Genomic DNA, 70,068 nt, shown 5'->3' on the forward strand with positions numbered 1-70,068 from the left:
TAAGGACGTTTTGTTTGTAGAAAGCAAAAAAGCAGAAGGGGGAGGTGAAAGGAGAATTGTCCTGGCAATGGAAGGAGGGAGGGAGAGAGGCAGGAGGTGGGAGGCAGAGATAACCGGTGGGTGAGCTATCAGCTCTTGCTGGGCTGGCAGAGGATGGGCGACAGGGCTTAAAACAGATGTACAGCCATGATCTCCCAACTCCAGATAAACTCCAGGAGCCACACACTGCCCCACACGTGCCCCACGCCTTGTCCCAGTGCCTGGGGTGGAACCAGCCCAGTCCTGGCTGTGGGGGCTTTGCTCAGCCTGGCTGTGGAGGGGACCCCCATGTCCCTCATCTGGGGCTGTGCCTGGACAGGGCTCCCTACATCCCCAGGCTGGAGCCTGAGAAAGGGTCCTCTCTCCCATCTGGGGGGAAATTTCACTCAGAAACCTTAAAAGCAAGTGTTAGCTACCAGGCAGCTGGGGAGGAAGGGTTAGCAGCTAAGCTTTTGGGGGACAGGCTTTAAAAATGCAAGTTAAAAAACTCTAAAGGGTTTGTTTAAATAGGCAACTCCGTAATTCATGGAAATTAAAGACAAGAAAACATTTGTGGTACCATTCCTGCTCATCTGCTCCATGCTCAGTACAGTGTCAGCCACCATCAGCAGCATGGTGCTGTAGGTATGGATATTAAAAAAATATATGTATGTGAGAGAGAGATATATACATAAACACACACATGTTCAATGGACCACTTAGCCTGTAAACACTCCCTAATTAATGCTGTATATTTTTAAAAGCACTTGTGCACGTGGCTGTGGTAATTTCTCTCCAAAAAAAAAAAGAGGAATTACTCTCACTGCCCGTTAAATCATGGCCGAGCGCCTGCCATGGTGCGAAGGGAAGTAGCATGGCCCCCAGCAGCCCCTTCCTCGCACAGTCAGCCTCGCCAAAAGACGGGAAAAGGCCACTGGAAGCTTTGGGGGACCTGCAAATAACACGCTGGGGGTAAGGTGGGGGTGGCTGGTAACGCTCGCCTGCGGCGGGGCATTGCTTCATCGCCTGCCTTCCTTCCTGCCGGCCCCGCGCGCTCTTCCTCCCGCCTGCTCTCTCTGCAGAAGCCCAGCCCAGGCTGGACGGTGTGAGTCAAGCAAGAAAAAAAAAAAATAGCAGATCCTTTTGCAACGTTTTCTGCTGCCTGTTTATGCCTTTGGCTGTCTGGGAATGGGCCACCCTGGCATCGTCACCCCGCAACACTCAGGGATGAAACACCAAAGTAATGATGGATTCAAGTGGCGAGGTGGGACAGAGGCAGACAGCGAGTGGAGGCTGCTTTGTAAAACTTTATTTAGAAATATTCTTGATATATTCATTATATATATATATTTATATATACACACACATTACGACAAATGTGTTTTCTAAATAGCACATCCACAGTGGGTTGAGACTCAGGGTACCAGGTCTGGTTACTTCATTTCTGCAGAAAAAATGCAGAAATCCAAGGGGAGGGTGGCAGAGAAAGGGGCGGGGCTGAAAAAACCAAAATTCGTAAGGCAGGAATTCACTCACACGGTACGACACTGCCCCAGAGCGCTGTTTCCAACAGGAATGGGGGGTGATGGCCCACACAGCGAGAGGTGAAGCAGGCAGGAGGAGAGGTGGGCAGAGGAAATGTACCATTCAAATCACAATTAAAGTACAACTGTACATACCCCGGGAGACCTACGGCACTCCCTGCAGGAGTGCGAGTGCCTGGGGGCGTTTGGGGGTGCTGCCAAGGTTGTACCATTTTCCCGACTGCTCAGCTACCGAGAAGATATAAACAAGAAGTGATGGATTTGTGTGGAATGAGGGATTTCTGAGTATTGGTGAATTTTTTTTTCTTGCGACAGTTTAATAACAAGGGTGCAAAACCCCCACATAGCCCACCCAGGGTTCTTTGGGAACCAGGAACAGTTTTACCTGTGTGACAGTACCCCCCTCCCTTCCCCGAGGGCCCCCTGGCAGCCCGCTGCTGCTTGCCTGTCCTACCCCTGGCACCAGTACCAGTCCAAACCTCTTCCTCAGTGTCACTTCCTCACCCACCAGCACATTCCCTGGCCCAGCCCTGCAGGTAACCTCCTCTAGGAAAAACCCCCATGCACAATCCAGACCCAAGAGTTTTCCTCCTTTTCCCCAATTTAAGATGGGGGAGATTGGTGCTTTCCAAGAATTTGGGGACTATGCTGGAAATGCTTGCATGGGCCAGGATCCCTTCCCAGGCAACTAATTCCGCCTAACAAGCCAAGCCACACGCCAGACTTTTACCTATTATTTACAAAGAGGCATCAAAACCAAGCAGGGATGGAAATGACATGGCTCTGAATTAAGCCTGGACGGGCTTGCAGACACCTACTCAAATTCTCTGTGTTCCCTTGTACCTCAGCACCCTTGGGAAGGCACGAGTGCGGTGGAAGATGTCCCCACTCAAAAAGATTTATTCCCTTCCAAAGGATGTTTGTGTGTGGGTTTGGGTTTTTTTTCTACTGTGTCATGGTAGAGATTTCTGTGCCTTGACAGATCTGCAGAGGGAGAGGATGGGTTTGGGGCAAACGCTCCATCAGGAGATGGGTTGGTGAGAGATGGTCCTGATGCAGTGGTGATGGGACAGGGTGGTTCTCAGCTCCCAGCCACCACAGCAGCAGCCTCCTGCTCCCCTGTTTCCCAAATATCCTCCTGGGGGCCAGCACAATCAGAGGATCAGCTCAGTCACAGAGCTCAGTTTTGGACTAATTTGAGCACTCAGGAATGGGGGCTAATCCCACACTGCTTTTACTGCTTCCCCACAAGATTCAGAGAGGATCTGTGGTCTCCTACCAACCTTGACAGGTGAGGACCCTCCTAACGCCAAAATAAATCCAGCATTGTTGTCCACACTGTGGGCATTGGCACAGCTGAACCACCATTTTCACACAATAAAACCAAAAAATTCAAAGCATACCATTAAAAAACCTTTTTATAACCCTATGTACACGCACACTGTTGATACATCATTGACTCCTTTTGCCCTTTTTTTTTTTGCTTTTTTGAATTTAAAAATCCCCCAGTCCAAGGAGATACTTCACTAGCAAATATTTTCTTTCCTTCCCAACTCTGAAATTCATCTTTCTTGAGAGAAGTTCTGGCCCTATAGAAACCACTGGAAAAACTCTAGGAGACTACAGCAGGCTTGAAACTCACCTGCTGAGTGTTACCAGCAGAAGGATCAGGGACTGGGAGGGTGGCAGAAAACACCTATGTACCTTTTCATTCAGTGGATACTGCATGACAGAGTTAGACAGAAGTAATCCCACATCATAAATACAACAAGCCCAAACAATCCAAAATCAGATAGAAGGGAAAGGAAGTAAGGGAAGGGAAAAAGAAAAAAAAAGGAAAGAAAAGAAAAGAAAAAAGGAGAGAAAAAGAAATACTCTAAATCCTTTTAATAGTTCTTTTGCTGAGGGTATTTTTTCACCTCTTTAAAAAGATACAGTCAAAAATTCTCGGACAACAGGAACATGTGGCCAAGCTCCTGCTCAGACCAGCTGGATGTGCCACAGGCTGGAGAAGTGCTGCAGCGCTGGAGTGATGCAGCAGTTTCCAGCACCACGTGGAGCTGGAAAGCGCCGATGGCCTCTGTCAGCAGTGAAAGAGGAGTTCCATGTCTCCCCCAGATGATTGCTTGAAAAGAGACGGTCACCAAGCGGCCTGCAAACCCTCTAAACTCTGGAGAGGCACCAGCCACGTCTCCTTCCCCTCTGCGGAGTCCCATCCCGAGCAGTTCTGTACAACGAAGATGAATTCAATGCTTTTCTTCTTTGTACGGTCACGTACCTAAACCCCGAACGTCCATCTGGGTTGGTCTTGTCCTCAGCCAACGTGCCGGCCTCTCTGTCCCAGGCTGGGGAGAGTGGGCAGCCCGAGCTCCCAGGGAAAGGCAGAGTCACAAATCCCACAAGCACAAGTTCCAGCAACGGCACAGGCAGGCCTGGCCTCTCCCCCGCGCGCCTCGGGAGCAGTGTGAGGGTAATCACCGCTGCGCGTTGCCTTCTACGGGGAGGATGGCGTGGTGCAGGCTCCGCGTGTGCTTCGAATCCAGCGCCTCGTGCTCTTCCGTGAAGCTGTCCGGGCTCGCCGCTCCGTCCAAAGAACTGCCACAGCTAGAGTTGGGAGACAACATGTCCTGCAGGAGGTCTTCCTGGACTATCCCCGAGTCTTTGTTCACTTTGCCCCTTTGGTTTCCTTCTTCCTCCTGGTCGTTGAGCAGCTTGGCCAGGAAGTTGATGTATTTCATAGCCAGGCGCAAAATCTCGTTCTTGCTCAGTTTTTTGTCAGGCGGGTGGGTGGGGATGAGCTTGCGCAGCTCTGCGAAGGCCCCGTTGACGTTCTGCTGCCTCCATCTCTCCCGGCTGTTGGTGAAAATGCGACGAACCACTTTTGTGTGAGGACCTGCAATCCCAAGCACACAGAATTAGGAGCAGGGCTCAACAGGCCAGGTATTACTTTGCTGAAAAGGTCACTGTTTTGCAGATTAACTACCTGACTAATTTTAGTGAGGTTTAATCATCAGGGCAGTGAAATAAGAGTTTCCATCTAACTGGAGAAAGCCATAACTTCTGTTCAATCCACTGGAAGGGAAAAAATTGAGGTGCATCTCTTTGGATCCTCAGATAGCTAAATTTACCTCTCATTTGTCATGATAAGTGTGCAGAAGGCTGCTATAATTTTAGGGTATCTCAACTGATCAACAAGGGTAACCCAGCAACAATGGTCCTATTAAAATTTTGTATCGCTAGATGGCTTTATTTTCTATCCCAAAAATTGTCTAAAGGACACACCATTGGGATGGGAGGGAATTAGCTTGAGCAGAGGCTTTGACAACTCTGAGATCCAGAGGTCTTCCCTGCCGAGAGCGACCACAGGGCTGCCACCAGCCCTCTGAGTGAAACAGGGCAATGGGGTTTGCCCCATAGGAATGAGGACAGGTAGCAATGTGACCCACAGAGGGAAGGCAGTGTCCTGCCAGAAAGGTGATCACAGGTGAGGATGGAACAGTTTCACAGCTGACCTGAGGACTGCCTGCTCTCTCTACACATCTCTGCCACAGGGCAAAAACTCCCTCTGACACTAGTTGGAGATGGGATCCCAAATTGCTGGAGGTGTCCATTTGGCCTAATTACATGTAGCCTCCAATTAAATCCTTGAAATTTTACAGCCATGTTTCTGACAGGGGATGCTACACAGGATGAAGGCACAAAACACACTAATTCTCCTTTCAGCACATCAGGGTAACTCCTGGTGGCATGAGAAAAGCTTTGTCTCTGTGCTAGAAGTGACCCAAAGCACATCTACAGAAAAGTACAGCGCTGCAGGAGCAGCAGTGCTGTAAATCAGGATTGCAGGTTCTTGGGTCCATGGAAACCACCTCATGTAAGAGAACTCTATCATGAGATGTTTTTATTATTACATCCTTTCCATCATCTCCTCCAGGAGACATCAACGATGGAAGGTCACCTCAATCTCATGAAAATCTGGAAGGATGACCACAGCAGAAACTCCCATGGGATAGGAAGCATCACATACAATGAAATCATCACAGAGTGGGAAGCAAAGACTTGCAGGTAACACTTCAGTGAGTCTTACCCCAAAGGACTGTGGAATTCCCATTCCCACCATCTCTCCCCTGTTTTCCCACTCTGAGACACCTGCCTAACTTCTCCCTCCTGGTGGGAACAAGCCCCTGGCCTTGGTGAGCAGTTTAAGCCACAGCTCTGACATCACCCAGTGAAACCAGCACCCCGGGGCACATTTAAACACCTTTATTCTTTTCTAGCAAAACTCTTGGCTGCCTTGACTGTGGCACAGGAGCCAAACAAGTGTGACTTTTTATAAGTATCCTAGTCAGGCTGTACCTCCAGGTCCCACCTGGCACAACAGGAGAAGTGGTATCCCTTGTTGCAGATGATCAGATACCATCACACTTTCCTCCATTCAGGGGAAACTGAGTTCCTTCATCACATCCAGCACGTCACACAGAATACCCTGCACTGCAGGGTTTCCATGGGGACACGCTCCCAAGCAGCCAGGTTAAAGCTGCCAGCTTATGGAGTGTGTGAGCAGCCACACAACTCACTCCTCCTCACGGTGTGCTCAGAGCTGGGAGTCCCCCAAAATCACAGAGAGTCCCTGGGATAAACTGGGGTTGTAGAAAGGACAGACACACCTATGACCTCTAAGATTCCAGTGTGATGCTTTAATAAAGGCAGTCTTCACCCCCAAACAGCACCTAATGCCTTTGTATGAATCAATGTGCAAGAGCTCATGCAAAGGGAAGGTTTCTTGTCCCTGATGTGCACAGCCTGCTATGCCACAGGATTGTGGGGAAGGTGGCAGGGACCAAAGGGACCTCAGCAGCACTACTAATTAAGCAGTGAAGAATGTGCTACATCCTACCACAATAATATGACATTTTTAACACTTTACTGCTCTTTCCAGACAAGACAAAGTAAGCCGTCTTGAATCCAGAAAGAGATGCAGCTTAAAAACTATTTACTCCCATAAGAGTACGAGAAATAACCCCATCTTGGATACTGCTCATTAAAAAAAAGCTAAAGAGACTTTCATTCTTCACAGGCTTCAAACATGTGTCTCTGTTCACTGAAAGCTGATGACTAAAAGACATCTGTTCATAAATAGGTCAGAAATCAGAAAAAAAAAAAAAAAAAAAGACCTGTTCATTTTCATCCGGGGCACCCAAATCAAGCTTCAGTATATAAAACAAATTCTGACACCACTCAAATTCTTGATTCCTGTACCAACTGAATTAGATATATATTTTAGAAAGAGATCAGGTTTTGGCCAAAATGTGTCAAGCAATGGAGAAAATTAAAATGCCCCATAGCTGTGTTATAATAGAAAATCTATTTCTCATAAAGAAACTTGCCTCATAATTAATCCAAGCAATCAGATGAGAATTTTTGCCTGGATTTTGTTCTAATGGATTGACTGATGCTTTTTTAATTGTAATAAGAAGTCTGAGGAAAATTAATAAAAAGATGATCTTCCAGAGTTCCAGGATATACTTTTTTAGAGATACTTTTTTGCATTTTTATCTTCACTTCTGGCTATTTTTAAAGAACATATTAAGTGGAACAAAATTTCCATAAAATAGATAAAGAAACACTTGCAAAACCCCCACCACTCATTTTCTTATGGATAAACCCCACAAGCACAAAGTCTGGCAAGACTGCCCTGCCCTTCTGCAGATCCCAAGGGCTGAGGACCCTCAAGAGTGGTGCTCCTGTGTGCTGTGGATGTCACCCAGCAGGTGACAATCAGAGCAATAAGCAAAGCCTCTCACACCACCCAGATGCCTCAGCATGGGATGTACATCCCTCCGAATTGCTCCTGTTTAGACAACATAACCTGACACCTATTTTTTCCCCCAAAAAATGTTGAGTCCAGTCTTGGAAATTCACATGAACCAGGACCTGCAGGATTGGGCCAAATCTGTACACCTGCATTAAACCACACGTTCAAAAACTTGGTTACGACCAAGTACTTCTGTAATCCTTAATACCTAATTTAGTAGCAAGTCCAAAGCTTTAGTCAGACACCGAGATTTGATGGGCTTTTCCCCGTAACCGCTAAGCCTCGGAATCAAAACCCAGACAAAAAGCCCTTCTTGTGCTGGGGCTGTGACATCCCCTGTCCCACGGGGCTGCAGTCTGAAAGGACCAAGAGGGCGGAGAGTGGGGACAGAAGGACTGATGAATGCAGATAATACCCTGAGCCTGTCATTTTGGGTTGTATTATTTTAGACTGATGCAGGTTATGATTTGATCTTAGATTAGCTGGGTAGAAGAAAAGGATAGCTAGCTGGAAAGGAGGAAAATTAATTGTCCAGCAGTTTAAATACAGTGTTTACAATTGCTAAAGAGAAAACACATTTCAGCGAATCTCATGTGTACGGGCTAATAACTCCAGAGATAAACAGGGTGGCCTTCCACGTGTAAATTATTCTTGCAAATGTCCCTTTGCATGGGCAGCATCCCGTGGGCAAACGCGCCCTTGCACATAGCATCCCACACCTGCTGCCAGGAGCAGGCAGCAGATCCTGCCCTGCCCTCTCCCTGCCTTCCATTCTCCGAAATTATCCTGCAGCTCCAACAGGGATGCCTGCATCTGGGACCACCAGAATGAAACACCAGAATGTCACCTTCCACATCTCCTCCCAGACTCTGCCACGGGATATTTCTCCACGGCAGACGGGAACAGTTTGTGGATGTATACCGAATTAAGGCCACGATCCCACCGCGCCGCTGCAGACCTCAGCACGGTGTTAGCTCTTTGCTGCCGGGCGCTTTAAAGGCAGGTTGTCCTTTCTGCCCAAGGCTGTGGTCTGCAGTGCGAGCGTCTCCTGGCTGGAAGGGTTTACGGACGCAACATCTCACTGCAATGGCCCTGATCTGCACTTCAACAGACTTATATTTATTGCCTTCTTTAGGGTTTAATCTCTAAGCAATTTGCAGAATAGGGATATAATTAGCCACAAACTGAACTGCTCCGCTGGGTGCTGGGTGAAGGCAAACTCATCGGGCACGCTGCTGGGGACCGCTGTGGGCTCCTCTTACCGGAGAGCCACCCTGACTCCCTGGGCATCCTACTCGCGTCTTGGGGGCTTTGGGGGTTTAGTCCTTTTATTATTTCGGGATTTAGTGCCAGAGTGTGGCAAAGTGCAGGAACTTGTCCCCCTCAGCAGATGGGGACACCCCCACCCCCCCCAAGAGGTGGCGCAGGGGCGAAATTCTCTCACCGTCGGTGATCTCCATCTCGTATGGAGAGGGTCTCCGCTTCACCCGGTTGCTGCCGTACATGGAGAAAGAATCCGGTTCGCCGAAAAACCCGCTGCAAAGAAAGGCAGCGAGGCCGTGAGGACACACCGACATCCCCCCGGCCCGGCCCCGCGGTAGGGGGAGCGTCCGGGGCCGGCGGGAAGCAGAGCTGCTCCGTGACCTCGGAGCGAGCTCACGGCTCACGAAGCCGAGCCCGGGGTCGTGCGGTGACACCACACGCGGCCAACCAGGGACACGCAGCGAGGGACGGCAGCCCGGCGTGGGCAGGGGGATGTGAGCGGCTTGGGGCGTCCAGACTTGCGGCTTAGGGCAAAATCCACCCCATTCCCGCGGCTTTGAGCTCTCCCGCAGGCGGGCACGCACGTCCACCCGGGCCGGGTCCGCACCGCAGCGGGTCCGTCCCTGCACACCCCCGGGCTGGCTCAGCCCCTGTCAGAGCCTCTGCTGTGCCTTTCTCTAATTTGCGGGACTCGTCGGAGAACAGAGAGAGCCCTGGGAGCTCCGAAGAGCTAAAGCGGTTCTCATCCATTTACTGACGGACCCTTTCGCTCTGCCCGGGACTTCACCACCGTAAATATTTTACCTTCGAGGAACGAGTTTTTCGTTTCTTTTTTTTTTTTTACCTTTTTTCCCCCCTTTTCCCTTTCTCTCTTTGCAAAGTTGTGCGCAAACCCGCGCTGCCTAAGCGACGAGCGCCGCGTGGAGGAAGGGATGCTGCTGCTTCTGCCCCCGCATCTCCGCCCCGCGCCTCCCGCCGCCCCGAACCGAGCCGCTTTCCCCCCCCGGGGAAGCCGCTCCGGGATGGGATGGGATGGGATAGGGGAGACACGGACCTGTTGATGGTGGCCAGCGGCTGGCCCAGGTTGTAGAGCATGGCCCTGCCGTGGGGCTGCAGCGGGAGCGCGGGGGGGCTCAGCTGCACCATGCGGGCCTCGCAGGCGGCCTCGGTGGCGCGGCACGGCTCGGCTCCCGGCGCTCTCTGCATCGCCTCCCCCGCCGCCTCACGGCTTTTTATGTCCAGGGAGCCCCCCCGGCGCACCAGCTCGATGACGGGCACAGGGGCGGCGGGGGGCCCGGGGGAGGGCCGGCCCGCCTCCTTGGCCGCCCCGTTGAGCAGCAGCTGGGGGTCCGCCGGCGCCTCCATGCCCCCGCGGCTGCTCTCCGGCTCGCTCGTGGTCTCCGCTTCCGAGTCGTGCCGCCGGGCGGGGCGGGCATCGCGGGGGTCACTGGGGGGCGGCGGGGCGGGCGGCCTGTCCATCGTCCTGCGGAGAGAGGCAGCGGTCAGGGGAGGCCCCGGATGGGGACCAAGGGGAGCTTCACCCCTCCACGGGCACCGCCCCGACGTGGGGGGGCCGCTTCGGGGCTTAGACCTCGTCGGTGAGAAACGGGGGAGTTCCTGATCACCCCAAATCATTCAGAGTTTGCTGGCGGGCCGGGGGGGGGGGTCTGTGGGTCCACCCCGCCCCCCCCGACCCTGCTGTGACGTCACGGGGCCTCGCGGAGCGGCGCGTTGACGTCTCGCAGCTCCCCGGTCCCGCACGCCGGGGACGGGCCGGACTCCCCGCCACGCTCCCGGCGCCCCTCGGGGATTCACATCGGCACCATCAGGGCGGCTGGAGCAGCGAGGGGGGCTCGGGCGGCGCCCGGAGCGCCGCCAAGGGTGCGGGTTAAATTATGCGGCCAAATTACGGAGAAGGCTCAGGCGCCTCCGCTTTTTTGGGGGTATTTCTCCCCATTTTGGGGTCCCCGGCGGTGTCCGCTGCCCTGCGGAGACAGCCCAGTCGCGGCCCGGCCTGCCTGCAGCGGCCTTAGCCTCATGGGAGGCCCCTTCTCCTCCCATGATTATTTTTTATTATTTATAAACGATCGAAATATACCTAAACCCACTTTTTGGAGGAGAGCGGGTTAAACCAGCCCCTAACGGAGCCAGTGCCCCCGCGCATTCTCTACCGCAGGAAGGAGGAAGGGGCCCGGCCGCGGCCGCACGCAGCATTGTCCCCCTTCTCCCACAGAACAAATGCTGTCGCGACAGGGCACCTCGCGCCGAGGCCAAACAGCGATATCGCGATTATTTCTATGCTTTATCTCCCACATATCACCTCGTTCGTTTTTAGATTACTTTTGTTTGATTGATTGGTTATTCTTTTCCATATAAATAAGGAGCTTCACGGAGCAGAGAGCTGCCACCCATCCTTCTCACTCCTTTGCCTCGAGAAATTTTTTATTTCGTTTCTGATAGGCTGAGTCGCGAGAACCCCCCCTCCCTTTTTTTTTTTTTTTTTGCCATATCTCACCATCTCGCTGGAAAACAAAATAAAAAAAATACGACCACCTAAAGCACAAGTTCTCGGCCTTCCCTCCAGCCCCCTTCCCGCCAGCCCTCTAGAAAGAAAAATCTAATTGCCTATTCCGATATTGTATAGGAAGAGATTACTCACATGTGTCATATTTAAGTAGGGACACCGCAAGTCTCTCCTGTTTCAACAAAAGCGCTCTCAGTGTCAGGCTGAATTTACTCCTCCCACCTCAAGGTACTTACGACTTTACAGAGAGGAAGGACACCCGCATCGGGATAAAACTGCTAAATCCTGGGAGGAAGAGAAGGGGGGAGAAAAAAAAAAAAAGGAGAGGGTGGATCTCGTGGGTCCGGATTGCCAGAGATCAGTGGAGGGAAAAAGGTGCAGGGGAGAGGGAAGGAGGGGACAGCACCCCGGGGAGGCCCCTGTGATAGGGGACAGCGGCCACCCCCGGGTCCCCCCCCCGCCGCCGCCGGGAGGCGCCGCCTCGCACACGGGGCCACAACGAGCGACGGCCATGGCCTGGCGTGGAAAAAAAAATAAACAGAGATAAAAAGGCGTGAAAATAAGCGCCCTATATTTGGGGCGAATTGGGCGGTTTTTTGGACACATTGCAAGCCCGGTCTTCCCGGGAGGAAATCACAGACGGGGCCGGACACGGGGTTGTTTTTCTCCCGATGGGCTCGCACGAAGCAGCGACGGCGGCGGCGTTTCTCCCACGTCCGGCTGGAAAATTTAATTCCTAAAGGGGCAAATTAAATTCCTCGAGGGGCCGGTTACCGGCCCCGCTCCCGGGCCGAGGAACCGCGACAGCCGGCACCGGGCCGGCGGCAGAGTGAGCCTGCTCCCCGCCGCCCAGCGACAGGAAGGCGAGGCCGGTTCACCCCGCCAACGAAATTACAAAAAATTAGGTTTTCTCCTTCGTAAAAAAAGAAATAATCCCGATGGCGTCTGTTCCCTCATTCGTTAAAAAACGAAATATACAAAACCGCAAAGATAGCAGCAGTATTTTGCCTTAAATTAGGGTGGTTTCGTTTAGAAAAAAATGGAGGGGGGGCATTAAATCCCCGCCCGCTGGTTTCTGCTCTGCAAAATCCTTTTGTTTTCCAGCAGCCGATCAGCAGGAAATTTCCAACCCAAAAGCGCACCTCTCCCGCCGGCTCTTTGTAGGGATATCGCCCCAAAGAGAAGGGGCGGGAGGGAGCAGGATATCGGGGACCCTCTCTCGGGGACAAGCGCTCAGGTTCTGGCTGTCGGCCGGGCCGTGTCCTGGAGTTTGTCCCTGGGGAGAGGCTGGGGGATCCGGGCCCCGTGGGCGCTTCGCCCCCAGCGCCCCCCAGCCCGTCCCAGCCACCGCCTCGCAGCCGCAGCCCGAGGGTCCCGGCTTGGTGGGGGTGCCGCACCCCACAGTTTCAAAGGGGAAAGCGTATTCTCCTCCTCACCCACCCCGCATCAAAGAATAAAAAAGATTAAACCCAACCGCGGAAAAGATTTTGTGTTTTTTCCCCTGCTCGCCTGTCTCTCACGTGGGGCAGAAGCCCCCCAAAGCCCACTCGCTGCCCTCCGGAGCCCCCCAAAACCGCATCCCGCCGCCCCCAGCGCCCAGCCCTCTGCAGAGCCGATTCTTCTTTACTCACCATTTGCTTTTCATTGGGAAAAGTGAGTGGAGCCATTTTGTGGCCTACGCATCGCGGCTATATTTGTAGTAAGTGTTGGGTGGCTTCAGCTGGGTAGGCTCTAATTCCACATCACGTCCAGTTTCCTATTTAGTATGGAGAGCGGAACACTACTGCAATGTGGCCGAGAGAGATAAAACCCCAGCAGTGGCCCGCCTGCCCTGATAAGCTTCTAAACCCATTATTTATGAAATGATTCATTATTATTTGGCAATTTTATCGAAGGAAAGCGGAAAATTATTGCAGGGATATGCATAGGAATAACTCCGGAATGCATGCCTTCTAGCTTTTTATGTGTGTGTGCTTAGATGCTCTTAAAAAGACACTGCAAAAAAAAAAAAAAAAAAAAAAAAAGGAGTAATAAAAAATTGCTCTGTGGCTGCCCGCATCTGAATAGCGATTCTTTATTTTAGTCCTCTTGGAGGTTATTATGGCCCTGTTTTTTTTTTTTTTCCCTTTTTTTTTTTTAATTATTAAATATGGAAAACCTACTCCGTTCTTAATTAAATTTAATGAGCCAAAATAAATTGTTGGAGATGTTGAGAGAGGGGGAAGGGGTGTGGGCTGCTTTGGGACAAGAGGAGGTAAATAAAGCACATCGAGAGGAGATGTTTTGGTGAAAAGCAGCCCCGTCCCCAACCTTCCTCCCCCCACACTGGGTATTTTTGCTGAAGGGCCGAATTGTGGCGAGCTCCCTGTCTCGTCTCCCGTTCTGGGGTGGGAGGAGGCCGAGCATCCTTGCCGAGCTGGGGGATGCTGGGGACTGTGAGCGGAGCAGGTACCGAGCCGGCACCTCTCGCCCTCCAGAAATCTGGGATGTGAGCGACGGAGCCTGGAGGACAGGGGCTTGGGGAAGGGAGAAAAAGGACCTGGGTCGTGCCGTAGCAGTGCGGGACGGCCAGCGGGGCTGAGAACCCCGTGGGGGCCGGAGCACGGGGCCGGCTGCGCGCCCCGTCGGGGAAGGGGCTGAGCCAGGCCGAGGCGAGCTCCGGCCCGGGCGGACAGGGACCCCTGGGCCGGGCCAAAGCCGCCGTGCCCCCGGAGCGCCTCGTGGGGACGGGAGGCGGGCGATGCGGCGGGAGCGGTGCCCTGCAAAGCAGCGGTTCGGGTGGAAACGTCCCCAAAAAGCCAGAGGCTCCCGGCATGGAAAGGGGGAAGGCAGGAGCGGCTGGAGGCTCCCAGATCCGCTCCTCTGGGCACCCACGGGGAGCGCGGCCCTGAAGGCAGCGGCGGGCAGCGGTTTTGGACAGCTCGGGGGGCCGGCCTGCGCGGGAACCCGAAAATCAACGAAATCACCCCCGGCGCGGGACGGGGAGGAAGGGACCCGGGCTGAGCCCTTCCCGGGACACCCCCGGTCCCCTCTACGGGGCTTGGGCCAGGCGGTGACCCCGGCCCTACGCGGGGCTCGGAGGACAAGCGGCGGAGAGGCCCGGCCGCACCTGCCGCACGTGAGGGGGGCGGCGGCGGGGCCGGGGTGCGGGGGTCGCTATTGTCTCCCCGCCACCTGCGCGCCCTCCCGCAGGGGGAAATGCCGGAGCTGTTATTCTTCCTTTCACTCCTTCCCCTCAGCCTCCCGCTCTGGACGCGGCCGTGGGAGAGGTTTCCACAAGCCCCGGCCGCTCCCCCCGCGGCACGGCCGGGGCCGGGGCCGTGTCCCGGCCGGCAGGAGCCCGCACGATGCCGGCAGCGTGCGTGGGGCGGCGGGGCAGGGACGGTCACGACGCGCCGAAGAGCCCGCCGTGCCTCCCGCCAGGAAACACGACCATTTTCGAGCCGGCTCCTCTCACCAACAGGAAGCGTTAAAGATAGAACAGCCGGGGCTGGGCGGGGGAGATTAGGAAGCCGAGCATCTTCTGAGCACCGAGGGCCGCTGCGGGGCCATTCCCAGCCGTGCCTGCGCCCGCTGCGGTGGGAGCCGGGGCCGTGCTCAACCTAGCTCCGGCCCGCATTTTTACCTCTTCAAGTGAAGAGGGATCAAACCCTTCCGTTGGGAGGGGGAGCACTAAAATGATCCAGAGTAAAGCGGTCAGTGATGCACCTTTTCAACTAGCACTATAAATACCTTCCCTTAATTACAATAAGAAATGGCTAGAAACAATAGAAGAAAACAAAAACCAAATCAATAAAGCTTTAATGTTGCCCCATTAGCCATGTCATTGCCTGATGAGCTAGCTCTAGAGATTGGGCCCCAGTGCTCAGTTAACAAAGCCAGACCTGACTTTCCACGTGTTTTTTGCCTGAAATTGCAGTAGCTGTTTCAGGGAAAAAAAGAAATCCAGACATTTTGAAATTACTCAGCACCACAATATGAAAGGAAAATTCTGCTTAAAGGGCAGGGTGTTTTTTGTTGTTTTGGTCCAGTAAATTAATGTTTTGCTTGCTCAGAGGTTGCTGTCCAGGATTATATGATTTGTGTAACTTACTATAACACCACACCCTTGTCCTGAGCTGTGTGCAAGTAGTTTAGCTTTTGTTTTCAAATTGTTTCTAGCCCTTGAGCATTTGAAGAAAGTCTTTAAAATATTAACCAATACAACTGTCATCTTCCTGTGTTTCCAGACATTTTACAATAGGAAACAAAGAACAAAACCCTGCAACAATAGCTCAGAGGTATGAATTGCCTCATTCATCTCACTGGAATGTTCAAAAACATTAACTATTTTTTGACTGATTCAGCAGAAAATGTGCTGGCAGATAATAAGCTTATGCCTGATCCAGGGGAGATGCAGGGACTGAGAAAGGTTTTATTTTTCAGCACAGCAAAGTAGCACCTTTCCTGAAAGGAAGCAAACCCTTGTTGATGGAAGAGGCTGCGTGAGAAGAGAAATTCTGACATGGCTTAAAGGCAGCTGCTGCCTTCCTCTCTCTTTACTGGCTTCAAAATGGCACACGGCTTATCACAGACTAATTCTGTAAAAAATTAATTAGCAATTAGTGCCCACTCAAACATACCACAAACTAACACTGCAGTCCTTAGGATTTGACTGGGAAAGGCCCAGGATTTCAGGGGGGGGGTGTTTTAATCTCTAGTTTAACACTCAGAACAGGAAAGGCAAGGTCAGCACCACCGGCTGAACTGCTGTTGAGACAATGCCATCACTAAAACAGAGTTTGTTCCAATGCCTGTTAGAGAATGCTGATGTACTAAAAGGCCAGTGAGAAAACACAAGGCTCCACCATCATTCCACTGTCCTCCCACCAGGAGTGGGAATGAATCACCACTTCCAGCCTAATTCTTCACCTTGTGCAATATTATCATCACAAGGTTATGGGAAAAGAGCTGCTTCATTAATAGACTGTAGTGCTTGGTGACAGAATATTTCTGTATTAATTCAGAACATAATAATAGTAAATCTATTATTTCTGCATACCCCATCACCCAGTATCAGATCCTTGAGGAGTTCAGTAGCAGGTGAACCAGTGAAATTCAGGTTAACCATTCTAACAAGGACTGGGAAGCCACATGTGTCTTAAATAAAGGCAGCATTAGACAACTAAAGATTAATTTTTTTTTAATGGAACCTTTGACCTTTATGAGCAGTATGTAATTTTAAATAAATAGAAAACACAGAGGTGAAAAAAACAATCACAAAAGTTTTAAAAGTGCCAGCTTTCCCCCCTTTCCTTCAAAGATTTCATGATACAGAGAGTTACATGGGCCATTTTGGCTGAATTCAAAATAATTTTATGCAAAGTAAAGCCAAAGTTATACCTCCCTTCCCCACAGACACAATGCCCACACAGTAATCCAACCATTTCAACAAACTTCTAGAAATTAGTGCTTTAGCTCCTTTACCCCTGCTCTGCCACACACATTATCAGTGGCTCTCAGTTGGCACAAACACGGAAAAGTCTGTTTTTAAAAAGTTAACAGAAGAACACTTAAGTAATCACCCTGTTAAAATTATATTAAAAGTACATCTTGGGCTCAGGTTGATTCATCTTCAATATGCTTTAAAATCACACCTAACTGTAAACAAAAGTGCACACATATGTCAATGCTGATCAGCACTGCCTCAGCCAGGCACTTTGAGGTGGCTGTCCCTGAGCTGGGCTGAAAACTCAGTTCTGCAAGTTTTACATTGCTACAACAGAGTGACCTCTTCAAAGACAGCTCAGTCTGTGGTTTCCTGTAGTCTTTTACAGAGAGGTCCCTCTGATTTAAAGCAGTGGTTGCAATCATCTCAGGGGATGTTCAGAACAGCTTTGGTAATTGCCTGAGTTGTTTCACATCAAGAATGGTGCCAACAGAATTTATGCTGTTTGACTGGTTTAACATTTCAAGAGTTGGAGTATGTAGATTTCCACAGAAGGCCTGAGTATCTCCTCCATCTTTCCTGACAGGTTGTTCAGTGAATTCAACCCTCCCAGGTAACAATCTGGTTTTTGATTTTAAATCCTTTAGGAACTGAAATGAGTTTTCATCTGCTTGATCTGTTCTGGGAGGAAAAATTTCATTTGTAGGATTTCTTAAACCTGGGCTGTTTAATTCTGGTGGAGAAGTATTAGTAGTCAACTCTCTGCTGTGACTTTTTAGGTGAACGAGAGGTCTTCCATCCATTCTTTTGGATAATTCAGCCTGGTGGCTGAAGCTGTCCAACACAGGAGTACAGTTCTTGTCTGGCATGCTTTTACCAGTGCCAAAATTGCCATCTTGAGCCTGCAGCTCCTCTTCATCTTCACTGCTGTCATTGCCCTGTATCAGCCCATATCGCTTCATGTACTTCTTGGTTGCAAAGGACATATTGTTGGGTGAAATTAAACTCAGACCCACCATGCTCTTGTCCGTATTTGTTTGCAAGATGTCTTGGAAGGAGAAATCTGCAGGAGGGTTTTGGCCTGAGCGACTGAGAGACAGTCGGGATAACTGATTTTCACTGAGATATTTGAGTGCTATAGCATTTGCTTCCATGCTCAGATCAACAACATTGGGACACATGCTGACACTGGCAAGTGACATGGAATTTAATCCAGGCACCACTGCTTCTGGACTGATGCATGCCAAAATGCTGAAATAAAACATCAAAAAGTTAGCTTAGCATTACAGGAAACATTGAAGTTCACCATTTTGCTCAGTGTACTGATTTCTCCTTTCTTCTGAACACCACAGCTCCATCAGGACTGAGATCTTATTATCTGCACATACTGAAAAGCAGCTACCCACCCCCACAGTATCCAAACACTGTCAGAGGATGGATGATATTCCCTTCAATACACAGCACCCTCATATGAAGAGCCACCCATCTCTAGCAGATTAGAGAGCTGGTTTTGCTTTTAAAGCAGATTTGAGCTCTTGGTCTTTTCTCACCAGTGAATGTGACATTATGTGTCTGATCCTACAACTCTGAATTCTACCATCCAACCCAAACTTTACAGCTAGAAATACAAGCCCAGTGACTGAGACCAAGAACATCTTTCCCAATGCATGGTAATTCCAGGATTTTTACAGAAACTCTGACATAGTATCTGTTTCCAGAAGCCTACAAGGTTCTAGTTTTTGAAGTATCTTCAAATGGGAAATGTTCATTTGTTCTGTTGCCTGATACAGCAATTTCTTGTATATGTATATATCTCTATATATCTATATACCTATCTATATCTATCTATCTATATCTCAAATGTTTAAAGACTGAATGAACAAGCTCTGGTACACCAGTAACAGTTGTAAACCACTGCATTTAGTTCATACATCATATACTAGCTCACAAACCCAAGCTCCTCATATTAAGAGGCTTCCTATTTCACTGAGCACAAATTCTGAAGTTTGCCCAGGGAGAATAAACTGGCTCAGAACAACAACTACTTATACTATGGAGCTGCACTGTTGTTTCCTTCTCTACTAAGCTGTGGACCTTTTCTCAGAATTGTTTATCAGTCTTGAAAGTGGCAGAAGGAAGAACTCCACCCCACTCCCCAAGTTTGAAGAAAAAAACCCCAAGAGTTCCAGTTGTGCCTTATGGGCTCACATATTAGCATGTTATTGACATTAAAAGAACACTGACAGACTGTCCAGCCAGGAAAGTAGTCCAGAAACTCCAGAAAAACACCCAATAAAATACAAGTAAAAAGGAGAGAAAAGAGGTTAGAAACTGTATGACTGGAAACAGCTTTTGACACATGGCTGAAGAGAAGATTAATTAGGAGGTGGTTAGATTTTTTGTTTACATAATAGCTACATCCTAGGACCAAGAAGACAATAAGGATGAAAGTGAAGCTGTACCAGGCAGCCAGCCTATGCCTACACAGCTACACAAGTAAATTCCTGTGCCTAAAAACCCTCCTTCAGAAGTTACTGCTCTGTTCCTTCCTCTGTTTCAACAAGAGAGTTTCCCTCCCCAGCACTTTCTCTGTGCAAGGCACAGTCCCCACAGTAACAAGCAATTAGGAGAGAACCAGTTTTGATTAGACACCAAAGCCACAATACCAATTTCACATATTCTGGTAAAGTGCAAGACAAAGGTTAAGAAGCAATGACAAAACACACAGCTGCTTAACATTCAGTCTCCCAAGTCCAGAGTTTCTCTAGAATACTTTGACACAGACCAAAGAACTGCCAAAAGCTTCCTTGTTATTCTAGGGACCTGCATGCACAATGCTTTAAGAATCACCAGATGCTCTAACAGCTAGAGCTACTTGTATTATATTTAAATAATCTGAGTTTTGCTAGCAGAGCCCTTAAACCTATCTGAAATGCCCATAGCACGAGGCAGCGTTTCAATTTTGCAGAAAATGGAGATCAAGTTGCACCCAAATCCCAGCGGCAGTGAAAAGAGTCTTCTCTTGACTCATTGAGCCAAATCTTCATTTTCAGTTGTATCTACACATTACTGTTTGAAACCACCAGTATTTTACCTGGCATTCTCCACTTTGTGTGTATTTTCCTTCATATTGCCAGGTGAGTCCACTGTCACTCCAAGACTCCTCAGCTGTTTGAGTGTGGCACTAATGACACTCTCTTTGTCCACCCCTCCTGTGTCAGTTTCTGAAGCCAATTCTGCTGCACCATCAATATCCTGACACTTAGGACCATCACCATTAACAAATCCTGATTTTAAAGGCAAGTGATCTTGCTCTTCTGAGGACTTCAAGAGGTGGTTTACTTGGCCCTACAGAAAAAGGGAGCAGGGAAAAGAACACATGGCAAAAACATCATGACATACAGGAGCTGTCAAATACCAAAATCCTGACTTATTCTTACACAACTTCAAATACAACTTGATGGATTAATAGCATATTCTGCTAAAGAATGAAAATTCAGATTCAGTTCAGATGCAATCACTTAAACTCACAGCAGTGTAGTCAAACACTAGAACATCTTACACTTCAAGCTTTCTATAAGAGTCTCTTCTGAATTTAAACACATCACGTACTGATACTCTTCAAGATTAAAATATCTGCCCTTTAAGGGACTTGAATGTAAAATGCTGTGTTATTTTAAAGGCCACTAATTTGGAAAGTTATCAGCAGATATCTTTGAATTAAAGAATTATTATTTATTAGGTAACAGGCAGTACTCCAGGTATGCATGAAAGAGAACTACAAAATAACCACTTAAACATTAAAAAAAAATTGAAGAACCACAAACTTGGAGCCTTCTGTAGAGCACAATGTGAATCTGAAAACCACACGCAGTTTTCATTCATGCCAATACCACATCATAACGTCAGCAGGGTGCTGTTCTGACTGTTGCACTCAGTGCAGAATATAAAAATGTGCATGAATTACCAGTAAGTCCTGGTAAAGCTTCTGCTCCTCTGAGGGCTGCCGAGGCAGCAGCGAGGTGGGTGGCTCAGAGCTCTGCTCACTTGTTACCACCACCTGGCTCCTGGCTCCCTCCGATGGCTCTTTCTGTAAAGACACACTGACATTTTCTTCCAACGATGAACCACGAACAAGTGCTTGGGAAAAGTTTCCAGTTCTGGAAGAGAACACCAAGATAGCTACATACTTCCTTGAAACAGCAAAAGCATCATTACCACTATTTTATTTTTTCATGAACATCAGAGCAAGAGAACAATCAAGTACTGCAAACAGATCCTAACAGGTTTTAGTTTGCTTGCTGCTTGAGGCTTTGCTCCTTTCTGCAGTCACTTTCTTTCAAAAGTCATATGAGGACTGAGAAAATACACCTCCAAGTGTGCAACTACAACAGCCTGACCAGGTTTTCAAAAGATGATTTCAAAGTGGCAACAGCATCTCTGGAGTAGTCAAAACCCAGTGACACACTACAACTTAACCTTAAACCAGATGAAGGGAAAGTTACAAGCCTTTAGGAACGCATACCTTCCGTATGCTCTGACACATGACATTCAAAAAGCAGCTTTTACCAAGCTACATAACTTATCATGGGATTCCTGTGGCAGTTTAAAAACCTCTCAAAGACAGTTACAAGTTACAAGTACACTGAATATCACAAACTGAGAACAAACACCTAGTTGAAATACTTTTCAGTGAGAGATGTGAAAGAAGAGCTATAAAGGGTAAAAAGGGTAAATACTCTGAATGAGTTATAACACAATGCTCTGCACCCCCCTCAGTTGGTCTGTGCATGGCATAAGCCTCTGGAGACCAGACATATCAATACTACTATCATCCCAAGAAGATCCTTAAACGACCCTCCTCCCCCTTCCTGTTCCTCCTGAGGAGACAAGTGTAAGATAAGGGAATTTCAGAACTCAACCGATCAATTGCCTGTGTTGAAAGCGATAAGATTTAAACCACGTGACATACCAGATAGTCAGTGTAGGTTATCAGCTACTGTTACACTAGCAATTATTCATCATTCCCAAAAATGTTCCCCTCCTCCTCCTCAAAGAAATCTGTGTGATGTTCCACATTCTTACTATAAGATACTTTACAGCTATTTTACAGGTTTATGAATCCAAGTTGAAGAGAATCTTAAGATAGCATTGTCCTAATACAATGTTCATAAGATTGATCTGAATCCATAATATTTGTGGTAGCAGTATATGTTTGCAGATAGTACTTTAATCAAGGACTATGAATAGTTAAGTTATAGCTTAATTACCATCATCTTTCTCAATTTGAATATTTTAGAAACCTAATTTAACTGGAAGGGTATTCCCTCTCCTTTGGCTTTTTATACTTAGACAGTATTAGATCACTAAAGTGCTAAATTGTTGAGCTATTCCTATGTAGAAATAGCATCCATAGAGATAATTAAAAATATTTTTTAAATCACTTCCCAAATTAGTCTGAAATTAGTCACTGCACTACAAAGAATCCGAGCTCAAAAATAATTAAATTAACAGCAGTGAAGTCAGTACGTGCATGCACCACACACAAAGCACTTAGGCATAAAATAAACAGAAACTCAGGGAACAGCCACATAATCAAACTCCTCATCCCAACCCCTCAGAACTGGAAGGGTTCTGAATGCTGACAAGGAAAAGCCACTGTAGGAAAACAACTGACTATAGCAGCATCTCCTTTTCCAGTCAGGATTCAAGGTAAGAAAAGGAATGCTGCCAGCACAGTGCATGCTTTTGCAAGTCAAAGGCTTTTGCCATCAGCTGCTGCTGATAGGCAGGGGAGCTACATCTGCATCACTGATAAATGCAGACTCTAAGGGCAACTGTGTTTTGGTGAGCTGTACAATTCAAAGCATAAATAAAAAAAATCAAGAAGGGAGAGAACACAACAACTGAAGTCAGACTATTTATAACTCCTGAAGAAAAAAATATTACAGAAGTAGTAACTTATGTAAGACAGTTCAGCCCATTATGTGAGCACAGTGTGTTTCTGGTTACTTACTGGGGAGTGTTCTGATTAGTTCCTTCTTCCACAAGGTGAATACTCTCTACAAAGCTGGGCATGTCAACCACCCTTAAGGAAGAAGCAATACTTGTATTACTTGCATCTTGTTCAGCATTAATTGAAATGCTTATGTCCTCCTTGGAAATCTCTCCATCTTCTTTTTTCCCTTGTGGTATGGAGTTGCCTTGTTTTTCTGAGGCTGTATTCCAAAATAAACTAGCACCTAGGACAAAATTAGAGATTCAACTATTTAGGAAAAGTCATTACTTTCTTCTGAGACCCTTTGGCTTTGTATAGCTAGAGGAATAATTCTCTCCCGTTCATGTTTCTTTCACCATTTGGAAAGTGATTTACTGTTTAAATCAGCTAGAAGTTGCCAAAACATCATTCAGGTCCCAGTTTTTCCAAAGCATACTTGATGAAAAGAAATGGTTGTATTAAATCATTTTAATGCATTGACCTTGAGCCTGTTTCAAAGTTTCCTCCAGACTAACCACAACACTTCCATGGATTTAACAGGAACCAATATGTTAATATGCAGCTGTACAGATACAGCTGCATAACTTGCCTAACTTAAAGCAAATACAATCTCCTCTTCATGCATGATTTACGAACATCATCAATAATATATTTATTGGAACACTATTTGGCATAGAAGCTATTACTTTTCAGAGCAGTATATTAAATCAAAAAAGATGTGTAGTTATGCTTCAATAAGACACGATTTTAAATAGAACACCTTTCTAAAGCTATCAGAAAAATAATTCTTTCAGTGATGGCAATCAAAGACAAAAGTAACTTCAGCCTAAACTTGCAAATAACACCTCAACAACTTAGATGTCTTTTGGATCTAGGTGCATGTTTGCCCAGCCTCAGCATTTCTGCAAAACATTTCCTCCATGTCCAAACAAACCACAGAAACGTCCAGAAAAAGTGGTGCCAGCCAGTCTGTTTTAAAAGAATGAAGCGTTACCTGTGCTCACAGCAACGCTCACACTTTTCCTCTTGTGCGACTGTGGTGAGGTCTGTGTTTCCATGGAAACGAGGTCCCCTGGCTTCTCTGGCTGCACAGCCTGGCTGGTGGCTCCCAGCTCCGAGGAACCCGCCTGGCGAGCCTGTGCTTCCAGTAAGCGCTGGATCTGTAACAGTCATCACAAAGTTAGGATATGGACAATAAAATATAAGCTGTAACAGGCAAAAGTGAATTCATTTGCTTCTGCTAAGATCTGGATTCAAATCCAAGCTGCACTGCCACAGCAGTCTGAACACCTTCCAGTTCTCAGCAGTGCACACAGCATAAATCAAAACACCAATTTTGATATTGGCAGAGCTAGCACAGAAGATCTTTAAGCACATTGGCAGAGGCAGCACCAAGACAACTTGGGTAAAGCCTATTTGCAACTCACTTGCTGGAAGTGTTCCTCCCCTTTCATTCACATACAAAGCCTATTAACTGACTTACTTGCCAACTGTCCCTGCACCAACTTTGTATTAATTACAAAGCTAAGCAATTAAATGATAAAATTAAGGTTGCCAGGCAATCTTCTCTCTAGGATTTTCATCCACCCTGTTCACCAGTTAGTTTGCAGCTCCAGGGAGAAATACAGTAACAGTGAAAGCTGCATTAAGGAGGGGTTTCCCTCACGCACAAGCCATGCTTTGGGAGCTTGATTTTACACACAGGAACTATACCAAAAACATATTCCAGCTGTAATTTTCTAGTTTAAGTACTGCAAACTTCCCTGTTTGTCTTGTTCATCACCAGCAGCAAAATTTAGACTCGGGCTCTTCGGCCCCCAATCATACTCTGCAAAATACAGGGCCACCAGGTGAATCAAGGGTTGGTATTTTGAAGAAACTTAACCTGGTAAAACAACAGAACTCAGCAAGACTCCCAAAGTCCAGTTTTCTAGCACAGCAACAAAGACCTGATCAATCAGGAATTGATGCAGACAACTTAAATTTTCAAAGCAACAGCTCAGGGAGCTGCAGGCTTGAAGGTGGAAAAAGCAACATATGAGAACATTCTGTGCTACATCTGTATGTTTACAATAATTCCAAAGCCTATATCCTATGCAGTAATTTTTTTTTTTTTTTTTACACAGACAAGAATGTATATAGAAAAGCATTTATATAGAACATGTATTAGTTTGCACTACAAACAGTCAACTAAAAATAAAACTTCATGTTATGGAAATACCATAAAAATACATGCAAAATCTAATTAGATGTGAGTCAAGTAATTTTTATTTAAGGGACACCAGTTGGTAGAGCTAATTGAGTCCCCTCTCCATGCCCAGACTGCAGCTGGTACGACAGGCTCCCTTGTTCCAACATGGATAGACAACAGTTAATTTAATCACTTTGGCAGAGGAACTATCAAAACATAATCACTAAGAGGGGAGAGGAGAAAGCTGACATTTCCACAAACCTGAGCTTGAAGTAATTTGAGTTGTCTGTCTTGCTTGGTAAGAAGCCTGTATGCATCTGGAGATAATCCCATCATTCCATTATCTGATCCTGCTGCAGGAGCAGGCGTGTGCAGGCACGGGGAGTGGGCTGCACAGCACTGTGGACTCGAGGAGCTTGCACTTGACGGCATCCTTATTCCAGGTGATAAGCCATTGTCAAGAGAACAGCTCCCTGTTTTCCCAGGATATTTCATGTTTATAGGGCTGCTTGTGGCATATCCTGGGTTGCAGCAAACATTTGGGCAAATGATATTTTGATGGAAAACTGTACAAGGATTTTGCTGAGCCATCTCCGATTGGATTTCCACTCCATATTTGGGGCTCATTTTACCAATTCCTTGCCATGAGTTTATGGGATTATACTGGAGAGAAGCAGGACACTGACAGCTGCATGCTGGACAACAAGGTGGCACTTGAACTGGCACCTGCAGGTCTGGTGGTTGTCTGCAGCTCTGTGGTGACAAAGCAGAGTTGTGGAGGACTGGCTGTGTGACAGCAGGAAGCTGCTTGGAACCAGATATTGATGTTCTCCTAACTGGAGGCTCTCCCTGTGGTGTGATACTTTCAGGATTTAACACAAGTTTTTCCAATGGCTTTCTGGGGTGGTGCACAGATGTATCTGGGGAAGGCCCACTACAAGGGGTTGAAGAAGATGATCCCGAACTTTTTCTTGATTGAGGGCAAGCTTTCTTACACTGCACCTGCTGCTGTAGTGGAGCTTGATTTCCTCTACAAGGCATTGAAGCTGGAATTTTCTGGCTTACAGGATTTGGTAATCGTCTCAGAGAGGGATCTCCCATATTAGCAGGAAAGTTCTGCTTGTCTTCAGAGTGCTGGCTGGGGTGACATGTAGATCTCATGCACCACTTCTCTCTAACAGGTTGATTTGGCCCTGTGGGTAGACTTTTAGCATTTGAAGTCCCCACAGGCTTAGATGGTTGTCCTGATTCTATGAAACTCCCATCCAAAATAAGTGACAGCTCTGGCACTGAAGGAAAAACTCTGGTAACCTGAAGGAACAATTACACACATGTATGATAATTTAAAACATTGTCTGCTCTTTGAATGCAGGATTTCCTCAAAGAAAACATTTTCATTTAAAATCAATATATGATGATTATCAGCCCCAAACCAACTACATGTTAAACACATTCCTAAATGATTGGAGAATCCAGGTACAGAAAAAGCAGCAAGATCTCTAGGATCATTCTTAAAGGACAAAACTCCTTTCATATAGCGCAACAGCCACGTCTGCCAAATGAATGCTCCATGTAATTCAGGAGCACATTTCAGAATATGGATATTCCCTTTCTAGAAATAGACTATAAGTTCCCTCTCACTATTCTTAGACCCAGGAGATAGTGGCGACAGAACATATTTTATACACAACTATCACATCCTTCTACACCTATGCTGTACAAGCACTGGTATTTATTGTATTTGTACACACTTCAGCAGAAAAAGGACAGAGCAGCAGATCTTTTGGGTAAATGCAATAAAAAACTAGAAGAGCTTGCTGTCTCTGTCTCAAGACACCCTAGCTCTTCCATTCAGTAACAGTGAGATTCCTAAAGTAGAAACTACTCTCTCTGTTCCCAAACCATAGCATGGTAGAGGAATTAAATTATCTAGAATCCTGGAAAAATGGCAGGTTAACTAGAGCAGGAGTTGGGACTTTTGGTTCATTTCTTCACTGTTTTACCCTGCTAGCACTTTGAGAGAGAAGTTTTACACTGTCCAGTTCCCTTACAATGAGTTTTGCTGCTCTATCACATCTGAGATACCCAGAACAACTACTTGTTTAGTTACCTGTTGACTCACTGGGTGAGGACTTGGAATTGGTCTGGGGGATAAATCCTCATCTTCCACACCAGAGTCGTGATCACTTGCTGACAGCTTGCTGGGTGAAGAGCCTTGGGGAGGACTAAAACCAAAATAAATCAAAGTAAAAATGTTTGCTTGTCAGATTTGGCAGCAGTAACATGAAACTTCATGTTTTTCAATGTGCCATCTACAATGCATCATTTTTCAAGACGCAGTTGCTAACCATCTTCTCCCTGGTTAGCTGAGGAGATCACCCAGCAAACAGTTCTAAGATCAAATGATGAAAACACAAATACTGCTTTTGGGCAAGGAGATAAAAACCCTCTCTCCCCACAGCCTCACACAAACACACCTTTAAAGTGACATTCTAACAGCAAAGCACTGATTTATATTTAAAAGATAGGAGGTGCTACAGTGAAGATTGTAACATTGTTTGAAGGAAAATAAAGGCCATCTTCTAGATAAAAATTTGATGGATTTGACTGAGGTTCTTAAAAATCACTAGAGGTTCAACCTATCCAGGTCTTTAAGCTCCAAAAAGTGGGAAGAAAAAAGGAATTACCAACTCAAGAAGATTTCAATTAGAGATTTGCTTCAAAGGACAGATCTCACTTAAAGCTTAATACAGTGAACTAAGCCTCATCAGTGAGGAAGCCTTTTTAGAAACATCCATTGTATAAATTACAACCACCAGTACCAAGTAGTTTTTCTTGGAATACAGCCATCTTACTTGAAAACTATTAACTCTAGGGATAATAAAAAGCACATACACAGATTTTAATGCAAGAAAATGTATGTACAGCTAAACTGACACATAGCACAGAACAGATCAAAAACTTCATCCAATAAATACTTCATTTTTGCATATAAATGGCATCTGAAAGATTTACCTTTTGATTGGTAGTTTCTTGCAAATTCTGCTGAAGAACTCAGTTTCTGCATTTTGGTTTTCTGCACTCAACTCAAACTGGATAGGATTCTTGTCTGATGGTTCAACATTCTGGAATGAAGTGTTCCATATTTGTGAAGCAAGAAACCTTCAAACTTTCAATCACTGAGGCACTACTTCCAAAGAAACAGCTTTAAGGACATTTATGTGATTATTTGCTGCCTGTCCCCTACTTTCAAATTTTTCACCACTGCAAGGAGGCAGGCAACTTCCCTTTCTGTTCAACACTGTTTCCCTGCTACTCTGTAAAGTAGTTGGGCTAATTATAGCCATGAGCAGATGCTTCCTCACTGTAACTGCTCAGATACTCCTCCAGGGCTGTCACCACTACAGGAAACAGCAAACGTTCCTGTACTGTTTCACACACCACAGCTGGGCAACTCCTGGAGACAACAGAAGTGAGCTTCTGTGGAGAGATCTGTCATCTTCAGAAAGCTAAGCTGTCCCTAGGCTGAAGGTAGAAGGCAGCCCTGAAAACAAGGAAATTCAATTGGGAAGAGAACTGTGTAGGACATGTTACACTCACTGCTTCTCTGACAGAGCACAGCAGCATTTATTGAGCAAATTAACAACTCAGCTTCAGGTTCTGCACAAGCCTAGGAAGACACATTAGGAACTGAGATTTCCTCGAACTTCCTCAAACCTTACTAGCCATCTCCCAGACATGGTGTCAAATTCTTTCAAAGAGTTACTTTGCACAAAGATAAAATTTGATGAAATTAGCAACCACTGAATTCCTTTTCGCATTCAACTTCAGGCAAAGCACGACACTCAGCTTTGCTCTCCAGCAAGCATCACCCAGAGCAGCTGTCAGATGTGGCCAAGGGGCACAGAGCACACCAGACTAACAAATGCTATAGGAAGTCTGAGTCTCTGCTCAGAAGGCCAGAAGGTCACTAGCAGGAAGGAACACTAACCAAGTACAACACAGCACAGTACATTTGAAAGACAGATCCTTAATGCTATTAGAAAAGTGAGCAGTGCTGACTTTGGAAGCAACTTCTCAATTTGAGGGACAAACTGAATTTACAATAATCGCCAGGAAAAAGCAGCTTTATAGAGCTACATCATTTTCAAACACTGCAGATCCACTTGGGTCACATCATAATGACTAAGGCAAATTTTACCACAATGCAGCAGGAAAGCAAGACACTTACTTTGAAGAGGTGAACTGTTTCATGGCAAGTTAGGATCTGAAACCCCAGCTCAGTCTGCCCACTGCATGGAACACACTCATAAAACTCTGGTTCCTTGTGTGTCAATGAATAAAGCACAATAAGAAAACTTCCAGATTCTGAAAAAACCCTGAAACAGAAGAAAACCACATCTTTAAATAACTTAAACAGGAAGGAGGCCCTTAAATTCTCAATACAGTGAGCAAATTTTCACACAGTTTAGCAAACTGATGGATCACATTTTGAGTGGTGCTGAGCTATAGATAGTGCAGATGGATTTATGACCGTAGCCACATGCAAGAAAAGTAGAGAAATGGGAATAATTTATCTCCTTTGTATTTCAAACCTTTACAATCACTTAGCACTTTAAATGAATTCCTGGAAGACTTTAAGCACAACACAGAAGAAAACATCTGTAAGAATGATACTGTGTTTTATTCTCATTTTAGTTTTTAATTGAAGATGCATTATAAAGACACTTAGTGACTTGGTTATCCCTAAACATTCAAAAAACATTCACTAGCAAACAGATTTTCTTTTTAAGGAAAATTATATTGAAGCTCTTTTTCTACAAGTTGAGAATAGTGAGTAACAACAGTCAGCACTTAAAACAAGTCCAAGGATAATGACAATAACGTGTGTTTCCAGGAAAAAGTAGAACTACTTTCAGAACAGTTTTTCTTTTTATAGCCCTTGTAACATGCTTGTTTGTGGGATTTTTTTATTTGTTTGCTTTTTCATTAAGTAATATATGTGATAGAAAAAGCAGTAGAAACAGGATGCCTGAAAAACACAATCATACAACTTCAAAATTATACTTACAGCTTAAAGAGTTAAAAACGTATGATGCACAGATTAGGCAGTTAGCCTGCAGAGGTTAATGCTGTTTGCATGGTTCATCAAATCTCCCTAATCCATGATGGAATCAGTGAAAGTTAATGAGAGTCAAGCATCTAACTTGCCTATCTAATAATCTAATTGGTCTCTTATCTGTGTTTGGACATATTTCAGTTGTTAAGGAAAAGAAGTCTATTTTGTAATTGCAGACACATCTGTTCACCAAACGTGGCTGTATTTCATAATTTAAAAACAAGTGTGGTCAATCAGAAGTGCTTATGCATACAGCTTATTTCAAAGTCTCATTTACCTGAGGTGCAGTTTCAAACTAGGAATACCTGAACTCTCTCTCAGCTTCCATACAGATAAAACTTGGCAAATATTACAAGTGAAAAGATGTAGAAAATGAGGAATGATTATTCACTAACGTCACAATGAAAAAATACCCCAGAATGCAAACACGCTTACAAAAACTGAACATTTAACAGAAAGTCATAACAGGACAGCAGAGGCTGCAAATCAATATGCTTCAATATGTTGGTCAGCCACAACCAGGAAGAAAACTTATCTCAAAGAAAATACCCCTAAAAAAGTTCAAAACCAAAACCCCACCACTGTTTAAACTACTGTTTCCTGCTTGTGGCTTCTTATTTAAACTAAAATGCAGTGACCTTAATGATATTAATGTTTACCCTCTTCTGACTTTGAGATATCAGCTCAGCTTTACAACACTTTGGTCACAGAAAATTTTTGTGCAGAAGCCAAAACCAAAAAGAACATTTAAGCCAGACAGCCTTACCTCTATACAACCTATAAATCACAGAATTTCCTCAAATATCTTTGAGCAGAGCCCATGTTGTCATGCAATTCTGTGGAATACTTTTTTAGGCAGCCAATAGCTTCTATGTTTTACCCATAAAAGTGACTTGCCTTTCTTGAATTGAAGAACTGAACAAATACCGCAAGCAACAGGCCCAGACCTGAGGACTACAGATATGAGTAACTCCACTCAGCCACCTAGAAATAAGAAAAAAAATCTAATTAGAGACAGTTCTGTTGCCAAGTTTTTGCTATGTAATCCCTCAGATACATCTCAAATCAATGTGTGTATTAATCTGGACAAACACTTACACTCCAACTAATGGCAGAGCATAAGCCTTGGGATCAGACTCAAGAAGCAAAAGCAATTTCCGTGTTTGGTCCATAGTAAGGTAGCTGAAAGAAAGCAAAAGTTGGGTTTTTTTAGTATTTTGGAAGGCAGTTTTTCAGGGAAAAAAAATCCTGAAGAGATAAGTACAAGTTTAGAAAATACAGTAAGAAAAGAAGTTTGAGGAAAAAAAAAAAAAAAAAAAAAATCAAAACTACTCTTACTCCACACACTTACAGCAACTCCCCAGCTTTTCATCAATTCCCTGTGTATCAAAGGGTCATCAAGGACAAAATTTATTTAGTACTATTTGTAGTATTTTAGTGAATACTAGAAGTAGTATTCATAACAAATCCAGAAGTACAAGTCATGTTAAATTTGAAAAGTAACCTTTCGAGAGGCATTCGTAAAGTCCCTCTCCAAATAAAATGACATTCAGTTGCTTCAAATTATTTCCCGGATCTATCCTTAGTTCATCCTACTAAATTAGTTACCAGTCAGAATGATGACTCCCCAATATCATCTCAGAAGCACAATTAACGAAAAAAAGCTTTGGTTTGCATTCATCTGATTTTCATTGTAGGGCAAGCACTGACGTTGCTTAAAAAGCTGGAAGCTGTTCATATTTATTATGTTGATTAGAGGTGTGCTCCCCTGCCCCAGCAGGAAGATCCTTTCACTGAAGCCAAAAGCAAGAACTCCAACTGAACCAGTTAATGCTTTTGCTCCACCCCATTTCCTGTTTCTTGTTCATAACTTCTAATATAGTTCCAAGGCCAGAAAACATGTTATTTTTATGCCAGTTATTTTACTAAAAAGCAAAGTAAAGTTAAGATCTCTCCTACCTACCTCCTTTAGGAAAGGCAACAAACTGACAGGCAACTTTGACAGTTTTAGCACCACCCGTTACTCACCCACATTTGTAAGTTCCTTGAACTTGTGCAATATTCATAGGACTGTTCAAATTTCTTGCTAGAGCTGTTGGAATAATTGGAACAGACTTCACAGGCGTGTATTCCAAAATATTCGCCACAGTAAGAGAAGCCCAGCGAAAGTTAAAATGCAGGTTATCCAGGTTTTCTGTGAAAACAATGTGAGCTCTAAGAGTGAGCAATTTAGAAAGATCCAGAGATTCTTTACTGCACAGGCTCTGCTGCAGACCCTAGAAGTAAGACAAAAAAAAAAAAAAAAAAAAAAAAAAAAAAAAAAAAGAGTTAAACACACTAAATTATTTTCACATGATTACCATGATTCAAGATGTATTACATTAGGAACTCAAATTATTCATCACAGCTACTATTGCAATAGGTACTATACCAAAAGCCATTAACCCGGGTCTCCAAAGCTCACTGCTCTACTGAATATAATGAATGATGCAGAATACACTTGAAAATTAGCTATGCACAGCTTAGCACTGTTTTATGCTATATTAGAAAACCTGGGGTTACTCAAATTATATAAAAATTAATACAATAACAGACAACTAAAAGGCTCAAACTGATTTGTCAATGTTTTCTTTCTTGCATTCAAGAAATTTGTAATTTAACATCTGGATGTATCATCATGAGAAAGCTCATATGTGAAGCAAGCTTAATTTGTATTATAAAACACTACACACTACAGCAGCTACAGGGAAAAGTTTACATGAACAGAAAGTGTATTTACTAGATTACTTGTCTACAGCACAGAAGCAACAGGCACACATTTCAGCTATGGCTGCTAAGCTACACAGAGCTTTACACATTTTGGGTGAGTCACTTGCCTAGCAACACTTCAGCAACAACTGCCCAAATACTGCAACTCATGAATGACAGTTTTGAGGAAAAAAAGAAAAAAAGCTGTTTTCTCTTCTTAAAGTAACTCTGCTGCTATTACTTTTGTTTTGCTGCTTAGACCAGCTGAAAAACTTTGGCCAATCAGCAAGATTTTAATCCAAGATTAAAGACTGTGTGATCCTTAAACACCTGTGAGGTCTAACTGATTTCAACAGTTTCCAATACACTTTGCAATGACACTCAAGCAGCTCATTTCACACAATTACATAGTCTTGCTTCAGCCATACCCTTGCTGTGCTGGAAATCAAGCCCTGTGCATAGTCCAGCATCCTGCCTAGCAGACAGTTCCCTGTTTAAGAGACCCAAAAGTTCCTAAGAGCTGGTTACCTTGAAAGCCAAGCTGATATCTTCAGCACTGTGCACTGTAATATTATCTGAACAAGGTCCCCAGGCATTAACTGTACATGGAATCAAAAAGTCTCCAGGAAGGGATGCAGTTGGAATTTTGCCCGATCCACCAGCAACCTCTCGGCCAGGATCAAAGCGGTCTATTGTTAGCGTTATGCCTTCCCCATCTTCAAAATAAATAAACAAAGTTAGAGTCCAAGGGCAACAACTCAGGCTCCTTAATGACAGCTTAACCAACCAAACAATATTGCCTGTCTACCTCATGTTTAGAATTACCTTCATCTACTGCCAAGGTCCCAAGCAAAAAACAGGAAAATGATTTCTTTTCATTCTGCTTGGCATGGCGATAGGCAAGCCGCAAGGTTTTCTCCACCACAGATAGTTTGGGGTTTCTAAAAAGAGACAATAAGCAAGTTTAAGTCATAAAATCTTTTTAATGCTTGTTTTTAAAAAGTATCACTTATCCATATGGGAAGAAAATGGAAAGAAATTTTACGTTACTTTAGACTGATGCATTGTCAAGCCACTGGACTGTGTTACACAAAGCAAAGGAAACTCAAATCTTTCCAATGAAAATCCCTATATACTTATAGCAAACACACTGCTTCCTCTTTGAGCCTTGTCATGCAGCAGAATCAAAGGATAAAATGAGGCTTTGCATCACATAGTCCATAATTTATTTGAACCTTTAGCTTCCCCGAAAAGGTTACTGATACCTGTAATAGGTGATGTGTGCGCCAATGACATCACCCATGGGGACTGGGTCCCAAAGTGCACACTTGGACAGAGGGAAACTGAAAGGGACCATCCTTTTGGGAAAAATCTGGGAAGATCACAGAGATAAAAAAAAAAAATGGATTAGGGTACATAGTTATCTTACAATGTTTAAAAGAAGGAACAAAAGCACGACACAGTAAAAAAACCAAGCTCAGGATACATAAACTGTTGGTACTTTTTTTGTTTCAAGTCCAGGCCAACAAAGCAGAAACTTTGTCCTACGAAGTTGTCAGAGTTACGAAGTCAACACAAAACTTTTATTGTCCACCTGACGGTTTCTTTGTGGAACCTTGGAAGATGTGTAGGCCAAAATACAAGTTTGCAAACAAAGCTTAAGGAAAAGCTGCTCTGAATATAGTTTAGGGAAAAAGAGAGTTATCACTAATTAGAAACTCCCATGGCACACAAAAACTGATTTAGCAAATGTAACACTAGATCAGCTTCCTAAAGCCCTGTTTCAGTCTTGGGATTTCAAGTGAGCATTCAAACCACTTAAAATTTGAAGACTTCTGAAATAAAGCTCTGGCTTAACTCAAATAATACAGTGCAAAACTTGCAGTCAGACTTCAAAGAGCCCTGAAGATATCAGCATGTAATCACATTAACTTATTTACACGAGCGGGATTAGATTTTTTTGAGGTGCCTAAACAAAGTAACATACAAAACAATTGACAGCCCATATAATTTGGCAAACACCTCAATACCTTTTAACAAATAAGCAAGAAGTCTCTTTGTAGTTATCTCAAGCATGAAACTTTGCCAAGCAAAGGTGCTTCCTCTGCATTTCCACTTGCCAGGAAAAACCTTTATTTTTAAGGCAGCCCCCTAAGGAACTCAGGCCCCTCTCGTGTTTCCAGCGGCAGTTAATTAATTCCCATTAATAGCCAAATGCCCAAATAATCCTCAAACTTAAGCCTGTAAAAGAGGAATTTTTTTTAAAGCCCCACTGTTTCCATTTGACAAACACGAAGCTGAAACCCACTACCCCCCGCCTCTCTAGCTCTTTACACCCAGAGCCGCACTCGCAGAGGGGCACCGGGCGCGGCGTGCCCGGCGGGGCTGGGGGCGATGCGAGCCCTCCCGGCGCCAAGTGGGTACCTCAGATCTGGGCCGGGCCAAACGGGGCCCGGGCAGGGCCGCAGCTCTGCACTCTCCTCTTCTCCCTCTCCCGGGCGCGGGGCCTGCCCGCTGCAGCCCCCGGCTCAGCCGGGCAGCGGCCGTGAGAGGAGAGCGGCACGGCCCCGACGGCCCGTCAGGCTCAAAGCCCCGCTCCGCCGCTCCCGCCGCGTCCCGCCCGCCCCGGCGCCTTCTGCGGCCCCGGCCGGCCCTCGCTCCGCGCCGGCCAATCAGAGCGCAGAACCCGCCCCCTCCGCCCGCCGCGGCCCAATCGACGCGCGGCGGGGAACGGCCCGCCCGGCCAATCAGAGCGCGCCTCGGGGAAACCAACCGCCAGCGCGCGCGCAGGGGGTTTAAAAATGCCAGCGGGCGGGGAGCGCGCAGGCGCAGTGCGGCGATGCGGCGGCGTTGCCATGGCAGCGGGGGCGCCGCCGCTGGCCCGGGCCCGGCCATGCCGGGAAGGGCTGTGGCGGGGTGAGCTGTGAACGGACACGCCCGGTCCCGCTGGAGCGCCGCGCCGGCCTTGGCCTTCCAGCCGGGGTCCGGGGCCGTGAATCTCGGCAGAGCCGCCGCCGCCAGCCCCGCGCCCACGTGCCCGCCCCGCCCCGCCCGGGACCCGGAAGCACTTTCCCTCCGCGGGGACAGCGCGGCGGCGGTGGTGCCACAGTCACAGCCCCGGTCACAGCCCCGGCTTCGGCCCCGCTGCTCCCCTTCCGCCCCTCGGCCGCCCCACGGCCGCCGCCCCGTCGCCGCTGTCCTGCTGCTGCAACGCCGCCGCCTCCTTCTCCTCATGAAGCCCGTCGTCGTCTTCGTCCTCGGCGGGCCCGGGGCGGGCAAGGGGACGCAGTGCGCTCGCATCGTGGAGGTGAGGTGGAGGGGATGCGGGACTGCGCGGCCTGGCGACCCCCCGGCCGCGGGGGGCCCTGGGAGTTGTAGGATCCCTCTGTGGAGCCCCTGGCCCTCTTTGGGGTGGTTGCTTGGGGGTCGTGTCCCTCTCTGCTCGGTGGCGGGACCCTCATCTGCCTTTCGGTCTGGTCTCTTGTCGAGCCTCCATCCATTCCTCTTCCCTTTGAGGCGATAAATAATAATAACTGACCCACATCTCCCCCTTAGTGGGTGAAGTGGTGGGGCAGCCCCTCCGTTCCCTTCCAGGCCCTGTCAGGCCGCCTGGCCTTTTCCCTCCTGCCTTTTCCCTCAGTCCCGCGGCATCACACCCCACCGGTGGGTCTGCCTGCGCTGGCATCCACGCTGGGGACACCACTGGGGTTTTTGCATCCACTTGGGGGACAGCCACTTGGGGTCTGGAGGCTGCCCCAGTTTCGGCCGGGAGCACCGATTGCCCTCTGTGCCTTGGCGGAGGGGCAGGACAGCGGCCCTGGAGAAGTTCCCGGCCGCCCGGGCGGTGCTGCCTTGTCAGGCCAGTCCTGCAGCCCATCCCGAGTGGGTGGCTCCGTACACGTCTGCATGGCCACGTAGGTGGCTAGGGGCTGCCACCCGGATGCTGAGGCAGCCTGGGCTGTGGCCTGGGAGAGGACGTGAGGTGTCTTATAGCGATTGGGAATACGTGCACTTCAAATGGATCAAGGTCCATGTCTTCTGAGGCCTGTCCCATAAATGTTACAGCTGGTACAGCAGACATTGCAGGGTGCTGGCTTTTTGACCCAGTGCCGTTTCAATAAGTTGTGGAAGTAACACGTTAAAAATAGGACAATTTATTTTTTTCTCTGTGACACAATATGGTAGAGGTCAAAGGATATCCTGATCCCATAGATGGTTCATCTTATTCTTTCTTTTTAAAAAGCTTAAGACTGACAGTATAAGTTCACTAAACTTTCAGTTATATTATCAAATTTTCAGTTTTCCGAATACGTTTTTTCCGGCCTTTTGAGACAACAAATATCTAAGAAAGAACGGTGGATGATACATGGTGTAGTACTGTCCTTTTAAACACCAAAAACCGCAGGGGTAATTACACTGTATCCAGGTGGATAATTACGGAAATAGTTAGAGCTGAATGCTTCCAAACATGTGTGTATGCTGGATTTGAAACAGCTCTTTTATCTTTTTTTTTTTCCATTTTTTTTTTTTACTGAGCAGTTGTATGTACTTTTCTTACTAAAAGCTATATAGGATCAAAGCTTATCCATACCCTCACCAAAAGAAATGTTTAAGAACTGTGGTGATGCCCATGTTCCTGAAACTATTGGTGGGAAAGAACCTCAAAACTCCTGGAACAGGCACATTGTGTGTGTCCTCTGTTCTGGTGGTGCCCCGGGAGTACTGTTACAGTTTATCCACGCTGCTGTTACATCCCAGACCTCAGTGTTGTATAACTAAGTTAAGTGAATTTGGTCCAGACTTAAAAATGCCGTTATGACTTTAGTTCTGAAGGATTTAAACCACAAAGTACAGACTTGCATTCAAACCAGCATATTCATTAAATTAAATTGTGGGATGGAAGGTTCATTGTGCTCATAAAGCCTTTTTGGTAAGGTCAAATTCAGCCCTTGACATGTAGCAAACAAATGAGCTTAAACTATAGGGGGACCTTGTAGGCTGTCATTAATGGCTTTCACTAAACCATTAGGGTAGCCTCAGGGCTGAAGTACCTTGTGTGGCTGCTGGCCTGTGTTTAGGAGGATAAATGCCTGTGGCTGGATAGGCTGATATAATTGGATAAAGACCACTTTATTAGCAGGAGTTCAAATGAGCCATTGCTACTCAAATTGTATTTCCAGCTAGAAAGGAAAAAAGAAAAACCTTGCTTGTGCTGTATTTATTTTCTTCTCTAAGCCTGGAAAGGGAAATCCAAATTCAAATAAATGCAAATTTGCTTTAATTCTGCTAATCCTGTTCACCACATGGAAAGAAGTTTATTGAAGTCAGTGGGCAGACAGTAGAAAGCACTCAGACCTGTTGAATGCAAAGGACAACCTTCCTGCTGGCTCAGACACCTCCATGAGAGTCACTGGCTAAACTGGGAGGCGCAAAGGGTCTGAGGTAGTTTAAGAAACAGTTGGACTGATGCAAGTGTGCTGGAAAACTTTAGAAAAAGGGCACATGAACAGAGAAGTGTGGGTGAAACACAGCGGAGGTACTGGAGAGCAGCAGCTTTTCTAAGCACAAATCCTCAACCTGGCCCCTGGCAGCCCCCAGAGAGCCCTGCTGCAGGCGAGTGAGCAGCCTGTGTGCAGTCAACGCTGCCTTTAGGTTGGAAATGTATTTTTATTTGTACTTTAAACCCTGTTGGCAGTTTGCCACAGAGAAAAGGGGCTGTAGCTGAGTAATAATAAACCTCATTCATCCTTGTTGTAAATGGACTGCATAATATTAGTTTTCATTTGGAATGAATATGACCCAGTATCTTGCTGTAGAGCTGAAGGTTGTGCTGAACAAAAAGTCAGTATGAGCTATAAATACATCTTGTTTGCTGTTCATACTGGAGATTTGGGACAGAGCACATCACATGTGGAAGAAGTCTCATTTGGCTGAGGTGAGATCTTGTATGATTTTAGCATCAAACCATTTTTATTAAAAACCAAGGGTGTCTGTGTTTTGTAGAGTAAAGGGGATATTATGTACTTACTACCTGGGAACGATTTCTCAAAGAAGTGTTGTAATTTCTTTTGCTGACTGTGCTTTACGTTCCCAGAAAAGGGAGATGGGTATCCCATGTTGTAGGTGAAACAGGTGTTTGTTAAGTACTAGCCTAAGTCATAACTGCTCAATATGTGTGTGCTGGAGTCCCTGAATGTGGAGAAGGCATGTATTCGTGCCAAATTTGGACACAAACTGAGAAATTATTTGAAGGAAGAAGACCTAATAACAGGTGGAAATGGATATTGACACAATGTAAGAAAGGGTGCAGTGGGTAAGTGATTAGGATTCTTTATCTCCACAGATAAGGTTGGATGAAACAGCTGAACCAGGCTGGTTTTCTCCGATACAGAGGGAAGACTCAACTCCTGTATGTTCCACAGACACACAGAATTGTCAGAGAAATGCAAATGCAGCAGAACTGCTGCTGTTCTGGAGCAGTTCCTCCTATTTAGAGAGGGATGAAGTAGAATTCCCTCTTAATTTCTTATCCTCTCCCTTCCAGCTTTGCAGATTAACTCCTGAAACCTTCCACAGCTTTGTTAGGTGGAGCTTGCCATCATCTGGGGCTGTTGTGTAGCTGTCATGTGAGGCAGAATATTTGAGCTAGAGTTGAATGATGTCATTTGAATGCAGGTTCTTGCAATAACCTTCATGCTTTCCACAGTGTATCTTCTGTGACTGTGAGATAATGAAATGTGCTTTATTGCTGACTTCTGAACTTTGCTTATAAAATCATTACAGTAAAGTCAAGGAAAAAAAATGCATTCAGCAAATCTGCACAAAATATGCTTTCTTATGCTTAAATTTTAAATCCTTATAACCTCTGCCTGAGATGCAAAGCTCTTTGGTTGGTGGGAATAATAATAACTAAATCACTTGTCTTTATTCCAAGCAAGATTTGAGATGTACTTTTTTGTCTGTTTGTTTTGGCAAGGTGATCTGTAGAGATTTGGGGTATGCAACACATCGCTCTCAGTGTACCTAAAATATAATTCACCTCTGCCACGGCCCTATCCTGTATGTTTGTGGTTAAATCTAAAATTAATTCCACAAGGTGGGATGCTGAGCCTTTTCGGTTTTGTAAGAGCATAAGTTAATATCCAAATGGAAAAAGCTGTTAAGTTGCTTTGGGATATATGATAAGGAGATTTCCTAGGGTGAAGGAAACAATGCAAAGAATAATTCTTTGTATCAGAAATGCCTCTCTGAAAGTAGCAGAGGATTTAGGTTTTGCTGTCATGAGTTAATTGTCTTCTAGAAGTCTGCTGAGAGATGGTGTTAACTTCACTGAAATAAAAACGGGGTTTAAATTGTTTGCTTTAAACTCACCTTCCGAAATCACTTTAATGAGTGTCAAGTATTAGTATTCTACTTAGCCTTAAGTTCTCATAGTTGATTTTTAGAATATGAATTTTTATTTCTGAACTTTGCAGCTTTTTTTTTTAAAGCATGGTAGTGTTTAAATCTACCCCCTGAAGATTTAGCCCTGAACATCTCTGTTTTGCAGAACACTGGGCATTAAATTTTGGACTTTCCTGAACATACTGGGGGTGCCTTGTATTGAGTCAGTGCTCCTGAAGCACTGGGGTGCTCTGTTTGCCCCCTTCTCCCTTGGAGGCGCTGTCAGTGTTGTGTGTTTTGGTTTGTTAATGTGGGGGTTTTGTTTGTTTTTCTTTCCCAGAGACAAGAACACATTTCAAACTAAGAAAATTTCTTCAATTTTTTTAAATTGGAATAAGCAGACAAAGTCTATTACTGCATTATAGTCTGTACCCCAAAGATTTAATTCCATGCGCTAAGAGGTCAGACAAAAGCTTTCTAGGTTAAAAAAACCCCAAATGCTTCAGGCTTTACACAGTTCTATTTTTTATTTTAACTAGTTCTTGAATGGTGTATGTAGCAAGTTTTGGTTGTTTATTAAGGTTGCCCAAGAGATGACAGGTCAGAACTGGGGCAATAAAAGTTTGTATTTTATTTGTTTAAATCTTAAGCCCTGTGACTTTCATTTTCAAACTAACAATGATAAGCCAAGATAGGAGTCAAGGTCAAAGCAGTAATTTGTGTTTCTCTTGCTTCTTGGCTTCTGCTCCCTTAAGGAAGTCTCAAGCTGTGTGTTTAGTGGGGAGATGTGTTGCAAGACCACACAGGGCTGAATCAGAAATAAACCCTGTGCCCTTCGGAAGGGGCTGTGGCAGGAGTCCCAGCGGCAGCTGCCGCACACCACCGATCCTTCCTGACACCACCGATCCTTCCTGACACCACCGATCCTTCCTGACTGCCCGAGATTGCTGGAGCAGACTCCGCCTGGTTCCAGCGTGGCACACATGTGACTCATGGATTTCCAGTTCTGTTCATCTGTTTATTGTATTTACGGAAAACAAAGCGTGTTCTGTCTGCAGAGGGAAAGTTGCAAATCCCGGCTGACAGAAGGAAGCTGGAAGGGCTGGAGGGCAGGGGAGGGAAGGGCATCCCGGGGAGGCTGCAGTCTCGGGTTGGAATTTGGAGATGTGGAGCACACAGCTTGTGTGTCCCAGTTTGTCCTGCTGCGTGGGGGCTGACTGACCAGTCAGAGAGAGACAAACAGCAAGTGGTGTTCTGATCTGCTCTATCCACTGCTGCTGTGATGGGATTGATGGAAACTTGATCTTGCTTTTCCGTTTCACTGGGATTTCTTTTTTTTTTTTAATGATTTTTATGTTTTAATTTTTTTAAAGCAGAAGAGGAGGGTGTCTAGAGTGGTGCTGAAGACAGCACTTTTTCATTCACAATTGGTTTTTGTAAATTGTATTTGGAGATGCGTAATTCAGAAATATAGTTTTAAAGATAATGAGAACTGGTGTAATAAGTAGAGCTGGCACTACTCTTGCCAGTTTTAATCAAGGTGTTCAGGGCACAAAAATTTCTTTTATTTTAGGTGAGAGAAACCCTCAGCAAGTGTCCTGAATTGGAACAAATCATTGCAGCATGAAGGGCTTGCACTACTTGTGTAATAATGAGAACTTGTGTAATAGTAACTTAGATCTTTTCCTAGATCCCACCAGCCTGACAGCATAGCAGAAAACATTATCCCTGAAATACATGTTAGAATAGTTAATTCTGTATTTTCTTTTTCCTTCTCTGTAATATCAGAATCCCTCCAGATTTTAGGTGCTTGGCATCCAAGTATTTGGAAATATTTTTTTTGACCTAATTTTTTTTCAAGTCATCCTTTCAATCTGACATGTGTCTAGTAAGAGCTGGGAAACTTCTTTTTCGTTGTTTGGCAGCCACAATCCTGCTCCCTTTTTGACTGCAGAGGAGAAGGATTAGGCAGGAGGGGCAACGAGTCCCATTCTGGGGATTGCATCAAGATGTGCTTGGCACTGCTGGAAAGTCCTGCTGGCACAAGGCAGACCTTGTCAAGACGCGAGAGCGTTTTGACCCTGTTTTGTGCAGTTACATCACAGTTTCTGCTGTGAGCCCTTGGCACTGCGATGATTTGCTCCTGTTCAGGACGCTTGCTGAGGGTTTCTCTCACCTAAAACAAAAGAAAACTTTTTGTCCTAAATGCCTGGATTAAAACTGGCAAGGGTAGCGTGAGCACCACATCTCTGAAGCCTTCTGTGTGTGGAGCAGCAGCCAAGCCGTTCTCCCCCCTTGTTTGCATTGTTTAAACCGATGTGTTTTCTTTGGCTCTTGCCTCAGTACAGTTAACAAATAGATGTTTTGCCCCTGAAGGAGAGGTTTGTTTTTCTTATTGCCTGGTTAAGCCATTCTGAGGGTTAGTCTTGAATATAATTTATTATTATCTCAAACAAGTCTGTTTGTACAACAGCACTTTAAAACACTTCTGTCTTTTACTTTCCAGTTCAGCCGTTAAAAACTACTTTAGTTTGCTGTTGCAAAAGATGGAGAATTCCAACAATTGTCTGACTCAATTTCATTTTCATGCATGAAAAGGAAAATGCCAAGGAAAATTAAATGGTTTGGTAATCCTCTAAAACCTAAGGGATTATATTTTCCTCCTGTTTTCTCCTTTGTAGAAACCTGATGTTAAAAAAATCATCATTCTGTAACTTTAGCAAGAAGAACTACGTGTTAATTTAACATTCAGCAGAGGAATGTTTCTTGCTTATAAGGAATGATTTATTCTGGTTTATGGCTTCTGTAGGTTATAAATATATAGATTAGCAATTAGTTAGGCATATCCAAATGCAATGTACATTAAGCAAGAGTACAGTGAGCTTACAGAGGATGTCTGTGGAGCTTTTCCTTCACAGTTACTTACAGCAAAATCTTACTTCTGTTTTTTGCCAACTGTGTACAGTTTTGGAGATTTAGGTAATTATATCCCTTCTTAAATTATGACTATGGCAGAACTAACTTTCCATGCTTTTGTGGGTGAAATTGGAAAGCAACTGAAATGTTTTAAAGTCACTTAGTGGATTGTGTAATATTTCTGTTGTACTTAGTTTGGTAGCCAAGTTTTTAAATCCTAAGTTCACAGCCTCACCAAGTGTGTAGTCACATTATTATGCCTCTCAGACACCTTGTTTAAAATTTGCTTTGGATGTGGCTGCAGCCAAACTGATAACCCTGAAGTTTTTTGCTGTTGCTTTTGTTTTGTGTAAAAACTTTCAGGTGAGAATTTATATGTGTGCTCTGTTTTGGATGTATAGCTAGCTTAGGCACTCACCAAGGAGATGTCTTTATTGCCTGTTTTTATGGACTATATTTGGTCGAGGAGAATAGTGCACTTTGTTACTTTTCTTGCAGTGTTAAATGAGCTGAGAAAATTATTATTTTGTGCTGTGAAATTTCCTCTGTAACAATGCATTTCTCTTAGGTAGGAATGTATGCTTGCACTAGGATCTATTTACAATGATAAATGCCTGAGAAATTCAAGTGTAATAAATACTTTCCCTCAGTATTTTTTATTAGTGACTATTTTAGCTGCAGTTTGAGGTGAAAGAGCAATGGTGTGTGCCGTTTTCCTGCACACTGCTATCAAGATTGATAGATCTGAACCTGATCTCTCTGCTCTCTCTATTTACTCTTGGTGGTGTGACAGAGGGTGGCACCAGTGTAGTTATTTACCTTCATGTGCCACGTCATCCTTAGAAGTCACTGGTTTTCCCCAAGGGCTGCTCTCCGAGTTTGTCATGGTCATCCCAGGGAAGAAGGTAGCAGGGGCAGGAGGACTGTGCAGCTGCTGTGTTATTGGTGATTTCACCAAGGTAGGAGAGGAAGTTGATACCAGAACCACATGAACATAGGGATTTCTGACTTACCCTGTGCTTGGGACATTCCTCCAGCTCCAAAGGATCTGCAATCACTTTATATGTTTTCTTTAAGTGGGTAGTCAAACAAAAGTCTTGTCTTGTTTCCAAACATAACCAAATTGCCTTTGAAAACTGTACACAAATACCTGACCAAAGCCCTGTTGAGCATTTTACCCAAGGATGTCCAGTTCTGGTCCCCTCACTTCAAAAAGACATTGAGGTGCTGGGGTGTGTCCGGAGAACGGTAATGGAGCTGGGGAAGGGTCTGGAGAGTGAGTCCTATGAGCAGCAGCTGAGGGAACTGAGGGTGTTTAGCCTGAAGAAAAGGAGGCTTGGGGGAAACCTCATCCACAACTCCCTGAAAGGAGTTTTACTAAGATAAGAGTCAGCCTCTTCTCCCTGGCAGCCAGGAACAGGACAAGAGGAAATGGCGTGAAGCTGCACCAGGGGAGGTTTAGGTTGGACATCTGGAAGAATTTCATCACTGAAATGGTTGTCAGACACTGGAAGAGGCTGCCCAGGGAGGTGGGGGAGTCACCATTCATGGAAGGATTCAAGAAACAACTGCACGTGGCACTTAAAGCTTTGGTTTCATTGTCACAATGATGCTTGGCCAAAGGCTGGACTCAGTGATCTTGGAGGACTTTTCCATCTTTCATGACTCTCTGATTCTTCCTGTGTATGCCCTGTGCAGAGTGTGCTTGAGATTGCACACTGAAGATGGAACAGATCTGTCACTAGCAAGATGCAATTCCCTGGGTTTTTCTGTTGCAATGCAAGGATGAATAGGGCTGACACTGTTGGCTGATGTCAGGTTTGCACAAGTGCTCTGACTGAAGGGAGCCTGTGTTTGTTTTGCCATTGCAGAAATACGGCTACACGCACCTTTCTGCCGGTGACCTCCTCCGGGATGAGCGGAAAAGGCCGGGCTCCCAGTATGGAGAACTCATTGAGAACTACATTAAGGAGGGGGAAATCGTGCCGGTTGAAATAACAATCAGCTTGCTGAAGAGGGTAAGGAAAGGGCCATTTCCTTGCAGGGTCACTCTTGCAGACTAAGCAGCAAAGCAGTGGCTGTGTTCTGGCAGAACTGCCTTTCCTCCAGTGTGAGCGGTGTGAATGGGCAGACACGGAGAGGCTTCTCTCAGCAATCACTTGTGTTTCCTTCTGACTGCTGGAGTGCTGAGGGCCTCTCCTACCTGGGGATCTGTGAAAATGGATTATTTTTCTTTTTCTTTATTTTTTAGTAGCTCTAGGAAAATCAATGAAACTGTATTTCTTATTTCCCTGCACTAGCTTTTGAACCTCTTGGTCCACTCAGTCATATTTGATTGGAGGTTAGAGGCCTTAAAGGCACTAAGATTTGTAAGTTTAATCACAAAATAGATAGTCAGTTGAAGGAGAAGAGCACCTACTGATGTTCTTGTGGAAGGAAAAGCTCCAGCCTTTATCCTTATTGGATGTCCATGAAAACAATGGGAGTATCTCTTTTCAGTCAAAAAAAGGCTGCTGTTCGTGGCACTAAATGTATCTGGAGCTTTTCCCTTAGAATTAACTCTAGATCAGGAATGTTTTGATGTCTTATTGTGTGAAGACACGTCCCAGTATCTTGTAGAGAATCAGATTTAAAGCTGTGATTGTGTTATGAGATTTTGAGCTTTGTGAAATAATGAATTCAGTTTGAATAATAGCTGTGTTGGTGCAACAGTGAATTAACCAGCATGCATTGATAGTGAAACAAAAGCACATTTTGTAAATCTGCAATAATCCTAAAATAAATGCTTCTCAATTTACCATGTCAGCATTTTGGGGGTAAATTAATAAGTAGATAAATCAGTGTATGGGCAGGAGATTGTGAACTGAATTATCTTTTATCAGGCTATGGATCAAACAATGGCTGCCAATTCCCAGAAGAACAAGTTTTTGATTGATGGGTTTCCCAGGAATGAAGATAATCTTCAAGGCTGGAATAAGACTATGGATGGAAAGGCGGATGTTTCCTTTGTTCTCTTTTTTGATTGTGACAATGAGGTAATGAAGTGTGTAATTCTGTAACTTCCTTTCTTGCATTATTGTGAGAATCATTCAAGAAGAACAATTAAACTCTGTCAGGGAGAATGGGCTAATGTAAGAATTGAAGGAAAACTTGGCCTGTGAGTTTGAAGGATTTTTTGGCAACTTGTTTTAGCAGATGAAAAGCTGCATGTTTATTGAAATAGACAGCTAATGACACTTGGTATAATCGTATGTGAATAAATTATATTGAGGAAGTACTCCAGGCAATTGCATTCCTAAAGGAGATTTATCAAAACTTTAAATACATTTTACAAAATTATGTGGTTACTTTTCAGAAAATATTACTCTCTTTACTCTTAATAATTGGTTGTTTAGTCCAAAATGAACTTGGTACAGTGTCTGCTTTAATTCTGAAGTGCAGGAGCAATCTTGAGTTTCATAGTTATGAGCTGTGCTATAGGATAGTCAGTAATCAACATTTTATTCAGCAAGTCATTAGATTACAAGGGCATTTTGACAGTGATGCATTACATTCCTTTAACAAGTGCCATGATGTGCTGTCTTTTTAATATGTCAGTGCCCTTGTGCATGAAAACTGATATGAATATCCCAGCACCTTAAGCTGACATTTTTCCTTTTACCCCTTTCCCCAACTTCCTGAGATTTTGTTACTTTTCTTTTTTACTTATTTGCAATTATTTTGTAATCCTAAAGAGCATGTGAGGGATTATTCTGTTAAAACCTTGAATAAGAGTAAATTAATTTTTTCACTTGGTGGGGCTTTTATTTTGGAATTCTGATTTTTTTACTAGATCTAAAAATAGACAATGCCTAAATAATCCTTACTATGATTGCACTATGTAGGAAAAAAATATTTTTAACCATTGTACCTCTTGTGTGAGTAGGATAAATGTATTCATGGATTGTACATGGGTCAGCTTTGCTTATTTAACTAAAGGTTTAAAAAAGTCTATTGGGACACTTCTAGCTATGGTTAGTTCTTCATTTTTTACTTAGATTTTTGAAGTCTTCATTATAGCAATATCAAGTAAGAACATTTTAACTGACAATAGCTTAGTACTGTCAGTGTGCCTGACAAAATTCTTGAGAGAACATTCAGTGACTTTCCTTTAGTGCAGACATATATTAATAGTCCCATTTCACATGCTGCTTTTCAGAAAGCCTGAGCACATCCTTGAAAATCAGGTAATTTTCTTTTTTAAATGTCTCAGGTCAGAGATCCAGTCAAACCACAGAGCTTGATGTTGCTTTTACTTCCTCTGACCCCAATCCCATTTGAATAAACTGAAGTGTAAACCATCATCCTTCTTCTCTGGAAGAACCTAACTTCTCTTGTGAGTTGTCCTTACATCCACCACATCTGGACTGTATTTTGTGTACCAGGCCAATTCAGATTTTCAGAATTTTTGGTTGTTTCTGCTCTTAGGATGATGGCAGCTTGTGCTCCTGGTTGTAGTCATCCTTTTGATTTTTTTTGTAGATATGTATTGGCCGCTGTCTTGAAAGAGGCAAGAGCAGTGGTAGGAGTGATGATAATCGGGAGAGCCTGGAAAAGAGGTACTGTCTTCAAAACTTTTCAGTCCCCTTCTCTTTATATTTCACTATGTAATGTGGATTTTTTCTCCCTCTGCTTTCTCTTAGAATTCATACATATCTGCAGTCTACTAGGCCTATCATAGATTTGTATGAGAGAATGGGAAAAGTCAGAAAAGTGGATGCCTCCAAATCTGTTGATGAAGTAAGTATATAAGCCAAAAAAACATGGGGTTGACAGTGGCAGGGTACAGACTTTTGGCATTCTCCTGAGATGTGTGTGTGTGTGGTTAGTCTGCTACTTAAGCACTGATGTTAGTACTGAGGGAGGTTGTGGAACTCTTGATTTGACTCTTGAAGGACCGAGTAAGATGTGAATATATTACTGTATCCCGCAGCTGTAGGGAGGAGAGGAGAGGTCCAACAGGCAGGAATTGTGCAGCAAGATTGATTTATTTAATAGTTTTACAAACTCTTTTATAGACTTTTTTCTTCATAGTCTAATTGGACAAAGGATCAGCCACCCCCTGGGTGCATTGGCTAGAAATCCTAAACATCCACTGTCAAAATATTTTCCTACTGTACCATACGCTTAGTTCTACAAGGTCGCAGGTGTTCATAGTTTACAGAACTTCTGCTGATCTCTTTGTGAGAGAGAAAAGTATCCCACAGGCTTAGAAAGAAGCAAGAAAATGCTTGCTAGCAGCAATATTGTATCCACATGAATAACTTGAGGAAATTGATTAATTCTGCTTGAGTGTGAGCTGGACTAAACACATTTCCAGTGTTTCTGTGTTTAACAGGGTCTTGCCTTTTATATTTTCATGAGTTTTTGCTCTTCTGAAGTAGTGTTGCTCTTCTGTCTGCTTTCCAAAATTGATGCCAATTTCACTGTTAAAGAATTACTGTGAATGTTCTAAAAAAACCCTATATATTTTTTAAAATATTTTCAAGTACTGTTTATGTTGGTTTAACTTGAAGTAACTGTTTGATGAACGCTTCATAAAATTCTTCTTTATCTTTTTAGGTTTTTGAAAAAGTTGTACAAATTTTCGACAAAGAAGGCTAATTCCCAGCTTGAAATGTCACTTAAACTTGTGCTTGAATCTTGCTTGAATAGCTGCTACTGCAGTCCACTCTTTGTAATTATTTTAAAAGATTTTTTTTATTTTTTTTCACATATCTAAAGATGATTGGAAAAGCAGTTGATTAGAAATGGATCTGTTTTTTAAATAGGAAATAATTTCTTGTGGCTATAGTATACAAGTTTCAGGGTTCTCCATTAGTGCAAGTTCAGTTACTCACATGGCAGAATCACAGTTAATACATCTTTCTGAAGAAACTGTTTATTCTGTCACAGTTCTGTGCCTGTCATGGGCAGTCCTTCTTCTCCCTTATTGCCATACACCTACTTTTTTTTTAAGGATCAACTGAACAGCAGCATTAAGCAATGAAGGACCCATGTACCCTTGTTTGTTTTTTAGATGCTTGGACCAAGTTTAGCAAGTTGTTTTTTGGTTTTTTTCCAAAGTATAATTTCATCCAAAATTCCCTTATATCCCCAGACCTGAATTCTCTAGGTTAAGCTACAGTTAGTATGAGAATCTGTTTTAGCAGTTCTCAAAAAACTATTAAATATGCTTTTCAGGAATAGACATACAAAGTACTTCATGAAAAGTGGTGCTTCCTTATGACTCTGGATGTAAACTGTCTTGCAAGTTCTTGGATGACATGGCCCTGGATTTTTCCTTGTTTTCATCTGCAAAAGATTAAGAAAGTCAGTTTAGTATTTCAATACTCATTTATCTTGAATGATAGTTACGTTCTTAACTACAGCATGGTCTTCACAAGATGGCAAAGCTCTTAAATAGTGTACAGTAAGCAAAATCTTCTAACAGTTCTGTCTTTTGTAACAAGTGGAAGGGTTTTTCCTTATTATTATTGAAATACTGTGTTACCAAATGCTTTAAGGTTTGTTACCTGGGAAAATATTTTTATGGTTAAACTAGTGGATTTGTTTCCCTAAAAAAGTGTAATTTTAATAGCTGTTTGTTTGAGAAGCTTGTAAGTTATTGCACTTTTGTTATGATATGGTCAGCTGAGGGGAAGATAACTGCAGGAAAAAGTTTCATTCCCTGAAACAGAGTCCTGCTTCTCCATGTTCTCTTGAATTAGACAAGTGCAGTCAGCAGCAAGAGCTGGAGTGAGCAGGGAGCTGGTTGAAACAACCTGGTTTGCACAGATGTACAATTTTGTCTTTTGTTTAAGCTTTTCTGTCCCCTGTATAGTATGCATAGGTCTGGGGGGGGGCCCAACCATGCATTCCTTGCATGCCCTAAGCTTCTACTGAAGGCCTGAAGATGAGAGTTTTAACTGATTTTAGTGATAGAGTGGTTGTTGCCACATTAACTGACGCTATAATTGGTTTGTGACATGCTAATTACACAGAATTGCAGTTTGGAAATCTTGATGCTCAGCTTTTCTTTAGTCATGACTTTCTCTGCTTAGGAAAAAGTTTAAATTAAGCTTAGCTTTTAATTAGAATCAGATGTGTTGGTCCTCATCCTACAGTCAGATTTGTATTTTCAGGAGTTCTCATCTCGCTGAGGTTATTGAGGCTGCTGGACTGGGGAAGAGATGAGTACAGAAACAAGGGTAAACTGCAGTAGCTTTTCCAGTCTGGTAGGAGTTCAGGCAATGGACTGGCCACAAATAGCTGTTTACTACTGCAGCATATACGGACCATGACTGCTTCTGTGAGTGTGGGAGGCCAGTGCTCTCACTTTATGACTTTATCCTTAAAAAAAAAAAGAAAAAAAAAGAAAACTTGGAATTTAATTCTTACTGTATAAGTATGCTGACATGGATAGGATCCAGCAAAACTGCATCTTTTAATATGAAGGTTAGAATCAGGGTTTTTCAAAAAATACTTCAAACTGGATTCTTTAATTCAGAGAGATTTAATTCACTCTTGTTTCTAAGTTATTGGTTTTTACAAGTTCTGTTCAGAATAGAGTATCCATTTTCTCTCATCATATACTTTTCTGTGTATTTAAGTGCTGGAGCAAAAAAAACCCTCTGGAGCAAGTTTTAGAAAAACACCCAACAATGTTTTGGCAATATTGAATTTGGAGTGGATTGTAATGTGCAAGGACTAGATTTTTTGTCATTTTATTTATTGAAGATGCCATTAAATGTGTTACCACTTCTTTCAAGATGGACTTATGATTGAAATAAAGATTAAAGGCAATATGCCAATGTGTTGTGTCCATTTAGCAGCAAAACTGTATAAAGAATTTGAGGAGATCCAATAAACTTTGTTCTGTGGCTTAATGAGTGCCTGGATTACAGTTTTCTGTCACAAGGGATATTTTTCATATATATCCATCTATATAAAGTGAGTATTTATTAGATGCTTCATGTGGCCACATGCACAGGTATGTGTATGAAAGTGCAGTTTTCACCATCAAAAGTAAAGTCCTGAAGATCCTTTTAGGCACAGGATGAGATCAGGCCATTGCCTGTGGAATGGTTACTTTTTTTGGTTATACAGTTTGTGAAATGACTCTATTCATATAGTAAAGTGATAATTCATTTGACACGTGTGAAAGGGAAGGACTTGGAATGGTCTAGGAAACACAAACCTATTGTTCACCTGCTGTTGGAGACACTTTTTGTCGGGATTTCTCATGATTCCCTGCTCAATCAGCAGCTGATCCCTGACTGCCGTTCTGCTGGCTCTGCAGCACATGCCTGCGTGCTGTACTCCAGGCTGTTCTTAAAGGAAATTGGCACAACATAATATTCTCTATAAAAGAAACTGAGAGGCTGCCAGGCTCATTTTGAAATAACCCATTTTATGTAAAGGTTTGTTACAAAAGAGGTTGTTTTGTCACATGTAGCTTCCTATTAAACAATGTGTTGAACTTAGAATCATAGAATCATTTGGGTTGGAAAGGACCTCTAAGATCAGCGAATCCAACCCTTCCAACTTGAAACTTTACTCTGGCAAGATTTGCAGAGCTGGTCTAGAAAGGGGTGGGGAAAGCAGGGGATTTTTCAGCAGTGGTAGTACCTTTCTGCTGCTAAAACTGCAGAGACCAAACTTTTGCTGAAACCTCACACTGAAGTTGTAGTGTCTCCTCAGGGACATACTGACAGGGGCAAAGCTACCCGTCAAATTTGCACCTTTTGGACAGAGATTTTGAGTTAAGTCTCCCACTGTGGGAGTAGGGGCAGGCAGAGATGACCATAAGCATGCTCTTGAGGATTGCCTCATTGTAAGATATCCCCCACTAGCAACAATTTGTCCTTAATAAGAAGAGCTGGCTCATGAGGGAGTTTCAAGGTCTTGTGGAAAATTCTGTGTCTTACAACAGTGGGGACATCTGTGTGCTGCTGCCCAGGCTGGACTGGGGAGAAGGGGAGAGTTAAATGGAAAAAATGCTCAGTTCAGAGCGGAGCTGCCAGCTGTCGTTACCGGTTGGCAGTTTCTGGCTGCCAGCATTTAGGAAAGTTGCAGCTTAGGGGATTACTTTCTTCCTCTGGTGTGAGGTTCAGTACCAGTTCGGTCCCTGTTGTGGCACAGATGTCTCCGAAGGCTATAATCTGTGACAGCTCTGTTGGCCTTTGCTCTGGGGGGCAACAGTTGGCTCCTTGGCACAATCAGGTTATTTCTTCAAGCCGTGGTGCAGCAGGACTTGGAGACCTGGGGCTGTGCCCTTGCCACAGTCCAAACATCCCAGGGTTAACGGCTGATAATGAAAACTGCGAGACAATGTGAAGAGGATTTGCCTGATCAGGTAACAAAGGAGACAGTAAATGTTAAATAATATAAAAATATTAAAATGTGGCTTCATATAGCAGCAGTGTGCACACTCTTGATCTGCAGACCTTTATAAGCCTTCCATAGAGATAGGGGAGCATGGAAGAATTTAATCTTGCATCTGTGCTATTTTTCATGGATTGCTTAGTTTAAGATGGTGGGTTTCAGCCTGTGTATTTGTAGAGTATTTCTGTTGGTAACAATAGGCATCTTTATTGAGTCTTCTAATCTGCTCAGCTGAGGTATGCTCTATCCTCTTTGCTTTCTGCCTTTTAACGCCTTTTCCTTACCTTTCTGAATTGCAGATGCTCTTTCGGATAGGGAAGGGGGGTGCTCTTGCCAATCTCTATGTGCCTTGCTAAATAAAGAAAACCTTTAAACCTTCCTCTGGAGCAATCTGAACCTGTTTCTGACATGAACTCGGTACATAAGCTGTTACAAAACCGACATAAAGCACATGGCTTTTTTTTTCCCCAGCTACAGGAAATCTCAGTGTAGTACCTCTGCTCTTTTCTCCTGTGGGAGTCAGATCAGCTGTGTCTGCCTTGCTTCAACACAGTGCTTAGCTGCAGTTGTATGAGAAAACCTCCTCAGTCACTAGATGTTAAACCAGCAGTGACAAGTTATGAATGGAGGCAAGTGAGATGGTTGAGGAGGGAAGACCCTTGGAGAAGCTCAGTCAATTCTGCTTCACTCCTCAGACTTCAGCTTTAGATAAATACCTGTTCCACAGGGCAGCGATGCTTGTGGGGTGCAGCTATTTCATGATTGTGCTGTACAGAAATTAATGCAAAAGCAATCCCTGCCTACAAGTTCCTCGTCTCCCCTCGTTGAATCTACCACCTCTAATGCCAGGGGTTGTGGAGAGAGGAATTTTTCTTCAGGATAACACTGTAGAAACTAAACTAGGCAGAGCGAAGGCAATGTGAGCCTTGCATGTGAAGCATGAGATGCACAGTGTATTTCGGTGTGGGCAGCAGTGCCAGGCTCTTTTGTCATCCTGCCTTATAACTGCATTCAGACAGCAAAGCAGAAATTTTCTTACCCCTCAAATGTTTGGCAGAAAGCTTGCTTTTGTCTAAAATGCTTCTTAAGCACTGTGTGAACCATTCAGTACTAAACCAAATACCAGTTTGAGTTGTGCTTTTTCTATCCAATTTACAAATAGGAGGCTTTGGTTTAGTTTTTTGTAATAAGTGCTGCAGCGAGACAACTCTTGGAAAATACCAGGCACCATCCCAAAAGATATTATCTGCTTTACTCTGGAGGGCTTTTTAGCACAATGCTGTTTCTGTGTGGTAAGAAATGGCAAAGATTGCTGTGTGACTACCAAAGTGTGATGGGCTGGGTATGGTACGTGAAAATGGCATCTTGGACAGCTTCTGTTCTCAGCATGCATTTCCATTTAGTGCCATGAGGTATAAAAAGAGATTGGGGGTAGAATTAGATCAAGTCTTAGGAGTAAAGCTTAATCTATCATGGAGGCCTTCAGGAACTCTCAGGATCTATCAGGGTATATGGAGGATATAATATCTGGTGGTCATCTCTCCTGACTGAGCATAGGACAACTATTTAGGCTTCTATTCAGGGCATTACTACGGTTGTATTCTTCAACCAGAACCAGCTGAAGTTCCCAGCTATGGTCACCGAGTATGCTGAGGTCTGTATTATGTTCTAACTCAAATACCTCTGTTCTGCCTGAACACCCCCTCCACCTTTGTTTGGATGTGATGAAAATCATCAGGGAGAGGACTGGCACAGTTAAACTGCTGCTCCACCTCGTATTCTGCACACAGACTTTTATGAGAGGAGATACTTTCTGGGAGCTGTAGTGGCTTCCTTACTTCCATTTTCCCTTCCAGGACATGCATGCTGGATGCCCAAGAGTTCCCAAGGTAGAGCAGTATCTCCATACCCCAAGAGGGGAGGTGGTAGCTGGACCATGGAAGAAGCCCTTGGGCAGAGAAGACAACAATAGCCTGAAACATCCTGGGTGCATTTTTCAAACGAAAGTATAATCAGGAGCCACTCTTTTGCTGGGTAATCAAAATGCCCGTGGAAAAGAAACAGGGATGATTTCTCCGTGTTCTTTCTAATTTAAAATTTTCTGTGGAAAGAAAGTGCATTTGACCACTTCCTTGTGACAGCAAGCACAGGGTTTTAAGTGCTGTTCCTGAAGCAAGCATTGCTTTTGGCTTACTATGTGTGACTCCTTGTGAAGCTTCCCTGGGCTCTTGGACGCTGCTCTTGCCAGTGAGAGCCCAGATTGCTTCCAGCAATAAACATCCCACAAAATTATGTATGTTCTTTAAGAAAAGTACCAAGATTTTCTGCTAATTGCAAAAATACATAATGGATGCTTTCAGCATCTGTTATTTATTCTCTAACCAGCTTTCATCCAAAAGTAACCTTTAAACAAACATTAAGATTGAGGAGTGTAACTGTTTCAATGTGTCACACATGTCTACTGCCTCCAGTTTAATGATGTTTGAAACGTGTGCTTAGAGTTGACTTCTAGAAGCAGAAGTTGTTTATGTCTCTAGCTCGGAGACGTTCACAACACGGAGAAGGTGGTGCTTGGTGCCAGAGATGATGGATGTCTCTGTGCTCTTTTTTGGGAGCCAACGCCCGGCAGAGAGGATTTTGCTCACACGACAGTTGCTTCGATGCACCACAAGGAGGGGTGCAAGGCTCGCGGAGAGCAGGATGCAGCTTGGAAGTGGCATTCGTGGGATGTACAGTACTGCCCGTATATTGAAAGACCCGATTTTTAGTTAAAAAGCCTGACTATTTTTAACGGTGTAACTTAACAAAAAAAAAAAAAAATCCACATAAAGAAATATTTTTAATGAGTTTTTTGTTGCACTGAGATCGATCTGCTAAGTTAATTACTTGGCAACAGTCATTGTCATGCCTCTTCCTTTTTTTTTTTTTTTTGTCAGTTTATTTAATTGTATCTAATGAGAACAACTAGATGGGGCCCACTTAATTATTGTGGCTGATCTGTGCAACTACATTCGTGACAGCATGGACCGCAGGGACCAAAAGGTAACTTTCTGAGATAATCTTGAGTGAGACCTCTCCACAAGTGAAGGGCTTTGATACGTGGTACCATGGCAGAGAAGTATTCCTGGTGTCTCTCCATCCCAGAGTGCCTCAGAAGTGAGGTCTAGGCTGGACTGGCAGAGGGAGCACTAAAAGTGAAGCTGCTGGGAAGACCTGAGTAGTAAGCACCCGATTCCCTTTCATGGGTGCATTGCATCTGATTCCCTTCCACAGGAAAATTTTAGAGAGAAAATTTTGTAGCAACACAGTCAAAACCTTAATTGCTTTGTCTGTTGATAGATGTTTTTTGTCAAAATCTTCTAGTTGCCCTTCCATCCTATTATTCCTTCCAAATGACTTTGATGGAAAAGCATGGACCAGTTTACTCCTTCAGGCATGGCGGTGCAGATGCTCCCTGAGTATCCTTCAGCAAGAACAAGCCCATGCTTTCCCAAAAGGACCTCATGGTGGGGGAATGGGAAGAGACAGAACGGGGTTGGCATCTTGGCTGGTGCAGGGCAGAGATGAGAAGTGTGGAGGTGCCAGCAGGATTAGACTTTGTTTTGACAACACTTTGTGCTGGGGCATGGCCAGTAATTCTGACCATGGGGCATGAGCAAGACTGGTACTGGCAGCCATCCCCTGGGTAGGCTCAGCATCTCTGCTATTCCACTGACATCTGGGTCTTGTGACACTTCCCAGAGAGACAGCAGAGCAGCACTGTTGGGGGCTCAGCACTAATGAATTTGCAGCCCCTTTGCAGCAGATCTACTCCTCTCTGCTTAGAGATGTTCCCCTTTACTAATCAGCCTGTATTACAGATGGGGAGATCAATGTACAAAGGGACTCTCAAATTTGGCAGAAATACACCCTACATGTCTGGCAAAAGGAGAAATACCCTTTGGCAAAGAGCAGCTGCTCAAATTTGACCAAACTGGCTCCTAACTCTCTGCAGTTAGTAGGACAAGGTTCCTTAGGAAGGGCAGGCTTACTGGGGTATACGAGAATTCACTGCATCTCTTCAAAGAACCAGGAGTCATTTGTCCCCAGAGTTAGTCCAGGTGTTTAAGTTAGGATGTTAATTCTGATGATTTTCTAAAGGACTGAGAGAAGAGGTTTTTTTTTTTTCAGGGAAATTCATCAATACAATTTTTTAGGGCACCTGTTGATGCTGGTAGAGAAGTGCCTCAAGAACAAGTTAAATGTGGACAGAGTCTGAGAAGCAAAACAGGATTGGAAGTCCAGTCCTCCATGAAGGATGTGACATCTCTCAGCAGTCATGTCCAACCTGCTAAAGTTCATCTGCACTGCAGAATAAAATAGTAGATAATTATGTTTTGGATAACATGTGTTTTTAAAAGTTAAGAAGAACGTCAGTTAATGAAAATGGTAAGGCATAAGTGACATCATTAATAATAATAATAATTAAAAGTCATAGCCTTAATTTTGAAAATTAGGGGGGAAATGATGCCTCCGTTAACTGACACTGTGATGGAGATTGCTCTGGAGAAGGGAGAGTTTGAGTCTCTTTGGGAGAGCAGGTAGGTTTCTGCTGCCTGAGTAGGCACAGGGTCACCACAGCAGCTAATGAAGGTTGGAGGAGGCACATGAAGACCCTTAATTAGCTTGGTTGTTATTCTTTCATCATGAACAATTCATTAACTCCTGCCTTATCTACACTGCCGTTCCCTCCCTGAGCTGCACAGTCCCTTAACAATATGAGCTCTGGGGGGAAAGGGTAAAAGTGGGGGGATGAGAACCCCCACAAACAGCAGAGGAGATTCTGAAGGGCGAGGAAATTGGTCAGGTCTTTGGCAATACCTCATGTGAGAGTTCTTAGCACAAACACTGATGTGCTGCTAATTGCTCTAATTGGTTCCAGCAGGGAACCCAGCCCAGATGAGAGAGGACAGGCATTTACTAACTGGGCTCCTACTGGTCCCCAAAAGTCAACGTGGAATTGCTGAAAGGATATCACACCCAGCAAAGAAAGTACTGGTCCTGCAGCCCCTGTTTGGGATCCAGGGAAGGAGCAGAGGTGAGAGCTCTGGGTTTGGTTGTTGCTGTATTGGTTTGTTTAGGGGAGAAGTTGCTGGAGCCTTTGGGCTGTCTGAGAGGGGCTGAGCTGGATGAGGGGAAGGTGCCAGGGTTTTTTTTGACCAGTCCCAAGGACATTTGGCTGAGGAGCTCTGTTGTATTTCATAGGGCATTCTTGGAGGCAGAATGGGGACTGGAGCCCAAAACCTTGGGATCCCTTAGGCAGAGGTCTCCATCAAGCTCGGGTCTTTTCTGTACTCCTGGTCCCTTTTCCCTGCCAGTAAATGCCCCCAAACTCCCAAGTTGCTGAGGAGTTTGATAACTGAGGAGTTACTTAAGGGGAGGGACTTTGGTGCCCCAAAACCTTCGTGACTGGAAAGCCTGCCAGGCACTCAGAGAGCATGAAATCCAGTTAGAAATCATCTGAAGCTTGGTTTTGGTTGTTTTTTGTCTTTCTTTTCTTCTTCCTTTGTTTCCTTGTTTTTGGTTTGTTTCTGTCCAATAACCACAAGGAGTAGGAAAGATGGTTTGGGTTTTTTTCCTCTTTTTAAGTGGACTCAGATTTCTGTATCATCTATTGGAGCTTTATTTAAAGGGGAAAAAAAAAAATCCTACTCGACTCCCTCTGACTCCAGTATTGAAAGCTTTAAGGAGGCATTGCTAGCTCTATTTAGTGGGAAGGCTTCCCCTGCTCTGTGCTGCAGGCTTTAAATTTAAATGAAGAAAAATGGGTAAAGGACAACAGGTGAAAGAAATGCTGAAGGTTATCACACAGCTGTAGCAAGTCAGTGAACCTTGCTTGCTTGCTGGAGGAGCTGCCCTGCTTTATCAGACTGGTGGCAAGAGCCACCTGCCAGGGCTCTGCCCTGCCCACAGCTCATGAGTTTGTGTGATGCTGAGGAGTTGGGCTATTCTTGGCTTGGTTTTAATTCAGAGCTAGCTCTAAGTAATGGGTAAGTGAGCTGCATGAGTAAACCCTGACCCCTCCTCTGCAGCTGACAGAGGTGAGACAGAACGACCATGGCCCACCAGCCCTGTTCTCTGTTTCATGTACAGCTGATTATATTCTCCCTTTTCTGCTACAAAGGGATGTTTCAAACACCTGAGAGGCATAAGCAAAATGAGAACTGTTTGCCCAGTGCTGAGATCCTGCTGTGGACCTGCTGGCTGCTGCTGTTCCTGGCTACAGTGACAGACCCTCTTCTCTCCAGCAAACTCCCAGTCTTGATCCTTGGTGCTGTTAAGTCTGTGATGGTGTGAGCAGAAGAAGTGGGCTCTTTGTGTGCCTAAAACCAGGTGTCCATTAAAACATGGCTGTGGAATGGGTTCACCAGGTGGCCATCCATGGGGACATAGGGCCCTCGCCTGGGCTCTGCTCATCCCATCCCTACACACACGGACACTGGTCCCCTGCTTCTTTAGGGTTGATATTACCAGCTTCCCATGAGGTCCCTGGGGGTGAAATCACAGCAGCAGAGTTAAAAAGCCTTTCTGGAGGTAAATAAAGGCCCAAGCTCTCCTACAATTTTAAAGGAGCTGCCTCCCACGTGTGACCTTGGGGTGTGTGTTGATAGGAGCCTGCCGCAAGGGTTTAGTCTGTAACCAAATCCCCTCTCCCTCTGCCTTTCTCCCCAAAATGGGAGCTGTCATGATCCTGTTCAATCTTTTAAGTCAGCCTGAATGCTGATTGTCTCTCTTTACTAAAAAACAAGAGTCTGGGATGCTGCATGTGGCTATGGCTCTGCTTTGAGGTGTGCTCTCTCTTGCTCTTTGGTATTTGCCTGGTCTCCTCTGCTGTGTGACTCCAGTGAAGGTGCATTCCTGATGAAAGGTTTGTTTTAGTGAAAGTGAGGCAGATGGCAGGTCCTGTTGTTGAGGCCACTGTAGTTTCTTGGAGTGGGCAGCTGTTGGTAGTGAGGGGAGGGAGGACAGGCACCCAGGGTGGCTGCAGGTCCCCCATGCTCTGTTGGTGAGAGGAACTCTGGGGGTCGCCCCTTTCCTCATGGGTGAGAGCATGGCTGTGGGGTAGATGAGGGTGAGGCAGGCAGAAATTGGGCTCTTGCTGCTCCCTGATAGAAGACACAACCATGAAACTGCTCAAAATACCCATCATAAGTAACAAGCCCACCAGCAGCTGCCAGGAAGCTTTTGGGGATGGACCAGCATTGGGATGTTCTCTGCTGAGCCCTGGCTTGAGAGCATTGGGCTGATTCAGTGGGGAGATGATATATCCCAGGTGAAACATAATCCCTCTGACAGGGATGAAATAAACTCTCTCAGGAGGTTCTTTCCCTGCTGACTGTGGTCTTTTCCTTTTTTGGCCCCAGACCACAGCCTGCTTGACAGGGACATCTTTAAGCAAGTCAGTTGAAGGATGGTGGGGAAGAGAAGATGAACATGATGTTCTGTGATACAAAATATCTCTTTGGCCAGTCTGAGTCAGCTGTTCTGGCCATGCTCCTGCCCAGTTTCCCTTGCCTCCCCTCACTGGCAGAGTATGCGAGATGGAAAAGTTATTGACTCAGAGTAAGCCCCACTTAGCAACAATTAAACATCCGTGTGTTATTGACATTATTCTCTAAATTACTAAATACAAACCCCAGAACTGTACCAGCTGCTAGGAAGAAAAATAACTGAATACCAATCAAAACCAGTTGTTGCCTGGAGTTAAACCATGACGCTCAGGTGAAACACAATCCCTCCGCCAGGGATGAAATAAGCTCTCACAGCAGGTACCTTTCCCTGCTGACTGTGGTCTTTTCCCTTTTTGGCCCCAGACCACAGCCTGCTTGACAGGGGCATCTTTAGTGGTGTCAATCAAAGTGCAGTGGAGAAGAGAAGGCAAACAGGAAGAGCTCAGTGGAAGGGCAATTTTGAGTGCCCTGATGATGGGGTGGGGACGCAAATCATTGGAGCGTGGGTGAAATGAATGGCTCCAGCAATGAAATGCTCAGTCTTTCAGTGAACATGAGGAGGAAAAACTGTCTGGCTCCAGGACAATACCTGGTGACTTGTGTAGAGGAAGAGTTCTGGCACCGACCAGTGCATGAGGCTGATGAGAAGTGATCTGGGCAGGTCATTCAGAAAATCTGGTTTGCTGGCCTGGGAAGGACATAATCACCTTGGGCTGATGTTATCTGGGAGGCTGCGTTGAGGAGGAGGCAGCGAAATGGGTGGGCAAGCAAGAGCTTTTGGCTCAAAGTCAAGCCTTGAGGTCCCAGGGAGGGGTGATGCTGGTGGGAGAGAGGATTTGAGTCACCTGTGCTGGGGAGGGATGCAAGTCCTTGGCAGAGCTGGCTGGGATGAGTCTGCTTTAACCCGGCTCAACTTTATCTCTGTCCTTTCTGATGCTGGGTGCAATAGTTTTCAGTTCTGTTTCTAAGCATGTTCTTTTAATGTGGTTGGTAACTTGAATCTCTCTCTCAAAATGAAATTTCATCAAAATCTGTAATTTTAAAGAAAAGTTTTACTTTTTATCTGCATGCACACCTTTGAAGCTAGAGATTAACATACCACAGATCCTGGCTGGGCAAGAGTGAGGCCCTGGACTTCAATGTGCAGTAGGGTGATCCCAAATCCCACAAGATCCCAAAATGTGGATCTCTGTGGGAACTAGGCATCTAGCTCCTGATAAATGGAGCTGAAGTGACTTTCCCAAAGTTCTGGGGCACAAAAGGTAAAAGTTTCCAACTGTCCAAGCCAACATTAAAGCACAAAGGCATCCTCTCTCCTCCTTAGTCTGTATTGACAGGCAACAAACTCATGGTACCTATTAGCACAAAACCTTGTTCATATTGGCTGGTTTAGTACTGAAATTGGTGTCTTTCTAAGTTAATCACAAAAATGTCTTGGTTTATTATTATTTTCGATGACATTCTTATTTTCAGATGGTAACATCATGAATAAGAGGGACCTGCTGAATAAACAGCTATTGCCTTTCTTTGTGAAGAGATTATGTTTTGTTGTGCTTGCAAAAATAACTTCTGCTGCCATGTATTGCCCTTTAAAAGCTAAAGAATAATAAATGAGCAAGAACAAGCATCTCAGATGCAGTGCCTATTTGGAAGGAAAAATCAGGTTTGGTATTGTGTGCGTCGTTCAATTTATTTTATGTTAATTTGATCTTTTTCTTTTTTATTTTGGTGTAGCCTGATTAGTTCCACATGTTTTCCCCTAAGGATTGGACAGTAAAACTGCTTGTCTGAGTCATCAACTAGATAAATAATTGGCAAATTCAAGGTCTCATCTCCTAAATCATTCCACGGTCGCTTGTGCGCTTGAGTCAGCGGTTCAGTCCCCAGTCTGGGCTTTCACTGGTCCCAGGAGACCAACAAACCTTCGATTACAGAGCCTCACATCGGCTTGTCTTGGCACATCTGCTGCAAGAACGCGGGGAGCCGCTGGGATCCTGCGGTCAGGGCTGGTATTTACAGCCAGGGCGGAGGAGCCTTCCCGAAATGGGCACCCTGGAGTGCACACCTGGCAGCTGTGCCACCCCCCTGCACGGGGCTGGGGCTGTGTCCTGTGGGGAGGTGCTGGGGTGTCTCCTTCTCACTGGGTTTCCTGAGCCCACAGCTCGGGAGGTGCTGACCTGCCATGCAGGGATGCCTGGGGATGCCACACTGACTTCTGAGTTAACCGGCTGACAATGAAATGGGCCATCCCAGCATCCTTATTTTTTCCAGCTGTAGGTATCAGTCCCAGGTCCAGCTGGCCTAAATATAACCCCACTCATGGGTCCTGCAGAGAAGCCATGAGATGGGAAATGAGAATGTGAATATGGTCCCTGGGATCCAGCTGTGTGTGAGCATCGAGAGATTTGACATGGACACGTAGCTGCTTCTTCATATGTGGTGGTTGTCCGGTTGCTGAGAGAAGAATGAATCCCTCTACTTGAGTAAGAGAGATGTTGGACTTCTGTTCTTCTGTCCCTGTGGGTTATTTCTGGCTTGGATTATTTTTTTTAAGCGGTGCCACTTGTGTCTAATGGAAATAATATCCAAAGTGTAACCCCGGCTGGAGACGTTGTACTGCTGTCCTGGGAATGTTAAAGGAGCTGAACTGGATGGTCCCTTGTCTGGATATGTTGGTTTTGTTGGTTTATTTTTGGGGAGGGAGTATGATTGCAGTTTAAAATGAAAGGAAGTGCCAAAAGCAGAATGAGAGGCAGCTCAGTGGTGATCTCTGAGCTTAAGGAAAAACAGTGTAAATCTGGAACAGGCTCACAGTTTTCAGAGTGGGCTCCAGACTTCTTAGCAGGAGAGTCACAGTTTCTGCTGAATTGGAAAAATAAAGCAGCCCAAATGCCTCTCGTGAGAGGTCCTGGCCCCTTGGCTCAAGTCAGGCGTGTTTGGAGCAAACCTGATGCCTTGAAGGGGAAGCCACTGAGCCCCAAGGAAATCACTGGGGATGCTGGGCATGAGGGATGCAGAGCCCTCCTTTGGATGGTGCTGAGGAGTAAAAGGAAGTGAAGCTGAAGGAGAATGAGCGGATTGTGCTTTGCTGGAAAAAAAGGTCACTTTAGCACACTGCAATGTGTGACAATGACACCTGTGAAAGTTAAATTGGCTCATTGAGTTAAAGCTGAGCAAAGCTGTGTGCTTTTGTGTACTTGTCCCCATCAGGATTTTAGCTACCTTGGCTTTTGTGGTGGCACTTTTGGACGTGGGCATCCAGAGCCTGGTCAAGTCCTCCTTCGGCTGGTGCCTGGTGTGGATGCTGGGTGCAGGCACTGCTGGCAGTGTGGACACCCGCTTGACTGGGGAGGTGACCCAGATCGTGTGGTGGTACTAAGCAGGAGCCAGAGCATTGTCCTCTGTAATGCCTACATTATCCCAATTAAAACAATGATGAGGAACTCGATGGGCACCTTCCTGCAGGGACTAACCTCTGGTTTGTGGTGGTCTGCCTTTGGTCCTCTTCTTGTTTCCCCTGTTTTTCCAGGAAGCAAATTGGTTGTGCAGCTGAGAGCTTTATTTTTGTAGGTTTCACTTTCTTTTTAATTATCAAGGTCTTGCTGCTTGGGGAATGGTTTCCTAAGAGAGCACACTGTGTGTCCATGTACAGCATGTACCACGGGGGTGTAGCATGGGGCTGGGGTGGAGAACTTCACCCCAGTCCTGGAGTTGTCTGGGTGCTTCCAAGAGCTCATCAGCCACTCTGTGCCAGGGGAAAGGAGCTGAGCCAGCCCTTTTCATGGATATTTCCCATGCAAATGATGAACTACCCTGGCAAGACAACTTGGAGACAGCCACCAAGTCTTACTCCATTCTCCAATCATCATCTTAATATAAGCTTTCTTATTTCTCCATGCCCTCTTAGCATTTGAATTTGGATCTAGGTCTAGCTTTTCAAGAGAACAACTCTCCTCTCTATTGGCTGCTTAGGCCCTTCTCATCCTCCTCTTCCAGCTCAGGAAAAACTGGAGTGGTTGATGTTCTTCTTGTGGGTCTAGAGGGTCCCTCCATGTACAGTGAATATTTGGTGGTGCGGAAGAGTAAAAAAGCAGCAGAGGACTGGAATAAGCAATTTGGCAGTCAGTGCAACTGGCTGGCTTGAATTACGTGTTAAAGTTTTGCCAGTTGTCAGTGTGTTGAGCATTTTGTATCATTATAAGATTTTAGGAGTTCCAATGCAGATTTTCTATGTTTTGTTGTCTGAGATTTGTGTGGTTTTTCTATTGTAGAAAGAAAACTCGCCCAGCAATTTGCTGCTCACATTTATGCCTTTTTTTTTTTTTTAATGTACAGTGGAAACAAGCATCTGAAATCTATTCTTCTCCTTCTGACAACAACATCTGTAAAACCTTAATGTTGGAAGGAGGCAGGAACCAAGAGATTTATAACCCCCTGCTGAAATATTGGAACGACCTTATTTCCCGGCAATTAGCTTTGCTCAAAACATTTTTGTTTCCTATTAGAAGCAATCTACTAACATTTACATTGATGTGTTTAATAGTTGTTGGCCATCTCTGAATTCAAGCAGGCAAGGCAGGAGGAGAGGGAAGGAGCATGCTTTGTAAACCGTGAGAGTCTTTGCGTTGTGTTGTGTGCGCTGATAGCGGTGAAAACATCCGTCATGCTCTGCTCCAGGGTGGGAATGACATCTTTTGGGAAAGGGAAGAGAACTGATATTTGACCAAAGCTTCTCTACCACTGCAGCATATCAGCACCAGCTCCAGCAATTGCTGGAGAGTGGATCTTGATTCAGATGCAACCCCTGAAGAGTGGAGAGGTGAGGAGAGAAGAGGAAGGAACAGCACCTACATGCAAGATGCTGGAGGAATGAGTGAGGCCAAATGGTGAGGAGTTAGGTTGAGGAATGGGTGAATGAATGGATCATTCCCCTTCTTCAGAGGATGCATTGATCTCCAGCAGAGACAGCAGCTCCTGAAACCTCTCTAGGGCCTTCAGCAACAAGTAGATTTTTGATTAGGTGGCTGAGTCTGGGTTTGTTTGGGGTTTTTTGACTTTTTTTTTTTTTCCTAGGATGTTGAGAGCATGATGTAATGGGATGAGACTGAGAATCAGGTATTTTAGGTTGAGTGGCAACATGAGGAATGCCTCATGTCTGAATGCATTGATAACCTGGGCTGGAAGTGGCGGTAAATACTGTGGCAGTACTGTTTTGTAGGACCAGAGGAAAGAAATGCCTCTTTTCTCCTTGGCTTTGAGATCAGGAAGATTAATGTGTATCTAGATGAGGTCCCGAGTGGATCTGAAAAAGATGAATTGTTTAATTGTTGAAAAAAGGCAATTTTAGGGATGTTGAAACAAAGTTGAACTTGAAATATTGGGGATGTTTAAGGACAGTGTCTTGTGTCTTTGTTTTGAAATTAACGTGCCTTGAAAATGGAAAGAACACAAAAATTTCAATTTAGGATATTGTTAACTGGCTCTGGGATGTCCCTGTGAGGGGCAGCGTGGAAGAGAATATTCTTGGGGAAATGCCATGGCCCTGCAGGTGATGGATGATCACCCTTGGCATTCCACAGGCTTTTGTTGTCTTTGCTTTCTGGAGGTTTCCTTCACCATGAGATATCATTTTAGAAGTTTGCTCCAGGATGGGCAGCAGACGGTGTCAACTCAATTTTGCTGAAGTCACAGATGATTCACTCACTTTGGCTGAAAATGAGCTTTTCCTGGCCCAGTTGCTCTTCCAGCTATGCCCCAGCTCCCCATCCCTTATTCTGAGTGGCTGTGTTTTATGAGGCCGAGTGTTTAGCTGGATATCCAAATGGTCTGGGTTAAAAACTGACCTCTCTTTGGAGGTGGCAGTGAACTGTAGCCTGAAGCTGCACGCATTTGGGATGGTAACTACTCAGTCTGGCTCTGCTTTGGGAGCCAAGGCTTTGCAGAGTTGTATGTGAATATTCCATCATCCAGATTATCTCTCTCCATAAGTCATCCCAATGGCCAATTGCTTCCTCAGTTGTGGATGTGCTGACATAGGTACTTCCTAGCAAAACTAGAGGTGAAGAGGGTCTTTTGACAGCCTTGGGGAGCAAAGATGTGTGCCCCAAAGAGGCAGTGGTTACCTGCCCTCTCTCTTGCCCTGGGGATGCTGGTTGGGTTCTCAGTGGGGTTTGGGGCACCTCTGCTGCATCTGACTGGTGCGGGAGTGAGGGTTGATATCTCTCTTTGTGGTATCACATCCAAGTCCACCTGGTTCCTTAGTCTTCATGCATGGCTGGAGCATGAAAACACAAGCTGAGAACTGAGACATCAAACCTCCACTGATGTGTGGAGGCACCAGGGGCTGAGATGAACCCACCTCTCCTGCTCTTTGCCACAGCCTGCTGCAAGAGGGGGGCTGCTGCTGTCAGTCATCAGCCTGTCTCACTCCAGGCATTCCTGGCACAAGTCTCTTCAGGTTTGCCTCTTTGTGCACAGTCTGGTAATTCCTCCTCTGCGGAGTTTATTTGTCTTTGCTTTTTCTTTCTGTGAGGCTGGAGTAACTCCCTGCTCCCCACTCTCCTCTCCTAGGACACAGCCTGAAAAATTACCCTCCTCTTCAGCTACAGACAGGGTCCCTGGTGCATGCCTTGGGCTGTCCTGGACAGTCCCTGCACCAGCAGAAAAACTTGTTTAAGCACCAGCAGGAACAACGCCGTGGCTGAACACCAAGGGGGAGAAGGAGGGCTGTTCAGGAATCCTGTTGGTTCCCCCAGCAAGGGATAAACTGGCCATGGATCAACTTACTCTTTAAGCATCAGAGGTGAAGGGCTGAAGCCAATTAATGTAGGATTTGGTAGGAGGCAAAAACTCAAGTGAGTTTTTCTGAAAGGGACAAGTTGCCTTAAGAACCTCTTTAACGTATCTTTCCCTGTGGAAATATTTCCATAGTATCCACCCCACACAGATTACTTGCCCCCTTAAACAGTGTTGTGGGTAGAGGAGCACCAGGGAGGCTTTTTTCCCTCATTACCAGGTCTGTACATTCCCTTTCATCCCCCAGACTGTGAGTGTTCTCCCTGTGCTGTGCTGCTGGTACCCCAAGGGCAGTAGGAGGAACAAGCCCGGGTCGGATTGGACTCTGGCAGCTTGTTTGATTTGCATCTTGTTCCCAGAGCTTCATCTGGTCACAAGTGGTGCATAGCTGGGAGAAAGGATGCAGAGATGCAAACTGTTCCCCACTCTTAAATAGCTGGAAGTATTTGGGGAAATGATGTGTTCATTTCATACATGGCACCGAGGACTCATCCCATGCAAAACTGTTGTGCTTGCAGCTGCCTGGGACAGCTTCCATATGTTCCCCTTTAAAATGGAGGGTGCCCTGTCCTTCTCCTCATCTGCTGGACAAAGAGGCTTTTCAGCAGTGAAGATGCCTTAATTCAACTGAGTATTTTAACTGAAGGATGTTGCTCTGTGCTTTGGGTGTTCTGTTGTGCCAGAAACTGTCACATAGTGTATGGGAAAGTCCCCTTTCCCTTTTCCTGAAGGACAGGTTTCTTTTCACCTCCCAGCTGCAGGCAGGCTCAGCACACAGATTTATTTGGGGCCAGGGATGTGTGCGTGCATGTGTTTATTTTATTTTTCTTTTTGAAAGAACAATGTTGAGGCGGCCGACAGCTAATCCTAAATTTGGGATACCTGAAAACAAACCTTTCTGCACTTAAAATGAGTGACAGGCCAGGTTTGGCCCCAGCAACCTTCAGAACTGGTTTGACCTTGCAACCAGATCTCCTGGGCTGACTGACAGCTTTTTACAGTCGCATTAGGGCTGAGCTGACCTTGTTTATCTGGGGATTCACCTGGGAGACAGCAGACATGTCCAGGGATATTAAGTCTCAAGCTGAAAATGTTTGCTCAGGTATTAGGGGGAGAGTTAATTTAGACTGAATACCTCCTATGTGGCACCAGCCACTGCTCTGAGGGATGCTGTGCCCCCTGGCCGACGGCAGTTGGTTTAGACTTTCTTTAGAAAGTGGAGTCTCCTTTGAGTGGAGCAATGCAGAGCCCTTCAACTTGCTCTGAATTTCCCTTCACATTTAATATTTTCGGGGTTTTGCTTAAATAGAGCTCAGGTGAAGGGGCAGATTGATCTTCCTGCAAAGGAGTCTTGCTGCTGCTACCAGAAGTGTGTTGGACCAGGGGGACTCTCTTTTGTTTTATAAAATCTGACACATGGGAGCTGATATCTGTCCCAACTGTGGTTGGTATCTCCTTTATCTGGTACCTACCAGGTCCTTCCTTCCCATGTAGGGGGATGTACTTTCCCTGCTGCAGTGACTCAGGAAAAAGCTAAGGACCAGCAGTTCTTCATCCTTGCTTGTGTGGACTCAGAACTTAGGACCAAGCCCTGGGGCTGCCCTCCTCCTGCACCCGAGGCTGGGCAGAAGAGAGGCACCCTGTAGATGATGCTCTGCCCTGTCTGCCCCTGTCTACACATTTGAGAGCATCCAAGGGGTGCTGCCTGAAGCCTGACCCATGCTGATGTCACCTGGGCAGCTCAGCCATCCCAGCAGAGTGATTCCATCTGCTGTGTGATTGGTTACAGCCTTTGATTTCCAGCAGCACACATGTGCTCTGGGCAGGTGACACAGCCCTCCTGCAGCATCTCTTGATGCAGGGAGATCTTAGGATTTAAATTTTTTAAAGTTATTTCTTTGGGTTAGGCAACTAACAGCCCTCAATGTGTCAATGAGTGTGTGGGTGGTCCTGGCTGTGTCCCGCCCCTCAGGGGCACAGAGCATTGTTGTTCCCTGGGGTCAGGCAGGTACCTTCACTGCTGAGATTCTCCAGGTTTTCCTCTTCTGGTTTTTATGATGAATCACAACCAATCCTTCCTTTTTAGATTCCTCTGACAAGTTTGTTTTCCTCCTACCATAGTAACTTTTTAAGAGTGAAGGTTTCATGTGCTGGCATCCCTCATGTGGGTGTCTGGTCTCTGCTGGATGGGGTTGGGCTCATGGCAGAGAGTGGCTTGGGGGAAATCTAGCAACAACACAGATGTCCATGGTGTGACATCCCTTGCAGATGGAACTATTCCCTGGTGTTGTAAGGAAGATTTTTATTTAGTTATTTCTCTCCCATTTTCCCTGCTGGTATTACCTCCTGCATTTCTTCTCCTCAGGTTTTACCTCAGCCCTCCCTCTCCCCTCCCATATGCCTGTTTGGGAATGTTGGGATAATTGTTTGCTCGCTGGATTGCGTATTTCCGCCTTGGCACTGGATTTTTGGCCCCCAGCCAAGGTGAGAAGTTAAAATGTCTGTCTAGTGTGAGAGAAGACAACCTTGTCAGGATTGCCCATAAGCAGCAGAAACTGAAATCTTCAGCGAGGAAGGCTTTAAAGCCAATTTCTTTGCAGTTTGTGAAGGCAAGAGATGATTTTCTTTGACTGTCATAGTTCCACAAAAATTTTGAGACCAGATAGGAGAATTTGAAATCCCTCATTACAGGTTTGACTTCATTCAAATATCACATGTTGTGCTGAAGTATAAAGTTAGCTGTTGCTCTGCTAGGGGACAGCCAGCAGCCAGCCACGGTGCCTGCTGTCTGTGCACCACACCAGAGCTGTGTCCCGTTCTTCTGCATTGTTTCTGTCCAGCCCAGGGTCTCAGGTCCCCAAGGAACCTCTCCTGAGGTCCCCAATGTCCCCAGGTGGAGAAGGGAGGAAGGCACGGTTGAAAGGATGCCAAGGAGGAGTAGGATGTGGTGGTGCATCCTACACTGGAGAGAGAGCAAGAAGGTAACTGGGTAATGCAAGTGCCCCAAATCCTGAATATTTGTTTCTCTGCCTGACCCGCCCTGCTTTGCCTTCCTCTGCATCAAGGTCTGGCAGGTCTCTAAAGGCAGAGAGTTCACCTGGGCAGGAAAAGCCCTTCGTACCAACCTGGGAAGGATGTCCATACTAACTGGTGTTCCTACACGGTGCTCCTGGGAGCTGGTGGGGAAACATAAGCTGAAAGTGCCCTCTGGATGTGTTGATCCTCAGCACGGCATGAGAACTACTGTGGGTCCTTCCTGAACTAGTCCACCCTCAGTAATGAGTCCAGCAAAGAGGGGAAGCATTGCAGCAGTTTGGCCTGGAGGGCTGGAAATGTGGTTGCTGCAGCGTGAAGCCTCCCTGTGCTGGGGGAGGCTGGGATCCTGCTGCTGAGCTATTTATTTAAGAAAAAAAATATTATCATTTCAGGCG

The 70,068-nt window shown here is 45.1% G+C and overlaps 3 protein-coding genes across 6 annotated transcripts; 1 reads left to right on the forward strand and 2 right to left on the reverse strand.

Annotated features, from left to right (window-relative positions):
* Positions 1 to 2,962: 2,962 nt before the first annotated feature.
* On the reverse strand, positions 2,963 to 13,020 carry TAL1 (TAL bHLH transcription factor 1, erythroid differentiation factor). Of its 3 annotated transcripts, none has more exons than XM_042030636.1 (5): positions 12,796 to 12,992; positions 11,300 to 11,449; positions 9,695 to 10,123; positions 8,822 to 8,913; positions 2,963 to 4,455 (listed from the first exon to the last, which is right to left on the reverse strand). In XM_042030636.1, coding segments are annotated over exons 2-5 (942 nt in total). In that variant the 5' UTR covers positions 11,302 to 11,449; positions 12,796 to 12,992; the 3' UTR covers positions 2,963 to 4,036. The 3 variants fall into 3 exon arrangements, with proteins under 3 accessions (XP_041886570.1, XP_041886571.1, XP_041886569.1); XM_042030637.1 differs by having other exon boundaries at positions 11,300 to 11,900; XM_042030635.1 differs by lacking the exon at positions 11,300 to 11,449 and having other exon boundaries at positions 12,796 to 13,020.
* A 3,309-nt stretch (positions 13,021 to 16,329) lies between these two features.
* STIL (STIL centriolar assembly protein) lies at positions 16,330 to 35,272 on the reverse strand. 2 transcript variants are annotated; one of them, XM_042030638.1, is made up of 16 exons: positions 35,073 to 35,272; positions 33,914 to 34,020; positions 33,474 to 33,589; positions 33,177 to 33,364; positions 31,929 to 32,176; positions 30,999 to 31,082; positions 30,798 to 30,884; positions 29,013 to 29,160; positions 27,797 to 27,906; positions 26,892 to 27,006; positions 25,043 to 26,092; positions 23,585 to 23,750; positions 22,609 to 22,834; positions 20,560 to 20,752; positions 19,687 to 19,940; positions 16,330 to 17,843 (listed from the first exon to the last, which is right to left on the reverse strand). In XM_042030638.1, the coding sequence occupies exons 2-16, from the start codon at positions 34,003 to 34,005 to the stop codon at positions 17,030 to 17,032; spliced, it is 3,891 nt and encodes a 1,296-aa protein (XP_041886572.1). In that variant the 5' UTR covers positions 34,006 to 34,020; positions 35,073 to 35,272; the 3' UTR covers positions 16,330 to 17,029. The 2 variants fall into 2 exon arrangements, with proteins under 2 accessions (XP_041886572.1, XP_041886573.1); XM_042030639.1 differs by lacking the exon at positions 35,073 to 35,272 and adding an exon at positions 34,679 to 34,968.
* Positions 35,273 to 35,549: 277 nt separating this feature from the next.
* CMPK1 (cytidine/uridine monophosphate kinase 1) lies at positions 35,550 to 50,854 on the forward strand. Its single transcript, XM_042030640.1, has 6 exons — positions 35,550 to 35,955; positions 44,819 to 44,965; positions 45,830 to 45,982; positions 47,469 to 47,545; positions 47,630 to 47,726; positions 48,549 to 50,854. Exons 1-6 carry the CDS (start codon positions 35,881 to 35,883, stop codon positions 48,588 to 48,590), a joined length of 591 nt encoding a protein of 196 aa, XP_041886574.1. The 5' UTR covers positions 35,550 to 35,880; the 3' UTR covers positions 48,591 to 50,854.
* Positions 50,855 to 70,068: the final 19,214 nt, after the last annotated feature.

Source organism: Corvus kubaryi, unplaced genomic scaffold (genome assembly GCF_017639235.1).
Source record: "Corvus kubaryi isolate FWS band 111438036 unplaced genomic scaffold, C.kubaryi_AGA036_p1.0 37334, whole genome shotgun sequence".
In the NCBI taxonomy this organism is placed as follows: Eukaryota; Metazoa; Chordata; class Aves; order Passeriformes; family Corvidae; genus Corvus; species Corvus kubaryi.

Coding starts and splice junctions, on each gene's coding strand:
- TAL1 (XM_042030635.1), bottom strand. Junction 8,914..9,694: donor CCGCTGGCCACCATCAACAG/GTCCGTGTCTCC, acceptor CTTTCTTTGCAG/CGGGTTTTTCGGCGAACCGG. Junction 4,456..8,821: donor CGAGATGGAGATCACCGACG/GTGAGAGAATTT, acceptor TTGGGATTGCAG/GTCCTCACACAAAAGTGGTT.
- STIL (XM_042030638.1), bottom strand. CDS start 34,005: ATGGTCCCTTTCAGTTTCCCTCTGTCCAAGTGTGCACTTTGGGACCCA. Junction 31,083..31,928: donor CAAGGAACTTACAAATGTGG/GTGAGTAACGGG, acceptor GCTTTCTTTCAG/CTACCTTACTATGGACCAAA. Junction 22,835..23,584: donor GAGCGTTGCTGTGAGCACAG/GTAACGCTTCAT, acceptor ATTTTGTCCTAG/GTGCTAGTTTATTTTGGAAT.
- CMPK1 (XM_042030640.1), top strand. CDS start 35,881: ATGAAGCCCGTCGTCGTCTTCGTCCTCGGCGGGCCCGGGGCGGGCAAG. Junction 35,956..44,818: donor AGTGCGCTCGCATCGTGGAG/GTGAGGTGGAGG, acceptor TTGCCATTGCAG/AAATACGGCTACACGCACCT. Junction 45,983..47,468: donor TTTTTGATTGTGACAATGAG/GTAATGAAGTGT, acceptor TTTTTTTTGTAG/ATATGTATTGGCCGCTGTCT.